This window comes from Quercus lobata, chromosome 6, assembly GCF_001633185.2.
Source record: "Quercus lobata isolate SW786 chromosome 6, ValleyOak3.0 Primary Assembly, whole genome shotgun sequence".
NCBI classification, from domain to species: Eukaryota; Viridiplantae; Streptophyta; class Magnoliopsida; order Fagales; family Fagaceae; genus Quercus; species Quercus lobata.
In genome coordinates, this window is record NC_044909.1 from 39355274 (window position 1) to 39426303 (window position 71030).

General features: G+C 36.9%; 6 protein-coding genes and 1 non-coding gene across 10 annotated transcripts; 4 read left to right on the forward strand and 3 right to left on the reverse strand.

Moving 5' to 3' along the window:
• Window positions 1-11745: 11745 nt before the first annotated feature.
• LOC115950264 (serine carboxypeptidase-like 18) lies at window positions 11746-13997 on the forward strand. Its single transcript, XM_031067490.1, has 8 exons — window positions 11746-11805; window positions 11887-11955; window positions 12325-12504; window positions 12620-12721; window positions 12849-12935; window positions 13425-13543; window positions 13726-13819; window positions 13923-13997. The coding sequence occupies exons 1-8, from the start codon at window positions 11746-11748 to the stop codon at window positions 13995-13997; spliced, it is 786 nt and encodes a 261-aa protein (XP_030923350.1).
• A 1797-nt stretch (window positions 13998-15794) lies between these two features.
• On the forward strand, window positions 15795-17520 carry LOC115994763. 2 transcript variants are annotated; one of them, XM_031119013.1, is made up of 4 exons: window positions 15795-16101; window positions 16179-16245; window positions 16349-16594; window positions 16741-17520. In XM_031119013.1, exons 1-4 carry the CDS (start codon window positions 16021-16023, stop codon window positions 16851-16853), a joined length of 507 nt encoding a protein of 168 aa, XP_030974873.1. In that variant the 5' UTR covers window positions 15795-16020; the 3' UTR covers window positions 16854-17520. The 2 variants fall into 2 exon arrangements, with proteins under 2 accessions (XP_030974873.1, XP_030974874.1); XM_031119014.1 differs by having other exon boundaries at window positions 16744-17520.
• A 1482-nt stretch (window positions 17521-19002) lies between these two features.
• LOC115994764 (ruvB-like 2) lies at window positions 19003-24556 on the forward strand. Its single transcript, XM_031119015.1, has 2 exons — window positions 19003-19913; window positions 23612-24556. Exons 1-2 carry the CDS (start codon window positions 19165-19167, stop codon window positions 24255-24257), a joined length of 1395 nt encoding a protein of 464 aa, XP_030974875.1. The 5' UTR covers window positions 19003-19164; the 3' UTR covers window positions 24258-24556.
• Window positions 24557-39862: 15306 nt separating this feature from the next.
• LOC115949673 (putative glycosyltransferase 7) lies at window positions 39863-41909 on the reverse strand. The gene has a single exon (XM_031066964.1). The coding sequence runs from the start codon at window positions 41578-41580 to the stop codon at window positions 40129-40131; it is 1452 nt and encodes a 483-aa protein (XP_030922824.1). The 5' UTR covers window positions 41581-41909; the 3' UTR covers window positions 39863-40128.
• A 19561-nt stretch (window positions 41910-61470) lies between these two features.
• On the reverse strand, window positions 61471-63016 carry LOC115950266 (glycosyltransferase 6-like). Its single transcript, XM_031067491.1, has 3 exons — window positions 62373-63016; window positions 61738-62214; window positions 61471-61672 (listed from the first exon to the last, which is right to left on the reverse strand). Exons 1-3 carry the CDS (start codon window positions 63014-63016, stop codon window positions 61471-61473), a joined length of 1323 nt encoding a protein of 440 aa, XP_030923351.1.
• Window positions 63017-63370: 354 nt separating this feature from the next.
• On the forward strand, window positions 63371-63444 carry TRNAT-AGU. The gene has a single exon. It is a non-coding gene; the product is annotated as a tRNA-Thr (tRNA).
• Window positions 63445-63667: 223 nt separating this feature from the next.
• LOC115995059 (heptahelical transmembrane protein 4-like) lies at window positions 63668-68667 on the reverse strand. Of its 3 annotated transcripts, none has more exons than XM_031119473.1 (5): window positions 68533-68667; window positions 68284-68417; window positions 67671-67942; window positions 66500-66821; window positions 63668-64606 (listed from the first exon to the last, which is right to left on the reverse strand). In XM_031119473.1, exons 3-5 carry the CDS (start codon window positions 67928-67930, stop codon window positions 63971-63973), a joined length of 1218 nt encoding a protein of 405 aa, XP_030975333.1. In that variant the 5' UTR covers window positions 67931-67942; window positions 68284-68417; window positions 68533-68667; the 3' UTR covers window positions 63668-63970. The 3 variants fall into 3 exon arrangements, with proteins under 3 accessions (XP_030975333.1, XP_030975334.1, XP_030975332.1); XM_031119474.1 differs by having other exon boundaries at window positions 66512-66821; window positions 67671-67931; window positions 68533-68666; XM_031119472.1 differs by having other exon boundaries at window positions 67671-67931; window positions 68533-68666.
• Window positions 68668-71030: the final 2363 nt, after the last annotated feature.

A 71030-nucleotide genomic window follows, 5' to 3' on the forward strand; every position in this document is an offset into this window, starting at 1 on the left:
TAGGAAGGTGTTAGGCACTCACCTTGCCCGGCGAAGCCGGTCTTCTAGATTATGGTGGCCAACATTCATATCACATCATCCAATATGTTATCAATCAATTTGCATGTTGAATTTAAAATGTGTGCATATGATAAACCCTAACCAATTTATTAAGCATTTCATTTGGATTGACAAATAAATTCTAGTGAATGTGTGTAAATGGTGATATCTTAGATTCAAGAATTTAAAAGAATTATTAAACAAACATATTTTTCATGTTTTTGATGTGAATTTAAGATCAAAACTAGTGTCATGCATGAACATGTGATGAATAACCAAGAACATGTGAAGAACATATAAGAACAATTAAGAACATTCAAACATATTCAAAGGAATTGAAATGATTATTATCATATTTTAATCTTAAACTCTCATAATGGCAACACCAAAAATAATTAGGGAAAAGGATTATACTTTCATGCAAGATCCATATGGTGGAGGAGGAGACTCTTGAGGGAGGTCCTAAGGGTGGAGGAAAAGAAGAGTTAGGAGAGGAAGAGTGAGTCTCACTCAATACCTTGAGTCTCAAGAAGACCAAGATATGACAAGACTACTCAACTTCCTAAAACTCAAGAGAGGAGAAGAGAGGGAGTTTTTGTGTGCTTTGGAATGAAGGAGATGAGGGGTTTATATAGTAGTGGTGGAGGAAATATGGATGGAAGGCCATTTAATGAGGGTTGATAAAGAATCATGAACCTAGACCTCATTTTAGCCTTGGGGGAAATCTGGTGCACTAAATGGAAAGATTGGTGGGAGTGAGGAGCAAGCCAAAATTCGGTTTTCCCGTAGTTGTTGTAACAGCCTGTAGAGCCAACTTCGAATAATCATATCTGACACAATTCTGATCGGAATTGTCTTGTTCTTGTGCTCAAATTGAAGCCCTAGATGTCTAGTTTCTAGAAAAATTAACCTCATTCACATATTCAAAATATTCTGAGAAATATCGATGAAATGGTGAGCAGAGGTCATTTGTTAGAAAATGATTTCAGCACAATTAACATTAATAGGTCCCAAATTAGCTCACAATTAACATTAAATGGTTCTAATCACTCCCATTTCAGACTTAATTGGTTTCAAATTTACCCTAATTAAAAGATAATTGCACAAATTACTCATTGAATAATTAATGTTTAACTATCTAATTAATTAGGTGTGTACAACCTTACCATAAAATGTAGTCCTAACCAATCAAATTATGACACATTATTGTTCTTAAATTGATTATACTTATAACCAATTGAAATCAATTGTTCATGATCACATATAGTCGAACTCAATTTGTAATTATGCATCTCGGCCATTAGAACTTGATTTGATGATAACTTTCAATCTGATGGTCCGATTAGGGCTTATGACCAGTCGATTTGATCGTTACAACATCAAGATCATTTTGGTGAAATGAGATTAAGGATCTAGTGACCAGAATCAAGATGCATATTTCCAAGGTGAAATTACCCTTTTACCCTCCATGTGAGGTTAAATGCGGGTTGCAAAATGAGGTGTCAACAGACTCCACCAAAACCTAGCACACATCATATTTAATTTGTTACAAAGTTTCACTGGGAGTTGAAATACTCCCATCGTGTATGTAGGGATTGATTGGGCCACAGCTTTAATTAAGACTTCCTTCCCCGCTTTAGATAGCAACTTCCTCTTCCACCCCTGAATCTTCTTCCAAACCCTCTCCTTAAGAAAAGAGAAAGCTTGATATTTTGACCAGCCAATCAATGTGGGTAAGCCCAGATAGGATTCAAATTTTTCCACTTCCTTCACCCTCAACGCATTCTTTATCCAGTCCCTTTGCACCCTCGATGTATTGCTGCTGAAGTAGACAGAAGATTTTTCAAAATTAATACATTGACCGGAGGCCACAGCATACAATTCTAAAACATCCGAAATCACTTGCACTTCCTCCTATTTAGCTTGACAAAACACGAGAGAGTCATCAGCTAAAAGCAAATGAGAAATAGTTGGGGCAAACCGACAAATGGACACTCCATGAAGCTGGCCAAACTCCTCCTCCCTGGCCAACAGAGATGTAAAAGTCTCAGCACAAATCAAAAATAAATAGGGGGAAAGCGGGTCTCCTTGGCGGAGCCCCCTAGTAGGTCTGAAATTACCATATGCCTTACCATTGAGGCAAACAGAGAAGGAGGAAGTAGTGACACAACCCATAATCCGGTCAATCCACCCTTGCGGAAAACCCAACTTGATCATCATTCCCTTCAAAAAGGATCACTCAACCCTGTCATACGCCTTACTTATGTCCAACTTCAGAGCAATAGCACCTTTTTTGCCCTTTTTCCGGCCATGCATAGCATGCAGAGTTTCATAGGCCACAAGCACATTATCAGTTATCAACCGGCCAGGCACAAAAGCACTCTGAGAGGGAGAAATTAATTGGGGCAAAATCAACTTTAATCTATTAGCCAGCACTTTAGAAATTATTTTATAAATAACATTACACAAGCTAATCGGTCTAAAATCAGACATTTTTTCTAGAGACTTCACCTTAGGAATGAGAACAATATGGGTATAATTTAATTCAGGCAACATAAAACCAGTGTGCAGAAAATCCAAAACAGCTTTAGTTACATCATTACCAACAATATGCCAAAATTTCTGATAGAAGAGAGCATTCATACCATCCGGTCCAGGAGCTTTAGTCGGTCCCATCTGAAATAGCGCCGTCTTCACCTCATCAACACTAAACTCATCTGATAAAATATTTAGCATATTAGAAGACACCCTGTGATTGACTGCATTAAGACATTCCTCCACCCGGTCACATATCCCAGAGGAAAATAAATTCTCAAAATACTGGACTGCCACCTTAGCTACATCCTCAATCCTATCAACCCACACCCCCTCAGAATTTTTAATGCCCTGTATAAAATTTCTACGATGCCGTTGCGAAGCCGTAGAGTGGAAAAATTTTGTGTTTTTATCCCCAGACTTCAACCAAGACAATCGGGACCGTTGAGCCCAATAAAGTTCTTGCTTAAGCAAAAGATCATCAAGTTGTTTACTGGCTGCCACAAACTCAGACCTGGTAGCTTCATTTTGATCACCTTCATGTAACCTTTCAAGCACTTTCTTCAACCTCTTGATTTCCGCCACCTCAGGCTTTGTCCTCGTCGAACCCCATGCATCTAAAACTGCCCCACAATGATTTATTTTAGTATTAACGTTGACCATTGGAGAGTCTGCCCCACCCATCCGAACCCACGCTTCTTCAACCACATTCCCACACTCCTCCTCTAATAACCATCGGTCTTCAAATTTAAACCCTCGAGCCATTCTACCTTGGAACCTGTTATCCATTCCTGTCTGTAAAATTAGTGGCATATGATCCGAAGCATGTGAAAATATATGAGACACACTGCTTACCAAAAACATATCAATCCACTCCTTATTCGCAACCGCCCGATCAAGCCTTTCTCTAGTGTTTGCTGCACCAGGTCGTTTGTTGTTCCAAGTAATTTATATAAAGCCCAAATCAATCAAATGACACTCCTCCAAGGCAGCCCCAAAGTCTTCCATTTGTTTAATCGATGGTGGATGGATGCTAAGCTTTTCTGAAGCGTGTAAAAATGCGTTAAAATCACCAACACAACACCACGGACCATTTACAAATGAAGAAAGATGCCTTAAGAGAGCCCAGGACTTGTGTTTTTGATTCGCTTCCGGCCAACCATAAAACCCAGTCAAAAACCATTGAAAGCCATTATCCTCCACTACATTTGCCAAGACATGATTATCTGTATAATTGATCACCTCCAACCGGACCTCTTCTTTCCAAACCAAAGCTAACCTGCCACCAGAGTCAGGCTTTTTAACAATCAATTTATTCGGATAAGCTAATTCTCGACAATGGTGCATAAAACCAGCTTTATCAAGTCTAGTTTCCATTAGGAAACAGACAGTGGGAGCTTGATCCCTCACCATATCGTGAAGGTTTCAAACTGTCCAAGGGTTCCCAAGCCCTTGACAGTTCCAACTTAATAGCCTCATTGTGCTCAGCAGGGGTGTTCCGACACCCTCGCCGCTTCAGTTGATTGTGAAACATCCCCAGTTTTAACCCTCTTCCTTACTTGCTCCTCCAAACTGTCAAAACTTACCTGTTGCTGTGCTTGGTTCATTCGTTTGCCCATAACTAATTTTGCACTCTCCTTTAATGTCTCCATAGGCCCATAATCCATGCGGGCACGTCTAGTCCATGTACGTTGTTTATCAAATCCTGGAAGCCTGTTATTTCCACTTTCATTCGTTGGCCCATCTGATGCTCTCAGCCCAACCAAGCTTGGCCCAAGCACCTCATCCAACGTGTTTTTCTCCATCACATCCTTAGCCGTACCCTGCTCTTCCTAATTCACGGGATTTGCCAGCGATATTTCTGGAACAATCCCTTAGTTCACGTTATCTTCATTAATGCACTTGTCAACTCCATCCCTAATATCTGACTCATCCCTACCGCCTTTGTACCAACCATCTCATCTAGATGTTGCTGCGTGGTCCTCCTTCCATCATTCCCATGGTCATCCACATCTCGATCTTGATCACTCCGGTTTGGTGAACGGACACAACTCCCTAATGCCTTCATCCATTCCCCATACTGGCATGCAACATCCCTATTACCCTTAGTTAACGCGAAATATTGAGCGCAATTTTTGAGATCGTGACCAAGCAACCCGCAGTGATGACAGAACAGAGCTAGCCTTTCGTACCTAAACGAAACCCATGTCCTCTGTCCACTTGATCCAGCTAAAAAAGCCCCTCTCCGAAGAGGTTTTGATATAGGTAGCGCTACCTTTACTCTCATAAAAAGACCTGGGGTATCCTATTTCATCCTCTTCTCCACTTTCTCAACAACCCCCAATTGGCTACCTATTTCCTCTGCCACTTTTGGAGAGACCATATCAAACGGGGCCCCCCAGATTTGCACCCAAAAGGATGCTGAGGCCAAGGTGTTAGTTTGTTCTGGTCTCCCAGGTGCGGCTCAAGATCAAACAAATAAGATCTGGGGTTCAGGGATGGTTAACCCATTCTGATCTTTGAGACCCACCAAGTTTTTCTCTTATTTGGAGTTTTGTAGAAAAAACAAAAAATGAATTCCACGAGATTTATGAGCTAACTAGAAGTTTTTGTTTGGTTTCTGCCTTTTTGGTTTTTGTCAAGATCGTAGCAGCTAAGGTTTTTTTTAGAAATATTATGTCCACAACATTTTCGCAATAAATTCTAAATGGTAAGTTGTTATAGGTAGGCAAAAAAGTAATTTTAAGTTGTGAATTCAAATCTTCCTCCTTTGATTATTGAATTATAAAAAATAAAAATAAAAGAAGTTTTGTTAAGTATTTTTATAAATTACTAGCCTTATATTGTGCGTGCAATGAGTTTTTATTTTCTTTTATAGTTGGTCTAGTGTTATAATTATAATTATAATTATAATTATAATTATTTTTAAAATTTTGGATAAGTTTTGTTTTGAAGACATGAATTAGTAGGAGAGTGTCCTATTTTGTATGTATTTTAAGTGGAATTAGAGATTAAGGGTGTGCATAGGTTGGGTTGGGTCAGGTTGAAGGGATTTTTTGACCCAACCCACATGGGTTGGGTTGGGTCGAGTTGAACCCATGAGTTGGACAATTTTTATTTATTTATTATTATTATTAAATTGAGCAGAAAAAAATATATCATACTTGCCACCTGAGTTGATAAACAAAATATACATTAATATATAAACTAATATTCCAACATAGCTGTAAACAAAATATGTTTAAGTATCAAATTGAGTTGATAAACAAAATATACATGAGTTCCTAACTCAATTATAAACAAAATATATCTAAAATTTTTAAATTTTTTTATTAATTATATAATATATTTAAATATATATTAAAAGAACTAATAGGATTTTATATTATATATAATAGTAGGAACCTAGGAAGTGCTCTACAACTGGGTTTTTTTTTTTTTTTTAATTTATTAAATATATAATATATTTTAAACATATATTAAAATATGGGTGGGTCGGGTCGGGTTTGGCAGGTTTGTAATTTTATGACCCAAACCCAACCCAACTTGCTATAAAAAAAAATTTTTGTAACCCAAACCAACCCACCAAGCCCTAAAAACCGACCTAACTTGGTGGGTTGGGTTGGGTCAGGTCGGGGTTGGCAAGTTTTTTGCACACCCCTATTAGAGATATATTTTTACCTGATTATCCTTAAAATTTTTCCTGTTAAACGTAAGGTTTAGAGATATTTTTGAACCACATAAAAGCCTAGTCCAAAGAAGAGAATTCTTTCATAAATAATATAGATATGGGTGTCAAGTTTCTATTTTGTGCCCCCACTTACAAATCTGCACCAATGAGTAGGGGTGTTAACCAAATTGCACAAACTACGAAAACCGCACTAAAACCGCCCGCAAAATGGCATAAATGCACCACACCGCATGATACAATGTGATTTGCGGTTTTATAATAAGAAAACTGCACCGCACCCTCTCTATATATATTAATATATTTATTTATTTTTAATATTAAATATATTATTAATAGTTCAATAACCCTAGTTTTCAAAAAAAAAAAGTTTGATAATCCTAGCAAGTATTAACTAGGAAAGCCAGCCCAAAATAAGGAAAAATTCACTCAATATTTTAAAACTTGGTCTAAAACAAAGGGAAAAATTAGTTTTGGGTTGGGCAAGAAAGCCCAAAATTTGAAAAATAGAGCGATTTCAAGCCGTTCTTATACACCGCACATGTGATCGCAAAAATAAGGTGCGGTGCGGTTATAGTTTTGACTAAACTCTAAACCGCACCACACCACACTGCACCACACATGTAACTGCAAAAATAAAGTGTGGTACAGTTATAATTTTAGTTAAACTGCATTGTAAAGTGCGGTGCTAAAAATGACCTAAAACCGCACTGCACCGCACTGCAAACACCCCTACCAGTGAGTCGATTTGGCTGCAATACCAATTTTAGTGCCGGATAGCACATTTCATATTGATGCATAAAGCCTTCCTTAGAAGCCCACTAGCACGAGCACGACCATTAGCAGCTTTCCTTTGCTTTCTTTTTATTAATATTATTTTTATTTTTATTTATTATTATTTTTATTTTTTTTTTTTTTATGAACATAAATCTTTTTTAAGAGAAAACCAAACTACAGAGGCCGACTAGCCTCACTCTTCACAACTGAAACAAAACAAGGGGGACTATTGCCGACATCAAAGGAACCAAAAAAATACATTTTAAAGACCATTTTGCTAGAGCGTGAGAAGTAGAATTGCATTGCCTAGGCACCCAACGAATTGAGATGCTTGGAGAATCTGCCAAGAGAGCTCGAGAATCAGCAGTGATGGATTTGATACGCTAAGGAGGGGTATACTCCAACTCCAAAAGGAGATTGGCACAAATTTGGGAATTTGATTCAACAATCACTGCCTCAAAATCCAAATTTGATGCTAAGGAAAACACCACTTAATAGCCTCAGCTTCGGCCTAGAGAAGGAGAATGGTGTTCATTTTCATCGAGCAAGCAAATAGTAGCTCCCATCTCTAGTCTCTGACAATGGAGGCAATGAAAAGAAAGTGATGACTCACACCAGCATCAACAATCTTAAATGAAAGTTGGGTGGGAGGAAACAACTGCTGAGAAGGAGCCAAGCTTTCCTTCGCTTCACAAAAATGTGTTAAGATTAATCAATTATAATTATGGTAAGACTTATTCCCAATTAATTGTAAGTATTCTTCTCATTTTGAAGAAACAAGCTTATAATCTCTGCATATACAAGAATGCAGTATAATAAAACTTGAATTGAATATTTTTATATTTTCTAAGTTTAGATATATTAATTTGTATGTAAGTATAATTGATACACAATAAATATATATATATATATATATATATATTAAATTAGACTCTAATTGTATGCTCTATAGTGGTGTTCATGGTGCGGTTCTGTGCATTTTTGGGCCATTTAAGTATTGCACCACACCTCAATTTTGCAATCACATGTGTAGTGCGGTGCGGTTTAGTGCTGTGTACAAGGTGAGGTTTGGTCGATTTTGGGATGGTATATTTTTCAATATGTCATGGCTAATTACTAGTTTGCTATTAATAACCATAATAATATGACAGTAAGTTTATATATATATATATATATATAATATAATATAACTTGTGTAACAAAAATATTAACACAAATATATACAAGACAAACAAAAAAAAAAACCTCCGTGATAGATTGATAGTAAACTAAAAATACCACAAATTAATATATATAAAACAAAGTAATAATATTAGACTTTGAACTTTTGATTTTGTGAAAGTGTGAGATGGAAAAGTGAATGAGGTTTTGAACTTTTGATTTTGTATTTAACCAAACAAAGTCATTTTTAAAGTGAAATTGAAATGTAGTAACGCTGGGCTGGCCACTTACTCTATATAATATTAAATTATTAATATATTTAATGTAAAATAAATATATATATGTATGATTGCGGTGCGGTTTTGTGTAGTTTTCTTATCATAAAACCGCACACTGCACCGCATAATGAAGTGCGGTTACTCCATTTTGCTGGTGGTTCTAGTCAGATTAGGTGCAGTCATATGGTTTGATCGATTGATGACAACCCCTAATGCCATGTGTCCCATCCAATTTTCTTAATTTTGGTGCAACTATTTACAACACTACAAAAATCAAGGAGTCCAATTTCATTTTCTTAATTTTTTTTTGGTGCTAAATGAGCTATTAATTAATATAGTCATAGAATTAAAATTAATAAACCTAAAAAGAAAAATTACCATCATTGATTCATTTTTCTTAAATAATAATGTTATTATTATATAAATAATGGTTGGTCAAACTAAAATTGAGAATTTCATGGATAACATTTTTTTTTTTTTCATTTGTTTCAAATAAACTTATATTAATTTTATTAATAGCTATTTTATATTTTCAAATATACAAACATTAGAAATCTGATGCATCCAATGGTACTCTTGCATTAAAAACAATAAGGTAGAAATTTTTTTTTCATCCTTCAACTTTACAAGAAATTCAGTTTTCATCCCTAAGTTATCGATAGTTATTTTTTCATTCCTAAATTATTGAAAATATTAAAGTTATGTCATTCCATCCACTTACATTCACTTTCTATCCTACATGTCTAATAAAAATCTGATATAGAAGATAAGATTTAAAAAATTACTTCTTTTGTTTTTTTGAGAAACAAACACGCACACATACAGGGGAGAGGAAAAGGGGTTCTAACACAAAGGCACACCACAATTCCACTTAAAAACTATGGTAACTTTTAAGGGAGAGTGGGATAAGTTATACTATACACAACATACTCTCTTAAGTAATGTGGGACAATTACCAATTCTTTTTTTTCTTTTTTCTTTTTTCTTTTTTGAGAAACAAACACACAGACACACACACAGGGGAGAGGGAAAGGGGTTCTAATACAAAGGAACACCACAACTCCACTCAAAAGACATGGTAACTTTTAAGAGATGGTGAGACAAGTTATATTACACATAACACACTCTCTTAAATATAAAATTTACCAAATATTAAAAAGAAGGTTAGGACATTCTATTAGGAAAAATAAAAACCTCCCTTAATGAAACAGGTCGTATGAAGCACCCCACATGTTGTGAGAGGGGTCCTTCATATGCCCACCTCACAAGATACCAACTCCTCAATAACACTTTTGTTCACCATATTTTTTAAAAGCAATTCTTTAAATATGTTGCCACATACATCGTGTAAAATTTAAGATGCATGATGATTATGAGCTTTTTTTTTCCTAATGATTTGAGAGCTTATGAGCCATAATTGTTTAGGTACGGAATTTTAACCCAATTTAATTTATCTTTTTGGTTGAGGAGGTTTGGTTATGGTTCAAGAATTTTTTGAAAGATTGTGTTTGAATGCAGAGAAAATGTGAGGAAGAGAGGAAAGGAAGATATATACATATATATTTTAATCTTAGTGTTGACTGTAACAAATGAAGTTATGCTACCTATTCAAACCCCTTTTCTTTTTAAAAAATAGAAAGAAAAAAAAATTGTTCATGTCATTAATCTAGTATCTAGTGCTCATTGTAAGATTCAATAATGACACTTAGCATTCTATCAGACACAGAAGATGTAAAGTTAACAAAAATAATGGACAAAATGACATTAAGTGTAACTTTTTTAACGATTTTGAGACACAAAAAGAAATTTTGATAGAAAGGGGACGAAAACTGAACTTCATTGAAAGTTTTAGGGCAAAAACAATATTTTTCCAATACCATAAACAAACACATAAATTACATATGCAAGCGTCTTGCAACCCTAAAAATTACCGTTCATCTTTTAGCTTCTAAACACTTTTACACTATCAAATGACTCTTTGGGGGGAAAAAATACTCATCATGGTCTTGTAAGAATAACACCTATACATAAGACTCCAACTCCCATTTCCTAGTGCATATAATGTATACCAAAGTACCAATATTTTATAAGGATCGGAAAACACTTTCAACAAAAACAAAACCTTACTCTCCGTTTGTTTTGATGGAAAACCCTATGTAAGATAGTTTTTTGTGTTTTTCAGTGTTTGGTAGTATCAGAAAAATAGAGTCAAAGGAAAACTATTTTTAGTCAACAGAAAAAATATGACTTATTTTTGGAGATTGTTTTCCACTATTTTTTTTTTTTTTTTGAAAAACGACTCTATCTCACAGCAAGTTAAATAAGGGAAATTAGAAGATTGTTTTTCAACTCATTCAAGGTTACTACAAAACATAAGAAAATGAGACAGATTTATAGAAATGATTTTACTAACGTATGCCCTTAGGGCATATATTAATTATTAAACCATTTTAAGAAATTTTTTTATGGAAAACAAAAAAGTAATTAACTTTTTGACAGTTTTTTTAATTTTTCATAAAAATTTTCTTAAAATGAATGATTAATGTGTGCCCAAAGGGCATACATTAAGTGGGTTCTACTTAGCTTAACTAGTAAAGTCTCTAATGGTTAAATAAGATATTTATGTTTCAATCCCTACTTACACCAGAATCCAATTAGTGTCTTGGTCTAATAATAAAGAGTTATCATCAGAAGCTGACGTCATAGGTTAAAACTCTCTAATAAAAAGGTATACATTAACCGGACCCTTATAGAAAATATTTTTTGGAAAATAACTCATTTTCAAGAAAACAATATTGTTGAAACAAACATATCGTTAGTTTCATTTTTTATTTATTTTTTAAGGAAAAAATTTTCTTAAAAAAATATAATTTCGTAAGCTAAGTTAGGAATTTGAGGAAATAAACAATAATTGGAACATGTGATTAATGTAGAATGATGTGCCTAGGAGTTTCATCATAATTAATTGTAGTCATGTGTGCACTCCTGCACAAACGAAGTTGGGCATATGGTTATGGATCTAAGACCATGTTAGAGGCTCCAAAAAAAGAAGCAGCAGTATTTACTATTTAGAATAGTGCCATAAATAGAATTTTTGTGTGTCTAGCAACCTACAATTATGCTCATCTGATGTGCCATTATTAGGCATATATAACGTAGCCCCTTAGTTCCTTGACACTGCCATGTGTTCATCCTAACTGAGCCTAATTTTAGTGTGTGAACATGCTTTTACGTACTTTGGTTTTTGTAGGCCCTATAAGGTTTTAAATGGTTGAGTACAATGGCAGCTTACCAACTTTTGTGCTAAATCCATATTCATGGACCAAGGTAAATACAATATATTGACTACGATTGTGCAATTGCAAGTTCGTTTTCTGTTTTCTGAGACATGTTTTCAAATATACCTAGGTTGCTAGTGTAATATTTGTAGATTCTCCTGTTGGCACTGGTTTCTTATATTCAAGGACACTGCAAAGGGTCTCAGACAAGAGATACAAAATTTTCTGATTCGATTAATGAATTTTTGAGAAAGGTGCTGTATCATCTTCAATCACCTTCCAATTTACTCAAGTATTCACTAATTTTGTTTCGCTATCGAGTAACTTTGTAAAAAGAGAATAAGGTTTGATATATTGATATAACATTACCAACTTATCAATCCATTTTGCCCATAAGTTGGCAATCTTGTTACGAATTTTTGTATACCATGATGGTTGTGCATCTAATGAGGGTGCTATTAGATGCACAACCATATCTCAGTTTCCATTGTTAGTTATAAATTCTCCTCTCTTTTTTTGAGAAATTATAAAGTCTCATTAACGTCACTATTTTGGCCTTGTTAAACAGTGGTTGCTTAGTCATACCAGATTCATTGCTAATCCACTCTATATCGCTAGTGACTCATATTCTGGCGTGGTTGTTCCAATCATTGTTCAAAAAATATCAGAAGGTACTGATAAACATATCTTTTTGAACACTTCCATAGCTTCTCTTGATTACAAAAGTCATTTAGTTACGATGCTGCAGGTATTGAATCTAGGGACAAACCACCACTCAATCTCAAAGTACATAATCTAATTCCAAATCCTCAATTATTTTGATATACTCTTGCTATCCACGTAATGTTTCAAAAACTGTACAGGGTTATTTGCTTGGTAATCCAGCGACAGACAAAAAATTTGATGTCAATTCAAGAGTTCCATTTGCTCATTGTATGGCAATTATTCCTGATGAGCTTCACGAGGTTATTTGGTAACATCTCTTCTAGTAGATTTCCTAGTTTATACAGAAATACCTATTTGCCCTTGATTGTCACCAATTGTCTTAATTCTGCATTTAAAAAGTGAACGTCTTTGTTCGATTTTTTGTAGAGTGCTAAAAGAAGTTGCAATGGTGAATACGTAGGTGTAGACTCCAGCAACATACAATGTGCAAATGATCTTCAAGCTATCTCAAATGTCAGTAGGCCACTCTGTCTTTTCCAATTTAACACAGACTATTCATTTTAATCTTATATTCTTTTTGCATTATTGATTAGATTGCTATCTTGATTATATAGTGCACTGAAGGATACAACAAACGCTCGTCACTACGCCTAAGTGCCCTTCCAGCTTTAGGCGATTACTTATAAGAAGGCCTGGAGACCCCGATCCCTCACGTTGTAGTGTAAATCCTTCACCCCCCTCTCTTACTGCAAGTTTGTTTCATGGATGTGATGAAGTCTGAATTAGTGACTACCTTATATTATAGAACTACAATAATTTTCTCAGCCACATATGGGCAAATAACGCTACTGTCCAGAAAGAACTTCATGTCAGAAAGTAAGAGAAGCTCTCTAGAAATTAACATTGACGTAGAGTACTGTTGCCAGCTAAAGAAAATAAAAATAAACAAACAAACAAAATCTAAACAAGATTCAACCTTCAAATAATTTGTATGATGAACAGGGAACAATTAGATGGTGGATAAGATGTAACACAGACTTACCTTACAAGAGGGATGTTAAGAGTACAGTAAGCTATCATTTTTATCTCAACCGCAAAGGTTATCGAGCTCTGATATACAGGTTTGATAGCAGACTTTTTTTACTTATACTTCATGTTCTCTCTGCAACTAACACAAAACAAGATAAGAGCAAGTGAGACGTTTTAAGTAGGCCATATATTCTAATTGGCAACTGAAAATAATAAGATTAAGCCACAAAAATCAAATTTGAGTGTATTAATACTGTATGTATCTATCCTGCAGTGGTGATCATGACATGATCATTCCATACATAGGAACCCAATTGTGGATCAAATCTCTAAATTTGTCCATTGTTGATGAGTGGCGTCAACAGCTGGTAGATGATCAAGTTGGAGGGTAGGCCTATCCTATGGTTATACTGATGTATTTTACCATGTAGAGTTCTATTTCAAGTTTTGATTGTTTGGATTTTTATGCAGATTCACAAGGGGATTCTCAAACCACCTCACATATGCTACTGTAAAGGCAAGAGTGCTATTGCTATTCAACCATAATTGTTTTGCAAGTGAAAGCGAGGGGAATTTTAATTAGTATGACTTTTGCAGGGAGGGGGTCACACAGCTCCAGATGAAATGCCTAAGGAATGCTATAACATGTTCAAAAGGTGGATCTCTCATGAACCACTGTAATCACTCTCTAATTCCAGCTCCAGATAGCAGATACACTAGTAGTTGCTATTTGCTAATAAATGCCAGTTATAATAAGGCCATGATGTGCTAGATTGAGATCCGGTGGGTATTGCACAATGCAATGTACAATAGCCCGGATCCAAATCCACCTTTTGTAAAGTGTATGTAGTGTACAAACAGTTGGGATCCTTCATACACACAAAAAGAGAGTTGACCTGGGGCATCCTTAATTTAGGCTTGAATCAACGACAATTGATATGTCTTGATTCAAGCTACAATCAACAATTGCTTTTGATTAAAGTTCGTGATATGCCTTTGTGTTAGAAGTCAAAACATATTTCCCTCTTCTTTATGTGTATGTTTCTCAAAAAAAAAAAAAAAAAAAAAAAAAAAAAAAATCTTTTAGGCGAAACCAAGAATTAACTAAATACAATGCTAAAACTACAGGGAAAAAAAATTATATATACATATATATCAGGAAAAACGTGTGTCACTAACAAGTTCAAAAAAACCTACCCCCCCCCCCCCACCCTCCAAAAAAAGAAAAAAGAAAAAGAGGATTAACAAAGTGCACTTTGATTGCAAAACATATCATTATCCCAAGAATTAAAATTAATGGCTTGATACATATTTGTGTTTGGCATGACACTTTATCATGGACTCTTTAAAATCTTATCACCACATCATCAACTATTTAAATAAATAACTAATGGAGATCTAACCATGTGATTGGTGGCTCTACTTTCTCGGATCCATAAGGAATTGTTAATGAAAATCAAAATTGAGAGGTTGGCGTTTGTGAGGTTGCTACATACCTAAATAAAAAATAAAAAAAAAATAAAAATTTAACACCAAAAACACATACAATGATGGTAAAAAAGAATTAAAAAAAAAAATTAATGCCAAAAACATATACAATGATGGTAAAAAAAAAAAAAAATTCTTAAAAAGAAAAAAAAAATACAAAGAAGGGAAAAAAAAAAAGTGAGGAAGGAGAAGGAAATAGTAATTGATCATTTATATTTTGATCATTAATCAGGGAGTATTGTGGTAACTATTTTTATTTCAATTCAAATATTTTAAATAAAATGTAATCAAAGGCTACTAAAGAAGGTAAGGGAAGCCATATTGTTTAACTATTCACGATTGATTTTGAATGCTTCTTTTGTACCAAAAGGCAGCCTTGTCTTTGGATCACAATACCTATAACATGAAATGACAATTCATTAAGAAGTATAATAGTAAAGTATGTGAAGGAACCATTCATTTCAAAATTACATTTAAAAAGAAAAAAAAAAAAAAAAAACGAGAGCTAACGTGATACATATTTAAAAAAAATATGGAGTAAAACTTAAAGAAAGTCAATCATAAACAAAAGAAAAGAAAACAAAAAGAAACTTGCAAAAGATAGAACTTGAAAATTTGTTGAAGCCTCTGACAGTAAATGTCTTTAATTTGAAAAAAAAAGAAAGGAGGATGTAGAGCTAAATTAAATGTCTTCAATCGGAAGAAGAATGAGAGATAGAAAGTAAGATAGAAACTACAAATCTTACGTAAGTTTGTGATTCTTAAAGTGTAAGAGTTTTAATTTACATATTTATTTCCACCGGTTGAAAACTTATAACCGGATATGACGAGGGTATTTTAGAGAAACCTCTTAAACAGTTTAGAATAGACGTGAAGAGGAGAGATCAATTTGGTTACTGCTTACAAACTCGGAAAACCCATTTCCACTGAGCTGAAACTCAGAAGTCAGAACACCATTGACCGTTGTATGCTGTAGGGAAAAGCTCAAATGCAATTACCAAACTGAAGGGCATTACCAGACAGAAACAGCCTTGTTATTTCCACTGAACTGAAATTTTGTCTGTCTCAATATTCTAAACCAATGAATCGTGAACAAAAACGACGGAGATTCAATGAAGCCCTTGTCAACATGCTTTATCCGCAACCTCCACCTTCTCCGCCAGTAATCTCTCTCTCTCTCTCTCTCTCTCTCTGTGTTTCTTGTACTGTAATGTGGATTGTAATTGTGTGACATTACAGCCAGAAGAGGAGGAGGAAAAGCCAGTGAAGCTATTAGAAGAAGAGTTTGATGTGGATCTTACTTCAGGTTTCAATATCTATATAATTATTATTATTCTCTTTTTCAATTTCTTTTTAGAATAAGAAAAATTGATTCTTGATTGATGATTTGACGATTGGATAAAATTCAGATGATTTGGAAAAGAGTAGTTGCTCTGCAAGTGATGATAATGATGACAACGAGTCTGGGACGCAGAAGCTGACAAGGGCACAGAGGAAGAGGCTTCGCAAGAAGAAGCTCAAGGAGGACGCTTCTCGCCGCGGGAAAATGATTGGGCCGTTGTTACCTTCAACAAAGGAAGTTGGTGATGATGATTGTACAGGTGGTGTTCGACAAAATGCCGCTGTGAATGTTGATGCTGCAAGTGATGAGTCAGGTGAGATTCTCAAACGCTAACCAAAAATGATGTTTATTTGGTAATCAATTTTCTGATATTGCTGAGGAGAGCAGCACATTGTAATTTGTATTGTATATATAGAATGTTGACAGTAATGGTAAGGTTGATTTTTTGCATTTGTTTAGCAGAGCAACCAGCTTGTGCTAACCAGAAGAAACGAAAGCACAGAAGGATGGCTAAAAGGCTTGCAAAGGAAAGGTGCAAAATAGCTGATGTGGAGCATTGCGATCCAAAATAATCACCCTTCTGCAAAAGATTGGGGATTTTACTTGAAAACATGTGCTCGATGTTGAATTTTCTCCTTTGAAGTGTTGGAGCTGAAGATTCCTAGCTAGTGTCTCAAAGCAGATTCTTATTGTATATGATCCGATAAGTGGATTCATTACACATGTTGGAATCGCCGATGATGTAGAAATACGTTAGATTAGATCCATTGGAAATAGCATCAGGATGAATCTAGTACTGATCCTGATTGAAAGGTTGAAAAGGAAATCCTAGTGTGGGACTCTGTCAATTGCCCTTGTGGATCGCAGCATCATTTGATGTAAAATGGAGAGAGATTATACAGTAAAATTAGGAATTAGAGTTATCATATTTGGAGAGACTGGAATGAAAGAAATCATGATGGGAAAGTCAAAGATGTATAGCAGATTATTAAGTCTATTAAAGGTGATGTAAGGGGCAGAATAGTTAACGGAGTCAAGATGAAGAACTCAATCTTGAAGAGTAACTTATACTGCATTTGGAGACTGCAATGCCCTGTTTTCAAAATTTGAGTCCTCACTCACACTGTTGCTATTCTGTTTGTAGTTTGTTGTGTAATCTGTACTTTCAATCTTTGAAATGCCTTTTTTTTTACACCTGAACTGATGAAAAGTATTTATCAGGAGAGGGTTATGAATCAACTTCTTGAGTATAAAGATTTGATCACTATTCACGAATAAAAAAGAGAAGAAAAGAAAAGGCTTTTATGTTTATATGGACCAGCACTATATTGTAATTGTATACGTATCAGAGAAGCAGTTTTTGTTGTGGAGTACTCTCACCTTATCTGTCTCTGATGCCTCACTTGAATCAACTCAAGTGTGAAAATTTCACTGTTTCTGATTTTAAGCCTCACCCACAACTAGAGAAGAAAAAAAATCAATTTTTACTTAAATTCAAATTAAATCCAAATCTAGTGGTAATCATAGATAATATTTTACTACTACTTCTGCTACTTCATTCATGTTTTAAAATACCAATATTTTAAAACAAAGTTTAATTACAAAATTGGTTTTAGCTTAAAACTATAATCTTACTCAATAAAATAAATATTACAACATATTTTGAAAATCTAACCGTTGAATTGTATATTCTTTACACTCTTAATACACATGTCAAATTTTATGTCAATTGAATATTATATACTATATGATTTATAAGCTTATATTTTATGTATAATTTTAAACTACAAAAACTAGTAATTTAAACAATTTATTGATGGCATAGTTATTGATCTTTAATTTTCTATAAATTTTGCAAGCATAGAGAATATAAGAAGAAAATGTAATCCAATTGTGGAATTCTCAAAATTTACTTCCGATAAAAAGATATTAAGTAAAGTTATAGTCTTAGGTTACAACCAATTTTGTAGCTAAATTTTATCCAATACATTATCAAAGATACAAGAAAATGCATGGCCATTTGGTACCAAATAAGATGTAAAAATCTAGAAAGCTATAATACTACTAACACCACCATTTTTACGATAGTTGAATTGGAAGTTTTTATTTATTTTCACCCGGTCTACTACTAACACCACTTAATTATCTATTATTCAAAACTTGTCACCTTTTTTGTTCTGAGCCCTTGTCCCTTGTTGTAGACAACCAAAGGGTAAAAAACTAGAAGGGAAACTCTTGACAATAGATTGGACTAGACCCACTAAAGGCATACTTGACATGTTTTGTTTGGTGCATAAAAGTGGTTTTAGAGAGGAAATTCAAATTTTCTATATCACTATTCTGACTTCACCAAAAAATAAATTGGTTTTAGTAGTGGAATTCAAATCTTTTATTTTACTTTTCCTACCCCACCAATAAAAGTAAATTAAAACACTGTTCTCCTATTTATTTATCAAATTAAAAAAAATTAAAATACATATTTTTCTACATTAAATTAAATTCCGCTGCTTCTCAAAAAAAATAATAATAATTCCGCTGCTAAGATCAATGTAGTTTTATTCATCTCTGTCAACGATATATATATATATATATATATATTTTTTTTTTTTTTAAATTGAAAGGTTACTAATATTATTATTATAAACATTTAAAAATTCTCTCTTGAACTCGTATAACGCAGTCAGGGAGTTCAGTCACTCCAGAAACTTGTTTGGGTACAAAAGTAAAATAGACAAGAGTAGGTTTAGCATTTTAACCAGCCCATCTCTCTCTCAACTCCACTCTCTCTTCTTCTATTCAACTTCAAGAGCTAAAACTAAAACCCCTAACCTAAAACCCAAATCCTCCTCCTCTCTCTCTCTCTTTCTCCTTCACAAACCAACAATGGTGGAGGTAAAGCTATCAGAGAGCCGAGACCTAACCCGGATAGAGCGCATAGGCGCACACTCCCACATCAGGGGCTTAGGTCTAGACTCTTCCCTCGAACCCCGCGAAGTCTCCGAAGGCATGGTGGGCCAGACCTCTGCCCGAAAAGCCGCCGGCGTCATCCTCCAGATGATCAGAGATGGCAAAATCGCCGGCCGCGCCGTCCTCTTAGCGGGTCAGCCCGGCACAGGCAAGACCGCCATAGCTATGGGCATGGCCAAGTCCTTAGGCCTCGAAACCCCATTCGCTATGCTCGCCGGCAGCGAGCTCTTCTCTTTGGAAATGTCCAAAACCGAAGCCCTAATGCAAGCCTTTCGCAAGGCCATTGGCGTGCGCATCAAGGAAGAGGCCGAGGTGATCGAAGGCGAGGTTGTTGAGATCCAAATTGACCGCCCTGCAGTTGCTGGGGCCGCCTCTAAGACCGGGAAGCTCACGCTTAAGACTACGGAAATGGAGACTGTTTATGACTTGGGTGCTAAGATGATTGAGGCTCTTGCCAAGGAGAAGGTGCAGAGTGGCGATGTCATCGCCATTGATAAGGCTTCGGGGAAGATAACAAAGCTTGGGAGGTCCTTTTCGCGGTCCAGGGAGTACGACGCCATGGGACCTCAGACAAAGTTCGTGCAGTGTCCTGATGGGGAGCTTCAGAAGAGGAAGGAGCTCGTGCATTCTGTTACTCTTCACGAAATCGATGTCATCAACAGCAGGTACTTCACTCTGTTTTATTGTGTGTTGGTTGGTTATATCTGTTGTTGTTGTTGTTGTTAAAATTTCACTCCTAGTAGATAAAGAAGGTTAAACAAGGTATCTGGTCTGTTAACTATGTTAGAAGTGATTATTAGTAGAACAAAGTTAGACAATTTAGTATATGTGCACCTTCTATAACTGAAACAAAATCGAGTCTTAGTTCTGCGCAAAGTCAAGCTTACAGTTATGGCAAACAAAGAAAAACCATTGGGTTACTGTAGATTGTGCTTGGCCTCTTAAACTATGTTGCTGCATATTATGTCTTTAATCATGATTTGATCTGCTCACATTGAGCATTCAGTTTTAAGGGTATCTTTCTTGTGGAAATAGGCGGATGTTGAATTTTGTTAAAAGTAATACTGCACAATTTACAGGTAATTGGGCTCATCTTATAAATAGGAAAACTTAAGCTACTGCTAAGTCTGTGATTTCCTTTTGGAATGAACATGTGTACTCAAATTATAAGGGACACGTACTGGTTTTTACCTTGGATATTTTTTTTTGAAAGGATAATTACACTTAACCAACCTTCGGTTTGGGGCGGTTGCACCTTGCCTACCCATGTTTTATTAAGTATCACTTTATCTAGCTGAGATGAGCTCTGTTATGCAGCCATAACTCACCTCTGTGCCTGAAGTTAAAAAAATGATAATAACATAAAACAAGCTAGTTCTTTCAAAATAGCCCTTTTCTTTCCCACTTCTCTCACTTTCTCTTCTCACCAAATACACACCAGAAAATGAAATAACACTAAGGAGACGCTGGCTCTGATCAATTATTGAGAAGAGTACACAAATGAAAGTGACGAGGAGTACCACATCCTTCATATTTTCACAGGCGGCTGCTCTTAACACTTCTCTACTTCTTGTTTCAAATCCATTCTCAGAATTTCCAATTAATATATTTATGAATATTTCCAAACTTAGGTTGTTTTTCTTGTCTCTGTTTTTTATTATCAAGGGATTGATATGGAGGTGTTATCTGCAGGTCTTTTTTATTGCAGACTCTCTGTTCTTAGTTAGCCATGGTATTTCATATTTTTATGTTTGGTTTTTGATTGGCTGAAGACTAACTTGAACCGGGATTCTTTTAGAAAATGGAGTCAATCATAATGGATTTCTCCTTCGAGATTGTCAACATAACATTTGTCATAACTTGTCATAGCGTTTCTGACATCAGTTTTGCAAAATGTTTGGAGACAAAGGAGAGAGAGTGATATAAATTAGAAACATAGACCAGGTGGAGGCTATAGTGAGTTTATAATGATCACTGATCTTTCTATTGTCATCATCTCAATTTTGTACCTCGGTTTTGGTTTATATGAAAACTGGTATCATTTTTTCTTTAAATTTTGCTCTCTTATCTTGTATACTCCCCCATGTACTTGATTTTTGTCTTTTTTAATAAATAAATAAAAATACTGGAATCATAGGGTTATAACTAGTAAATCTGTCTTCTTAGAGTTGGGTTTTAGTAACTTTAGTTAGTCTTTTCAAAGAATATAATAAGTGAAGACAAAAGATGGCCATTAATCCTTATCATATGGTAGGTCTTTTCCTTCATCTTTGATTCAATTTCTCTCTTAGTTTACACTATCACCCATTTGAAATCCATGTATTTGCCAAATCCTTTGTAGAGCCTAACATAGTTGGATTTGCTTCCTTTCCTTTGGCAATACTGCTTTGTTTCAATGCTTTAGCTTATTAGTGTTCCTAGGAAACATAATGACATAAAAAGGGAAATGAAAGTTCCTTTGGTGATGATGGTGTGTTCACCAATGTTGGAATATGGAGCCAAACTACCTTCCAGTGGCTAAAGCTGATTTTTAAAAGGGGTTGAGTCAAAAAGTTAAGTTGCCTCGTATTCCTTCAGGTCCTCAATCTGAAACAGCAGAAAAACAGAAATATGAAGCAAATTCATTGCCAAAGGCCATGGTCTTTTATTTTTCCTTTCTCTGTAGGAGTTAACACAATTGCATCTTATCTGTTTCCCTTTCTAATCACAAACTTTGTAAATTTCTTGTTGGGAAAGGAAGGTGATTGAGCATGAAGCATCCTCTATGGTCTGATTCTTGCTTCCATTTATTTTCTTCACAAAGAGAATGATTTTTTGGTGCCAGCGCATCAGTGTACGAGTAAGGGCAGTGCTAATGGCATTAATTCACAAGAAAGCTCTATCCATTAAGTATGCTAGCTTAAGCAATGGTAAATTCATAAACGTAATCAATGTGAATGCTAAAAGAATTGGAGACTTCTGCTGGTAACATCATCTTAGGGAAACTAAGGAAACTAAGAGAAGAAGCTGAAAAGATAGTTCTATTCCTGATCAGCAGTGGACTTTCTCTTTTGGGCTTCACCCACCTTTGTTTCAGTTAATACTTTTGATATCTGCATTGTATTGAACGTTAACAAGGCTTCATTGTTTGATTATCTGGTTTGTTATGGAGAGAAAAGGGTTCTTCTGAAAAGAACGTGGCCTTTTCTAAGTTATTGGCTTTTTTAATGGCTGGGACAAATGTGGGTTACGGCTTAATCATGGAGGTAATCTCAAATAGGTGAATTGATGCCTTTTAAACCATGGGTAGGCAAGATGCAACCACTCCAAACCATAGGTGGGTTATAAGAAGGGTTTTCTTTCTTTGCTAGCCGCTTTCCTTGCTTGCTGTGAAAGGGAAAGACAGATTCCATACAGGAGTTTCTCTCTACTCTTCCCCCCTTAGCAATCCCCCCAGATGAGAATCAGAGCTGGAGGCAGCCCTCATAGTGTAATTATCCCATTTCTTATAAGTAAAATCCCATTAAAAAATGCAAAGGGATCCTACCCAAGTATACAGGAAGTACTCAAGGAAAATCCATAGCAAAGAATAAAGAGTAAAAAAAAAAATTTTTAAATATTTATACAATCTTATATGAAAGAATGATATCTAATTCAAACTTATAATGTTCAAAAGTCCAAAGAATAATCAAATCAAGAACCTCCATACAGTGTTAGTTTACTCCTTTCTCAAAAAGCATGCAATTGTTCACTACTGATTCCTTTTAAGCAAACATAAACATGTACATGTATGCACATGTGTGTGTGTGTGTGCGTGCACGCATGTATGTATTTTTATAACTATATTTTGATATTACAGTTCGGTCCCTGAAGCAAAAATTCCTGACTTCACCCTTGAGTATATATTTAAAGACAATTTGTCCAAAATGGGGGAGGCACAGAACTCACTAACTTGAGAATCCTAAAATCAAACTTGTGGTGGAACTAATGAATTAGAAGTGTTTGGATCATGTCATTCATGTGATTGTTTTAAAAAAGTTATAGTAATCAGTAATCACCTAATATGACCGTTTCACCAATTGTAATCCTTTACTTTTCTATTTAAAGGAGGTCAAAATTTCTTTCTTCTTTGAATTCCTGTTCATGGTTCATATCATGTTTGTGCAGCTTACCATTTTTTTTAAAAAAATCTATATATGAAATAGCATAGGGTGTTTTGTCGGCAGCTTCTGTGTCGCATTCACAAGATTCTTTCATGCCATCTAGCTTTGTTGAAGAGAATTTCCTTTTACCAGCCATACAGATCAAGCTAAAATTTTGGCTCATTTAGGCTGCAGGTTACTTTTCCTGTTCTTACACTAATTGTCTAAGCTATCAATTTCAGGACACAAGGATTTCTAGCTCTCTTCACTGGTGATACTGGTGAAATCCGTGCAGAAGTGAGGGAACAAATTGACACAAAGGTGGCAGAGTGGAGGGAGGAAGGAAAGGCAGAGATAGTGCCTGGTGTCCTCTTCATTGATGAGGTGCACATGCTTGATATTGAATGCTTTTCTTTCCTGAACCGTGCTTTGGAGAATGAGATGGCTCCAATATTGGTTGTCGCTACCAACAGAGGGATTACTACAATCCGAGGCACAAATTATAAATCTCCACATGGGATTCCAATTGATCTCCTTGATCGCCTTCTCATCATCACAACTAAACCTTACACAGAGGATGAAATCCGCAAGATTTTGGACATCAGATGCCAAGAGGAAGATGTGGAGATGTCTGAAGAAGCAAAGCGTTTGTTGACTAAAATTGGTGTAGAAACATCGTTGAGATATGCCATCCATCTCATCACAGCTGCTGCATTGTCTTGCCAGAAGCGAAAGGGAAGGATTGTGGAGATGGAGGACATTAACCGAGTTTATCATCTGTTTTTGGATGTGAAGAGATCAACACAATATTTGATGGAGTTTCAAAACCAGTACATTAACGAAACTGCAGATGGTGACGAAGAAGATGCCAATGCCATGGAGTCTTGAGAGTTGGTTTGGAGTATGTGATTATACATGTGCCTTTATTTATTATTTGCCAAAGCCTGCTATTGACTAAGGGTAACTCTGCTTGATGTGTTTTTCATGCACCTAGTTGGGATTAACAGTAGTCTGTTAGTTTTCACTTTTCACTGTGCAAGTGCATACTGTATGTTTGTAGGACTGACCATTGCAATCGTTTGTTAGATAGTTCTTGTGTCTGGAAAAATATTATGCATTTTTCAAGCTATCAGGCACTTTTGGTTTACAGTTTGCTAACGGAAATGAGGCATGCACTTAATGCGTAATCTCTGAAATTTACAATATAGTGTGGAAAGTATTTATCAAGTGCTACTACCAAAAACTACCAGAAGTAGACCTTTCTAGAACCTTCTTCAGGATCGATTTTATGTGCTAGATTTAATTATAGGCTCCATTTTGCTGAAGGGTAATGAATCACAAAAATAGGACCCATTTAATTATATGCTCCATCTTGACTACTTTGTCATTCAAGGTTCACCTTGTAATGACTAATGAGTGGGACATCGACCCTCCATACTGATCCTAACAAAAAAATAGAAGCATACATTGTTCTCTCAGTCATTTTAAATTGTGTTTCTGTGATTAACACCGAGTTTTCAAAAAGCTGTATGCAAACTGAGGATCAAAATAAGTTAGATTTTAAAACTTACTAGTAAACATAAAAATTGGAGTGTTATAGAGTCCGGAGGGAGTCACTGGCATCCAATTAATTTTCGACCGTATCACTTGCATTGTGTTTATAGCTGCTGGTGCTTCTACAAATGAACACGAGCATCTATCTCTCTCCCTCTCTCTCAATCACACACAACAAAATGATTCGATTGCCCCACTCTCCCATGAGTGCATGTTTCCAGTATGACAGTGAAATAATATAAGGGAAGAAATTTAAACCACAAATTTTTGCTTTATGAGACATCATCTTGGCCTGTCACAGCACTTTTGATTTGCCCCAAAGCAAGTCATCTACAGTGAAAGCTGAAAACTTTGGCGAATTATAAAGGCAGTAACGTGTATTTTAAAAAAAAAAAAAAAAAACATGTATTTTAATAATCAGTATAAATAATTGGCATGGCACATGCCTGGTGGTTTGCAGAATTAATTAACAAGAGCAGACAATGAATAATGGAAATTAATGCAAACAAAATAAGTTAGGTAGCTGCATACAATTCAAGCTAATACCATATTGATCAGACATTGAAGATAGAAAAATTTTTGTTCGAGAAAAGTTAAAGAGTTTTTATTTATTTATTTATTTATTTTGAAATGTAAAGAGTTTATTTGGTTAGTTGAGTTATCATGGATGAAAATAAAATGATTGTATGTCGTGATATGTTTTAGATGCTGAGAAATAAATAGATTCGAGGACCAAAGGTTCTTGATCCTTTTTTTTTTATGTGTCTTGATCCCGTTTTAATTACAAGGGATACACATAAAGTGTACAAACACAAAAAATGGGAAGTAAATGTTTGGACTCTTTCGCCTTTGAGACACATTAAAATTAATTTTGATGCGGGTGTGAGAAGCTCTTTGGTGTTGCTGATAGTGGTATGCAGAGATCATAAGTTGGAAATGCTCTTGATTGGACTAACGCTCTATTTGGTTGGAGGAGTAGAAAAGTAAAATGATAGAAAATATTTAGTTTTTCCTCATGTATGTTTGGTTGGAGGAGTGAAAAAGTGTAAGAGACGGAAAACTTTTTTATTTGGTTGAAGAAAAAAATGGGAAAATAGAATATATAATTTATATAAATTTATTCTTATACCCTTATTACATGATATGTAAGAAATAATTTATTTATACTCATTAAATAATTCAAAAATTAACATATCATACAAATAAACTTATATGATTTTTCTTTGCTATTATAGATATTATAATCTAATATATATATATATATATATATATATATATATAATCTGGACATGTTTACCCGTCTATATTACAGCTCAAAGACCATTTGGCAAATCTGAACATGTTGCATAGAAGACTTTATTAGGAGCTTGAAACCTAAAACACAAATTCAGTTTTATTTATATACATACCTTACAGTAGGTTCTTGGCTGAAAAAAAAATATATATATATATATATATTTATATGAGATGAATTACCATAGAGCTAAGCGGAGGAAAGCGGAGAGGAAATACAAACAAAGCAAAGAAGACATCAGATGTGTGGACTGTGTGGTGAAGTGGGTGGGGGTAGCCATTGAGCTGGAACAGAAGTTTGCACTCATATTTTCTCTCCGATTTTGAGAGATAAATTTTTAGTGGGTCAGGGGAGAAAAAGCTTGAGCTCCACCAAAATTTCTATCATTTCTTTCCTTACCAAATAACACCCAAACCTATTTTCTCTCCTTTATTTTTCATCCTTCCTATTCCACTTCCAACCAAACATACTCTAAGGGATGAAGGATTGAGTTAAGTGAACAACTTAATGCATAAGTAAAAGCCGTACTTCTTGCGGTTAATTGAAACAAAAGCGTGTTTGATGTGGTAACCTCACACACTCTTTTTTTGCCTAAGTAATCCTCACACAATTGAGTGTTTTTATTGTATTTATATAAATGAATGTACATAATAAGGACTGTAACAGATAAAGATTACAATAATTCAAAATATGAATATGCTAAAATCAAAATAAGGAGATATGGTTAATAATTTCTAGAGGGAAGGCACATGTTCGAACCATTAATGAAACCAAAAGGATCTTGACCTTTAAGTTATAGAAGCAATTGGGTTTTCTAATACAGAACATTATTGTTGGTAAGATGAACGAAAAACGGTGGGCATTGGACAAGGAAGGGAGGGAGTGGGTAAGGGAGATGTCGTTGGGTTGACGATGGAAGAAAATGAAGAAGATGAATCAGAGGCCATGAGTGTGTTTAAAAAACAAGAACAGAAAAGAAAAGATGCTATAATACCAAATCGAAACAAACGTATGTTCGATATAGTAACATTCACACACTCAATTGAGTGTTCTGTGATAGTCCCGGTTATATCCTCGTCCATAGAAAAGACTGTGGATGAGAGCAACATCAATGTTCATCCATCCTATGGTACTCACTAGACGAAGATGAGGCCATTCAACCACAATCAATGATAAAGCGTTACATGACAATAATGAGTCTCCATACTATTGGAGAGACAAAGATCTTATCATTAACACCCCACAGGGGCATTACAGATACCACATTGAAACCACCATTAAAGCACCACCAACAACTAGAAGGAAGAAACAGGCGCATGTATATATACCAACGCCCCAAGACCTAAGGAGGTACTAAAACTTTAGCTAATACACTCTCATATTCTAGTACTGAAATTTCTTTTCTTTTCTGTCCATTCTAACTTTACATCGAAGGCTTTGTGGCAGGCACCACACCGGTGACCCACACTTCTTCCATTCTTCATTTACCTTTACAGGATCTTGTTGGTTGTGGACGACTTTATCTCTGGATGAACATTGTAACTGACGATCTCAGCTTCATCAATTTGGCACCGTCTGTGGGGAACGACTTTCTTCACACCTAGGTTCGAAAGCAGAGTTCCACTCAACTCACAAGTCCAGATGGAATCCAATGCTAATCAAGATCTTGCAACATTGGCTCTGCAAATTCAGACGCTTGCAGCCACTGTAGAGGAGCTTACCAAACAGAACCAAGAGATGAGGTTGCAACTGCAATAGGAAGACAATCGCTCAGAGACCAACCAAGATGATGACAGAGACAGCCAGAAAAAACGACTAGGAACTCCAGAAAGGGTGAGCTTGGACCTTCTCAAAGAAATGAGAAAAGAGATGGACGAGCTGAGGAATGCGATCAAAGAGAAGACGGACTGGAGTTTGGATAGAATGGTCAAAAGGACAGATTCACCCTTTACCATGGCGGTTCTAGAATGCTCAGTACCCTCAAAGTTTCGTCTACCGCAGCTCGATCCATTTGATGGATTAAAAGATCCCTTGGATCACCTCAACACTTTCAAAATGACTTTGGGTCTCCAGTAGCCCCTAACGAAATACTGTGTCGGTTTTTCCCCACTACTCTCAAAGGAGCAGCCAGAGAGTAGTTCACTAAGCTACCAACGTCGTTCATTGACGACTTTGAGCAGCTAGGCAGTTCCTTCCTTCATCACTTCGTCAGCGGGCAGCGTCCAAAGAGGCCATCAAACCATTTGCTCACCACTAGGCAATGAGAGAAGGAAACCTTGAGATTGTATGTAACGTGTTTCACTCGTGAAACTTTGGAGGTGGACGAAGCAAATGATAAAGTACAGCTGACAACCTTCAAGGCTGGATTGACATCTAGGGAGTTCGTGGTCTCCCTAGCGAAGAATCCTCCTAAGATGATGGTGGAAATGCTCTTGAAGGCGCAGAAGTATATGAATGTTAAAGATGCCCTGGCAGAAATAAAAGGGGTGGAGAAGCCCAAGGAGAAGAAGAAAGAGAAGGAAGACGACCAAAGAAGATGAAAAAGGGATTAGGAAAATTTCCAGAATGTTAAAGGAAATAGATGAAGAGACGACAAAAACCCTCGCATAGTAAAGTTCACTCCTTTAGTTATGCCCGTTCACTAGATTTTGGCGCAGATTAAGGACGAACACTACCTCAAATGGCCTAGGCCATTACACTCGTCCCCTAACGTGCGTGACAAGAGAAAATACTGCCGTTTCCACAAAGATTACGGGCATTATACAGAGGACTGCAGAGACTTAAAGGAGAAAATAGAGGAGCTTATACGAAAAGGAAAGTTGCAGAAGTTTATGAAGAAGGGAGACTCTAGCAGATCTAGGGATGACAACAAGGGTCAACACGAAGTCCCTTAGAGGGATGAAGATCACTTGCCCCTTCGTCCACAAAGTGCCATAAGGGAGATAAAGACAATCACAGGAGGATCATCTACAGGGGGGGTCATTCAAGTCCCTCAAAAAGTCATATCTGAGGCAAGTGAATAGTGTTCATAGGATGCCACCTTTGAAGCAAAGGCGGAAGGACTAGGATATGCTATTCTCGGAAGAAGATGCAAGAGTGGTGAAACAACCTCATGACGATCCGTTGGTCATTATGCTCATGATTGAAGGATTTAATATCGAAAGGGTTTTTTGTAGATAACGAAAAATTGGCAGATATCATTTACCCTTCCGCCTTCCAACAGTTGAAAGTAAACTCAAAGAGACTTCGTCCATTCGAGTCTCCCCTCGTCAATTTCAGTGGAGACAAGGTGTACCCATGGGGAATAGTAACACTGACAGTCACGGCTGGCTCGTACCCTATCTAGGTAACCAATAAACACAACTTCTTGGTAGTAGACTTACCTTCATTTTACAATGTGATCATAGGAAGGCCTACCCTCAATCATTGGAAAGTAGCCACTTCCACATATTGCCTGAAGGTGAAGTTCCCAACAGAACAGGGAATTAGGGAAATAAGAAGAGATCAGGTGTTGGCGTAAGAATGTTACCAGGCAATCTTAGTGTCAAAAGAAAACCATACATGAATAATTGAGGAAAAGACACCAGAAATTGTCGAGAAATTGGCGATAATTGAGTTGGTCGAAAGAGATCCTACAAAGACGACCCAAGTAGAGACGAGTCTGAACCTCTAGACGAAGAAGGAAATCATCAGCTTCCTGAAAGATAACCTGGACGTGTTCACTTGGAGTCGTGAAGATATGCCAAGCATACCAGTGAGCATCAATCAACACACCTAAACGTGGATCCTGAGAAAGCAATGAATAAACCTAAGGCTGTTGGACGGATGGTGTAGTGGGCCATCGAGCTTAGTCAGTTCGATATAGAATATTGACCTCGAACGGCCATAAAAGCCCAAGCTTTGGCGAATTTCATAGCAGAGTTCACCTCCCCCGAACACGAAGATAACCAGGAAGAACTCTGGATGATACATATGGACGGGTCATCAACATAGAAAAGAGGTGGAGCAGGCGTCGTCATCACTTCCCCAGAGGGGGACATTTTGAAGTATAGGGTTCAACTTAAATTCCTCTAACCAATAATGAAGCGGAGTATGAGGTTATATTAACGGAGTTAAGGATAGCCCAGGTGTTTGGAGCTAAAAACGTTTTACTAAGAAGGGATTCATAGCTCGTCATAAGGCAAGTCAAGGGGGATTTTGAAGCAAAGGAGACGAGGATGCAGAGATACCTCAAGTTAACGAATCAATTGGTAAGAAAGTTTGATCGGGTAGAATTTGCCCAGGTCTCGTGGGATCAAAATGCGAAAGCTAATAAAATGGCTAGAAATGTGTCAACAGACAATCAGGCAAAGGTGACAGGTTGGAAATCGGAAGAGCAAAACTATCCTAACATCAAAGAGTTTCAGACTTTCCCAATGACGCCCACTCAGAATGGACGAGCTCAATCCTATCCTATCTTAGGAATGGACGATTACTGCCGAATTCTGACAAAGCCAAGTAGATCAAAAAACGAACAGCCCGGTTCACGGTGTTGAATGACGAACTTTACAAAAGAGGCTTCTCACAGCCTTACTTGAGGTGTGTAGAAGAAGAAGAAGCCAAGTATGTTCTGGAAGAGGTTCACGGGGGCATTTGTGGTGACCACATGGGAGCAAAATCCCTCGTGAGAAAGATCATGAGAGCAGGGTATTCTTGGCCAACAATGCAACAAGACGCAACAGATTTTGTAAAAAAATGTGATACCTGCCAAAGGTATGGGAACATTCAGTGAGTCCTAAGAGAGAAGATGACGGCCATCACATCCCCCTGGCCATTTGCACAATAAGGGATTGACATTATGGGACCTCTACCACAATGAAAGAAGCAAGTAAAATTTTTGCTCATTGCTATTGACTACTTCACAAAGTAGGTGGAGGCAGAGGCACTTGCCACGATCACAGAAGTAAAGGCACGAAGTTTTGTATAGAGAAACATTATGTGTAGGTTCGAGATCCCACTGGCGATCGTCTCGGATAACGATCGCCAATTCGACAATCAAGGATTCAGATCATTCTGCTCCAGTCTCAGAATCAAGAACAAATATTCGTCCCCAGGACATCCCCAGGCCAATGAGCAGACCGAAGTAACGAATCAGACATTGTTGAAAATCATCAAGGCCCGATTAGTGGGGGAAAAAAGAGCATGGTCTGAGGAGTTACCAAGCGTTTTATGGGCCTACAAAACCACAACAAGAACTCCAACAGAAGAGACACCCTTCAATCTGACATATGGCATAGAGGCAGTTATCCCTGTCGAAATAGGACTTACCAACCTCAGGAAGGAGTTCTTTGACGAATACAGCAACGACGACCAGTTGAAATTGAACTTGGATTGTCTGGACAAAGTCAGAGACCAAGCCTCTCAAAGGATGGCCAAATACCAGCAGAAGATGACCAAATACTACAACCAAAGGGTAAAGCTCAAAAGATTCAACATCGGAGACCTTGTCCTACAAAAAGTGACACCTGCAACGAAGAATCTAGCACAAGGAAAATTAAGCCCAACATGGGAGGGACCATATAAGGTCGTCCACTACTCTCGACGTGGAAGCTATCACCTAGAAGATCTAGATGGGAACAAATTGCCTCGTCCATGGAATGTTGAGCATCTGAAAAGGTATTACAAATAGAAACTGTAGCCCATTTGTAAGCAATCTGTGATAACTAATGTTTCCTTTTTCAAGAAGATCAATAAAATCATTATTTAGTGTTTAACACATTCTGCCTAACTTTCTCCCTCATGTCTGAACTAAATTGCCAACAGGATACAAAAATTCCCAACCTAGTCAAAATGATAAGATTCCCCAAGAAGGATGTAAATCATTTTAACAAGAAAAGACAATAAGATTCCTTAAATGGATGTAAATCATCGACCACAAAGAAAAAATGATAAGATTTCTTAATGGATAAACGTCCACACAAAGAAAAGATGATAAGATTCCTTAAATGGATGTACATCATAAAAGACAATAAGATTCCTTAAATGGATGTAAATCATCGACCACATTAGAAGGACAAATGTCGACCACATTATTTAATAACGAAAAGGTCCCTTGAACGGACGTACATCTTTCTCACTAAGAAACCTCGAAAAAGTCAAAACCTTGAGTGGAAATCCATAATTGGGCCCAAAAAAAAAAAAAAATTATAAGTCCTAAGAAGGACGAAGAGCATGCCTAACAGAAATTCCTTCTAAGTCCTAATAGGGACGAAGGATATGCCTCAGCAAAAATTTCCCTAAGTCCCAAGACGAACGAAGAGCATGTGCCAACAAAATACTCTTTCAAATCCAAGATGGACGAGAGGCATACCCCAACTAAGCAAGTTATAACAAAACAAGAAAGACAAACTAGAAGCATTCACAAACCACATGAATTCAAGGAAGGTAAGCACACACACACACACACACACATATATATATATATGAAAAAGTTATAAACTGTTCAATAGCCCCAAAACAAGCAGGGCACCCAGCACTTATAAATTATTCAATAGCCCCAAAACAGGCAGGGCATTTAGGAAAAAAAAAAAAAAAAAACTATGCTGTAGGAGCATCATTCCCATCTTTCTTAGATTCTGGAGGATCATCCCAGCAACTGTAGTAGCTTAGGATGCCTGTGCCGCCTCGTCAACTTCAATTTCCTTGTCAGTGGCTTCAAAGTCCAGATCCTCTAAATCTACCCCTGGATCGTGCTTCACCAAGTATCTTCTTAGCAATTCAAAACCTTTGAAGTACCAGCCGAATAAGATGGCATTATACTCGTCCGTAAGTTGGAAGGCATGGACGGCTTTAGTAATAGCGCTCTTCATCTTCTGGCTGGCCGCAATGAGCTGCTTGTCCTTTTGTTTCACCAAAAGTTTCTCCACACTCAACTGCTTAAATAAAGTCTTGATCTTTTCCTTAGAGGAGTTGTTGGCATCCATCGCCGCTATCAAGTCTTTTCTTAAACCAGAAGCTTTGGCCTCCAACTTAGAAGTAGCCACCACGGCCTTCTCCTCGTTCACCAAGTATTGGGAGGTAATGTGCATCGCCTCTCCCAACACCTGGCAACCAAAAACACAATAGTCAAGACCAATTGAGATAATTGACACTTAAGGATGAAAGAAAATAAGAAATGAAAGAAGGTTACTTGGACGAGTTTGTGAATGTGGTGGTCAACCATCTCGTGAGAAGGCACGCCAGAAATCTCCTTTAGTTCATCAGGCGTCACAACCTCGATGGCACAAACCAAGGCCGTCTCAGCATCTGTTCAGATGCTGGCCCGTACCTTCCTTTTCCCTTTGTCCCCTGTCTTGCGTTTCTTTGCATGAGGAGTAACCTCCTCGAAGGAAAGGTCCAAGGAAGCAATTCGCCCTTCGTCCAAGGCAGGGGTGGACAAACCCTTCTCTGTCACCTCTTTCTCTTTCTCAACAACCTTCACCCTCCGTTGGCCAATGCTAGATAGGGGCTCATTCTTCTTCGACTTGATCTTAGTGTACAACTCCTGGTTAAACTTTGTCGTCATCTCTACTAAAAAAAAAAGAAGTTAAAAAGAAAAGAAGAAATGGAAGAAAGACGATCCACCTTCATCCCAAGTTGACTTACTTTTCTCTTCTTGGCGAATAGCACGAAGGACGAAAATAGAAGGCTCCAGTCCCAAACAGTGACGAGCTAAGGTTTGAGGATCAACCAGCTTGTTAAAGTCGTCTATTGTGCTCGCGTACTTTATAGCCTCTTGGACTCGCTCCACAAACTGGCTTCCAAGCTCGGGATGCTCTTTAACTGCAAAATAGAAAAACACACAAAGTCAGAATGGACGATCAAAGTAAACAATATTAAAAGGAAAAATGTGTCACATAAGAAGCGAATGCACCAAGTTGAGGAATCTCTCACCGACCTAGCAACGTAGGGACATCCCCCAGAAGTTTTCAGAAAGGGTTCACCTGACACGAAAAAGTACCTAGATTTCTAGTGACAGAAGGATGAAGGTAGATTGACGATGAGTCGAGACTTCTTATCCTAAGGCATGAGCTCATAATACCCAAATTCTTTAGATTCCTTCAAATGATAAAGGTAGACAAACTCATTCAAAGTGATCATATCCCCGTCGGCTATGATCGTCCAAATCACCATACAGCTTATGACGATTCTTCACAAATTCGGCATAAGCTGTCCCGGAGCTATGTTCAAATAATGGAGAAATTCCATTATAAAGGAATGGACGAGAAATCGAAGGCCACACAAGAATGCAGCCTCATAAAAACAAACTTCACCATGGGCAAAAGCATAAGACTTCTCATCCTTCCTAGGAAGACGAACCATAGTCTCGTCAGGGAACTGAAAGCTATCCTTGAACCTCCTAAATGTATCTTTTTTCAAAGAACACTCCTCTTTAAGGGCGTGAAACAGTTGAGATGTATCAAAGGCAGAAGGATAGGAAGACGAGGGTACCAAAGAGGGTATGGAGGTAGCAGTGTCCATCTCAGCCCTAACTAGACCAACACTAGAAGACAGGCCGGTCTCTAAGTCACTCAATCTAATCTCAAACCCAATAGTTTCCCTCCTTAAAACCCCACGCACAGACTTAAACCAAGCTAAAGATTGGCGCAACAATGGTTGCAAATTACCCAACACCAAACTAAGGCTACTGTCACCTAGGACAAAATCCCCAATCTGTAGGCGTTGGTCACTAGAATAGTGTGAAAGCGTACCTAATTGGTCACTAGAGGAGTCTAATAGCGCCCCTAAACGCGCAAAAAAGAAGGCAATAGAGGGAGAAGTGTGCCTAATTTTAGAATAATCAACCATTAAAAAGGAAAAAGGAAAAAGGAGCACAAAGAAAGGAAAGCAGTAAAACTCCAAAAGGAAAAAAGGCGTAAAAAATGGCGTACCTGAGAGAAGGAAGAAATTGAGAAGACAGAGAGCAAAACACAGAGAGGAGGAAGGAGTAGCTGTGAAGTCAGAAAAACTAAACGCAAGGGAAAAATGAAGAAATGGGAGGAGAAAGGTAAGGGTTAAAAAGATTTGCCTTGAAAAGCGTGGGATAGCTAAAAGGTTTCGCCGGAAATGAGACCTTTCAGCTAGTCAGAATATGACACGTAGCCACAATGTGTGCCACGCCACCATTGAGCAGTTAATGCAGGGAGTGGAACCCTAAGCACCCAAAAAAAAAAAAAAAAAAAAAAAAAAAACTCTCCATATTCCTATGGTCGTCCCAAAGTTGGACGGCCTCAAAATGGGTTTGGACGGCCTCAGAATGGGGGGGTAGTTGATAGTCCCGATTATATCCTCATTCATAGAAAAGATTGTGGACGAGAGCAACATCAATCTTCGTCCATCCCATGGTACCTGCTAGACGAAGATGAGACCATTCACCCACAATCAATGACGAAGCGTTACATGACAATAATGAATCTCCGTACCATTGGAAATACAAAGATCTTATCATTAACACCCCACAAGGGCATTACAGATACCACATTGAAACCACCATTAAAGCACCACCAACGGCTAGAAGGAAGAAACAGGCGCATATATATATACCAGCGCCCCAAGACCTAAGGAAGTACTGAAATTTTAGCTAATACACTCCCATATTCTAGTACTGAACTTTCTTTTCTTTTCTTTTCTATCCATTTTGACTTTACCATCGAAGGCTTTGTGGCAGGCACCACACCGGTGACCCACACTTCTTCCATTCTTCATTTACCTTTACAAGATCTTGTTGGCTGTGGACGACTTTATCTCTGGACGAACATTCTAACTGACGATCTCAACTTCATCATTCTGTATTGTATTTATATAAATGAAGGTACATTATTAAGATTGTAATAGAAAAATTACATTATTCAAAACGTGAATATAATTAATACAAAATAAGGAGATATGGTTAATATGGTCCAAGTGATAAAAAAAAAAAAAAAAAAGGTTTCACTTCAATACAAATTTGTGTCCTTTTGGAAATAGATTGTTTAAGTTTTTGCTGAAAGTGTGTTAAAACTAAAATATTCTTGTGCTTTGAAAAAGTGAGAAAAATTAAGAAAAAATGAAATTTTAAAAAGTTATACATAAAAGCTTAAAACTAAATTTATAAACTTTAGCAAAACAAAGTTTTAATATTGTGGATCCAATTAGCTGCTCTTTAAAAGTTCCTACTAGTTTATTGCTCCAAATAGGAAAATATTTTTTTTTTCCAAACTCCTCCTTTTCTTCTTTTTTTAATTGAATTGAAATTTTGAAATTCGAATAGTTGAATTGCAGGTTTTTTTATTGAATTGAAATTTTGAAATTTAATTTCAATTCGAATCGTTGAATTGCAAGTTTTTTTTTTTTTTTTTTATGTTTTTAACACATATATCAAGTTTCACTCAAATAGAATATTATTTACTATTCAATTAATAAACTTATTTTTTATACATAATTTTTTATTACAAAAAAACTTGAAATTTAAACATATCATAGCTATTGATTTTTTATTTTTATTTTTTAATTTTACAAGTATAGAAAATATAATAAGACCATACAATCTAATATTTATATTTTCAAAATGTAAAGATTATATTTTCAAAATTTTAGTAAAAAAATATAAGAAAAATCTGAAGGTTGTTTTTTCAAATTAAATATTTTGTTGGTCTTTACAATCTTTCTATTTTCACAAATCTCGTGTGGAAGATCCGCTAATTCTTTTAGAGCATTTGCAGCAGTGGAGCTAAAAAGCTATAATGCTATTTTAGCTCCACTAATATAGCAAAAGAAGCTTGTAGCAGTGGAGCCATACCCAAAAAATTTAGCTGATTTGCTACAGTGCACATCTATCTATAGATGTGCACTGTAGCACTCATCTATAAAAAAAAAAAAAATTTTAATTCAACACCGGATTAAAATAATAAAAACAAACTTTACTTTTTCATTCTTTCATCCTTTCTCCGTGCACTCTGTTTTTCATTCTCTCTCCGTGCACTCTGTTCTCTCAAGCTCTCATCTCTCTCAAGCTCTCATCTCCCAGCCAACTCCACGTCGTTGCCGTCGCCGTCTCAGCCCACGCCGTCGTCGTCGCTCCTTACCACCATTCTTCCTTTATTCAACCTCACGAAATGCATGTCCTCCTTCACCAGCCTCTCGTTCACGTCCTCGCCTCCGGCGAACGACACCAAAGGGCACCGCAGGAACACGAACCGGCTAAACGGCGTCGGACTGGTGAAGAAAATCCACTCCCCGACATCGGAATCGCCTTGATGTCTCAACCGATCCTTGGAGTGGCGGTGGAGAGCGAAACCGCCGGCGAAACCGAGCGCCGGAGCGATGAATCCAAGGAATTGACGGAAGGGAACCGAGAAACTAGGGATTGGAAGAGGTCTTCGAACTCGAACTGGGAACAACGGAGGAGCGAACTATCATCGTTTGCTTGAGCCTTGATTTGGGTTTTGGTTTTTTTTTTTTTTTTTTTTTTTTTTTTTTTTTTTTTTTTTTATCTGCTGTGGACTGCTAGTGGTGGTGGTGGTGGGGTGGTGGAGGATTTTGTTGAGTGGTGGTGGTGGAGGATGTTTGTGCTGTATCGTCGTTTGCTTGAGCCTTGATTTGGGTTTTTTTTTTTTTTTTTTTTTTTTTTTTTTTTTTTTTATCTGCTATGGACTGCTATTGCTGGTGGTGGTGTGGTGGTGGTGGTGGTGGTGGTGGTGGTGGTTGAGGATGTTTGTGTTGAGTGGTGGTGGTGGAGGATGTTTGTGCTGTGTGGTGGTGGTGATATATTATTTTATTATTGTAGAAATATTATTATTTTATTGGAGTAGAAATATTATTTTATTGTGTTGAAAGCTAAAATAGATCCACTGCTGTAGCATGTGTATAGGTAAAATAGATAAAATAACTTTTAGTGGAGCTAAATTACTAAAAATTTAACTCCACTATTGTGGATGCTCTTACTACTATTGCGAGATGAGATTCCTTTCCACCTAATTACAACAAGAATCTCAACTAGCATAGTATCTCTACTATGCTAGTTGAGATTCTTGTTGTAATTAGGTGGAAAGGAATCTCATCTCCTCTATTCTATGTTCTACTGCGTAGCCCTACTTTGCATTTAAAATGTGTCACATCATTTATAAGCGTAATAATTACTAAATGAGGTATCATTCTGACATTTCTACCAAAAAAGAGATGTATCATTCTGACACTTATTTAAGAAATAATATCTTAAACCTTTAAGTGACACTTGTCATTTGTCGGTTTAAAATACGAGAATGAACAAGAGCCACTAAAAAAATCGAAAACACTATATCAAAAGGATTTTTAAAAATATAAATATTATCGTAAAATTTAATTTTAAAATTATTTTTGTTAAAAAAATACATACTGATTTTATAAACAGTACATAAGACCTATTAAAAAACCTTTATTACTGAGAAACATAAATGTACAGCATTTGTTTCTCAAAAAAAAATAAATATATAGTATTTCAGTGCAATCCAAACAAATATTTCGTGTGAAATAAATAAATATATATATATATATATATATATATCAAAGGCATTTTATTTTAAGAGTCATTTTCCAAATCTTATTTTTTCATCTGGAAGAAAAAAAAAATATATTTTTCTAAGGCATCCCCCACCTAGGATTTGTCATAATCTTTAATTGGGGCATCCATCCAAAGAATATTCACGGGATGTATAATTATAACACGATGATCATAAGGTCTGAGAAGAAAGTTTCAGTAAAACAAGAAATACTATTCTGGGTTGAAAAATTAGAATGGAATATATACGGACACAATTCCTGTGTCAAAAAACCCCGTGTTTTAATCAAATTTAGGATACATTTAGTTAGGTAGTTTAAAGGCCCCTATAGGATGTGTGTTTAAACAGTAATTTTTAATTTTTTTAAAATATATATAAATAAAAAATATATAAAAATACATATAACGTTATTTAAAACTGAAAACTGAAAATATATATTAAAACTTCCGTAAAAATGAGTTTTTTTAAATTCAAAACTCTATTTCACATGGCAACCTTTCATAACTTTTTTACAAACATTAATTTTAAATCCAAAAATTTTGTAACAGCTTATCCAAATGTTCCCTTAATGGTGAACCCATAAATGCTATTCATCTACCATTTCTTAATAATAAAGGAGGGGCACAGGGCACCCACCGACCCAAAAACATGATGCATCCATCATATGACATGAAGCTCTTAAAATTATATCCTTCAATCATGCATTAATTTAAGCCCAAAAAGACAAAGTCATTCTTTAATATCGATGGAAACGTGAAAGTAAAAGCAACAAAACAGGGAATCAAGTGCATGCAGAAAATACAGAAATAGATATTGCTAGTAAGCAAAATCTAATGTTAAGATCGCTCTCGAGTATGAATATCAAAAAAACAAAAACCACCCTCGGGTCAAGGCCTTTTACCAAAAGTCGATTCCTTCTTTTTCTTTTTCTTTTCCTTTTCTAATAAGAGTTGTGCTAAAGCTCATGTGATTCCCAGCAGAATAAGTCAATTAAAGTATCAAAATTATCCCATATCTCTCGACTAAAACAAGATTATTCTTATGGAAACCAACCCCACATTATCGGAAAGAGTAATGGTACACGAAACACTAAACCAAAAGCAAATAAATAAAGACAACTCTCTGTCTCTAATCGAAAAAGTAAAATATAGTATTCACTTTAGCAAAACATTAATTTAGCGGGACTAAAAAATAAAAATCTTACCCAAAAAAACAAAGTGAAATTAATACTAAACACATAATACACGCAATCACATTACACTGTTTCTTTTAGAAAAGTTTCACAACAAATTATATGTACAAATCATAGAAAAGTTTTGTAAAAATATTATGCTCATAATATTTTTCTTTTCTTTTTTTTCTTTTAACAAAACCCATCTCACCAACCATCCTCCTCAGCAGCTGGGTAATCAAAGGGCACAGCAGAGAGAGAGGAATCAAGTGGATTGGGGTGCACGAAACCATACTTACGAATCACCTGATTATCAGCGAAATTCAAAGCCTTTCGCATCCCATCCCAGCACGATGTGCCTGGGTACATCTGATTGTGGTTCCCACTACAAGGCTGACACCCAGTAAAGTGCGTGATAAACGGTCTTCTCCAGCTCCACCTTCCATTCCCAGCATCTTTCAAGTGCTTCTCCCTAAGCGCACCGTATTGCTCGCTCACTTTCTCTGCGTGCCTCCGCCTCAACTTTCTGTCTTCTCTCTCTATTTCCATGTACCTCTCGGTGATGTTATCGAGCGTCCCCACTATGTCGTGCCAGTAACCCTGGAGATAATATTCTCCCTCTAAATAAATCCTGTCCGCCCATCTGTCACCCTCTTTGTAAATCAAGTAAATCAGACCCGTCTGATCGTCTGACTCTGGAAACAGCTTGTCTTTGAACGTTGATCTGAGAATCTGGCCCCACTTGTTGTAGTCTGGGGTTTGTGGACCCATGCTGGCCCACACGTCGATAAGGTCCATGGACCACTGACAGTTCCTGATTAAGAAAACGCCGGCGTTTAGGCCAGTCCAGCTCTTGGCCTCGTAAATCATCTTGGCCCACCCGTGAACGATAAAGTTATGATCTTTGTACCTATGTAATGGGGGTTTAAACTCCATGTCGGTGAACAGCGCGTCCGAGTCAACCCACCAGATCCACTCGGCCTCCGGGTGAGCCAGCATGGCAGCTCGCACCACCGGTAGCTTGGCCCAATACGAGCCCATTTTCGGGTGCAACAAAGCGTTGTTGTAGAAGATATCGTAGCCATGGATTCTACAGTAGTCAACCTTGTTCTTGAAAAACCTTAGCAGCAAGTGATCGCCGATGGGGTTCTTACAAGGCTTCGGCTGCGACCCACTCACCATCACGACGCGCTCGCTCGCTCCGGCGGCGAATGAAGGGTGGTGCTTCAGCCACTCTCTTCTCTTCTCGTCCCAGTTCTTCACTGGGTTTCCGATTGAGTAACCAAGTTCGGGGTCATCGTAGAAGGTTGACTCGTCCGAGTCATGGGTTAGGTTGACAGCGCAGTTGAGGGCAGAGTTTGAGCGAGCTTGAGTGGGAGAGAAATCAGGGTTTGGGGTAGGGGAGCTGAAGGAAGAGAAGGTCCAGACAAGTAAAAGAGCGAAGAATGCGCCGCTGAGGAAGATGAAACTGTCGGTGAGCCACACAGAGGCTTTGTTCCGCACAGAAGGTTTAGCCATGTGAGAAGTGTGAAACTGGGCCATTTCAGGCGAGACCATTACTAAGGGGTTTTTTTTCTTTGATGGGGCTCTTTTGTCTCTTCTCGTTGTGGCTGTGTGAGTGACACTCGTATAATGGTAGGGATTAAAGCAGCAGCACATGCATCTCTGTGAAGCTTTGTCAAACTTCTCTGCTAAAAATTATAGCAGAGAGAGAAAGAGAGAATTTTACACTTTTTTTTTGCACTGAACTGTTGAGGGTGTAATTTGCAGTGGGGTTTTTGGTGAGAGAGTGACAGGATGTGTAACCGTGTCTGTCTGTTTGTGTGAGTTCACTGGTTAGAGAGACTAAAAGAGAGTACTGCGTCGGTTCTACTAAAATGCGCTGCCGTTTGAATGGGGATAGGGCATGAAGTAAGGCAAAGGCTGGTCCCACCTTTAAACTTATGCTTGGCATGGCGTGGCAAGTTAGATGAAGAGTTTTGCTGGCGCCACGTACGTGAGAGTTGTGAGCGGTAGAAGGCAACTCTTTTACCGCTTACAACTTACGTGGGTGAGTTGGGCATAAATTGTACTACCAGTATAACTGTTAGATTAATGTTACAAATATAAATTACTTTAAAAAAATTAATTGCAATATTTTACGAACAAAACTATTTATATGATCAATTTTTACTAATTTTTTCATTATTAACATTATTCTTTCATTATCACATACACTTGATGTGATGATTAATCCACATCTATTAGTTTTGTACGGTGTAAACAATGACCGGAGTTTAAGTTGCAAGATTAAGGTCTAGTTTGGTATGGTAACTCAAACATATATTTTTAATTTTTAAATGACATTATACGTATTTTTATATTTTTTATCCATACATATTTTCACACATATTTTTAAACAACAAAACATATATTTTTGAGTGTATATACCAAACATCTCTAAACTTTACGCACATTATATTAAAAATAGACTAAATTAAATATCGTATTAAAAAAATAAGAAAATAATATTTAAAAAAAAGCACGAGTTTTTTTTTCATTTGTTAATATCCACACTGCACCACGACTTGTAAAATACTAGAATCTTGTAGACCTATAATTTATCTTTTTCTAATGTTGAGCTGGACAGGTGGAAAAGAACCGACACAATTTGCGTGAGATTTTTTAGCTTTTTGTTTTGGAGTTGGGCCACTTTGGCTGCAAACCCTTCCTTCTTTCCGTTTGGCTGTCGGTGTTTACTTTCACGGATTCCACGCTAGTAAAAGAAGCTGCATTGGTTGGAAGTATATATGATTCATCATTCATTCCTGCTAAAACGGGTATCACATGAATGGCGGTTGTTTTTAGTTGTTTGTTTGTTGAGCCTTTAAGAAGTTTGAAGGGCCACGTTGGCCACTGCCCATCTCCTCTCCTCTCACAGCCATGAGTTGAGTATCATCTCTCAGTAACACCATTGAAATTATATAAAAAAATGACACACGAATAGTAATTATACAAGTCTGTAACATTAATTGCCACTGTTCTGTTGAGATAAGATAACTGTAGCAATTTTGTCCAAACTTAATAACCGAGGGTCGTTATATTACAATTGTTGGTTCATTGTATTTAATTTCGAGGGCTCAACTGGGTCCAGTTTTGTAACCTTCCCTTATTGAAATCAACTAAGGAGATCATTTTCAGCTCAAAAAAGAAAATGTTACACATGCAATCAATCAACTAGACCTTGCGAGTTCAAATATTTCGCAGTTACAAATATACTGCCAAATTTGTATCAAGATGAATTACCCGTGATTAAGGGATGTGCAGCCAACCTGTCTATCTGTCAAAATCGATTTGATCCAACTGGGTTGAATTAGATTGTTAAATTTTTTTTTACAATGAGTCGTGTAAGGACCAGATTTGAGTTCCTTAGCCCAAAAAGTGGATAGAATTAGGTCCAAAAAGCCAAAAACAATGAATTTGTAGAAAATGGGTTGGAAAACTGGGCTTTAATGAACTATACAAACAATAAAGTGAATTCAGATTACGAGAGAATAGAGATAGACAAATTTTTACTAAAGAAAATCGTCCTCGGCAGAGTCTGAAGAGATCAGTTCTTATATATTTCTCTCAAGTTTGGTTACAAAAGCACTTATTGATTGTAATAGTCTTTTTCTCTTAATTTCTCGATTCCTTTCTCTCACTGCTCCCTTCCTCTTTTATAATGTCTTTCCTTTTCATCTCTACCCACCACATGCAGACTAGATGGTTGGTATTGATACTTGTCTCATCAACACCTTCCTGAAGTCTTTGTGTAGTAGCTGTAAGACTGAAAATTACTATTCACGTATCACTTCTACATTAATGCGGTTAGAGAGTTAGCTGCAGAACATTTAATGCGATGGAAGCAGTTTTCTCCTTAGATATTTTAGGGCTCTCCCTTGTCCTATATTTCTGCAATGCTTATCCATATCAACAGAATTTCTTGAAACGTTCCTCTAGATGGTAGACCACTCCTGCGGACTTCGGCTTTGATTAGCCGAGGAGGCATCCATCCTCGGACCACCCTCATGGGCTCTTATGATCAAAGCTAAATTCTTCATTTATTAAAACAGACTTTCCTGGCGATGTTTACTCTTCCTCAGACGACTTCACGTCCTTGGATTGGGCCCCAGGCCCAATATATACATAAATAATGAGCTTCTAGACCTAATATCCCTGCAAGTCGAGTTAGGTCGAGTTAAGTTTAGGTTAACACTTATATTTTATATATATATATATATATATATATATTTAAAAATATATATTATATAATTTTATTATTTATTCTATTGTTTATCAATTGAGTTGGGATAGAAATATATGATATTCTTAATAACTTTGAAGAACTAATAAAATAGTTTGTATTGATTTGGTGTTATGCTTAGATTTATTAAGTAATAAATTTGCTCTTATTTGTATTGGTGTTATTTTAATACGCAATTAAAAATTAAAAATAAAAAAATAATAATTGTCCAACCAGATTCAAGTGGGTTGGTTTGGGTTTGATTTTTTTCAACCCAACCATGATGAGTCGAATTGAAAAAAACCTTAACTTGACCAAATCCAACCCATAAACACCCCTACTCGCCTCTCTAGAGTAGATAAGGAAATAGACAAAAAGGACATAGAAGTTTAACCACACCCCAACAAAAAAAGAAATACAATAACCTAAATTTCAGTGCTTCTTGCTAACATCTTCTTTTTTTTTTTTTTTTAATCTTTTAATTTTTGTTTATGTATAGTTTTTTTTTCTTAGGTATAAATATATTTTAATCAATTTTTAACAAATGAACAAATAAGCTTTTAGCTATAAGTTACATATAAATGGACACTAGCATTGTACATGAAGATTGATGAACCATACCCCACACCCTAGTGTGAGCATGCAAAAAATATGAAATGCATAAACACAATTGCTGCCTATCTGGAAAATTCCAAGCCAATGTACTAGAACGCGTTAGTGAAACTAGACTGGGCCTCTTTTCTACCAAAAATATGATAGAAATCAACACTGGTCCGTTTTGATAGAACTTATTTTGCTGAAATTAAAATCAGAAAACAGAAAACACTGTAACAAAATAATTTTTAAATGTGTGAATAGTGCCGTAAAATCCATTTTTAATGAAAAAATTATTGAAAAGTAAAGTTTGTGGGAGCCGTAAATAGTGCACGGATGCACTATTCACTATTGAAAAGTCAAAACATGCAGCTGGAAAAAAAAAAGAATGAAAGAAACGCAAACGTGGATCCACACAAACGGATACTAACTCTCTTGTCTTTAGAAATTTCTAGAGTTTCATTCAATTTGCTTCTCTCCCGAATTCTCTAGAAAATTTACTTCTCTCCGGAATTCTCTAAAAAATTCTCATACATTCCGAAAATTTTTCTATAATGCTCTTTCCAAATCTCTCTATGAAATTTCTCTAGAGACTTTTATGTAGAAAGTAAAACTCAGCCACAAATTGTTGTAATAGTCAAGAGGCTGTCATGAGCTAGATATTAAAATAATAATAAAACAAAGCCTAGAACTACTGGAACTCTATTGTGGCAGAAATTAGATGAAGCTAGAAGCTTCAATTTCGGTTACTTAACCGACCTTATGCTTGTATAAATAAGAACCTTTGGTTCCTACTTGTGATGTATGAGATGTGTGAGAGGCTTGTGACACGTGTGAAGTGAGGTAATGTGAAGTGGTGTAAAGGGGAGTGTGTCATAAAGCACTAAGTGAGAGATTTTTTTTTTTTTTTGAGAAGAAAAGCTATTTGATAAATATGCATCAAGAGTTTGGAAAATCATCCATTACAAAAGACATGATATCCGTTGGAACACACTCCAACCAAATTTGAGTTGAAAGAGAAGATCTCACTCGTTGGGCTAAGGCATGTGCAACCGCATTGCCTTGCCGACCTACATGAGCGAAAGAGATACTTTGAAAAGAGTTTGAGAGAGAAGAGATATCCGCTAAGAGATGACCTCCACTAGAAAGAACCAATCCCGATCCCTTTAAGGCATTAACCACCGAAAGAGAGTCGCCTTCGCATACACAACGAAGATGTTCCAATTCTGCAGAAAAGGAAACCGCACGCCTTGCAGCCAAGAGTTCCAGGATCTCCACTGTTGGAGGTTTTGTAATTTGCTCAGATAGGGCTGCCACCACCTGACCCTGGCAAGACCGAATTACCACTCCCAACCCCGCCCTGTCAGACTCCCCAAACATCGCTCCATCAAAATTAATCTTCACTGAACCAGCTGCTGGTGGAGACCACCTGTGAGGAGTAGACCGGTTCCTGATAATTGGAGAGCTGTCCGTGTGTTCTTTAAAATCTTGGAGGTAAGTCTTGGCAAAGCCAGCGACATTACAGAGAGGCAGAGGGTTGTCATGGAGCCGAACCTTGTTCCTCTGAGTCCAGATAGCCCAGGTAGTAACTGCAAATAAAGCCAATGCAGCTGGTTTGTCACGAACAAAATGCAGAACGTCTGAAAAGGATTCAAAAGCCGCTGCACTTCTGTCCATCCAGCCAAATTCTGCATCCCAAACAACTTTAATACACTCACAACTCCATAAAGCATGTTCCACAGTTTCCGGGCCACCAACACACCGAGGACAATCTACATCTTCCAAGATTTTCCGCTTCCTTAAATTTACCTTAGAGGGCAGCGAGTTTGTGCAAGCCTTCCAAAGAAAATGCTTGATCTTCCCTGGAACCTTCAACTTCCATAAACACTTCCAAAAACCCCTCTGAATGTCAGAAACAAGAGGACGGTTTGTGTCCCTATATTGAAATTCGCATAGAGACTTGTAACCGGATTTAACTGAGTAAGCTCCAGATTTTTCAGACTTCCAAACCAAAATGTCAGGTTGGGGAGTGAAACTCAGAGGCAGAGACTTAATGAGTTTTGCATCAGGTGGATGAAAACATAAATCAATAAGATTAACATTCCACCAACCTGTGACTGGATCAATCAAGGACTTCATAGTAGACTCCGGAGCAAGGTGAACGGCAGGGGAGTTAATTCTACCATCTGGACTTGGCAGCCACACATCCTTATAAATTCGGACAAAATCACCGTTGCCCACTCTCCAAGAGGACCCCTTTTCAATTAAATCTCTGGACCAAAGGATGCTCTTCCAAGCGAAGGAGCCGGAAGAAGATTTTGCCTCAAAAATAGAACTATTTGGGAAATATTTTGCCTTGAAAACTCTATAAAATAGAGATTCCCTATCATGCAGCAGCCTCCATAGCTGTTTCGCCAACATTGCTTTATTGAATTTGCAAAGATCTTTAAAGCCAAGACCCCCTTCGCTCTTTTGCTGGCACAACACCTCCCATTTTGCCCAATGGATTTTTCTTCTATCTCCCCTTTGCCCCCACCAAAATTTCCTAATGAGCTTCTCAATATCTTGACAAAGCCCCAAAGGCAACCGAAAACAACTCATGGCAAACATAGGGATGGCTTGAACTACCGCTTTCAAAAGGACTTCTTTGCCCGCTTGAGACAAAATTTTTTCCTTCCATCCTTGAAGCTTACCCCAAACTCTATCTTTAATATAATTCAAGCTCGCCTTCTTTCTTCTTCCCACCACTGCCGGCAGCCCAAGATACCTTTCGTATTCCTTAATTTCAGGCACTCCAAGCAGATTTTTAACTTCTTCCTTAGTAGCAAAAGAGGTATTACTACTAAAGAAAAGAGTCGTCTTATCCGGATTTATTTTTTGACCCGAGGCCCGTTCATATTTGCCCAAAATCTCTTGAATTTTTTCCACATCCCCCACGCTAGCACGGCAAAATAATAAACTATCGTCAGCGAAAAGGAGATGGGAGATCTTTGGCCCATTTCTACAAAGAGACACTCCCTCAATGCATTTCCTATCCACCGCTTGTTCAATTAGCCCGTTAAGGCCTTCAGAGCATAATAGAAAAAGGTAAGGGGAAAGAGGGTTCCCTTGGCGTATGCCACGAGTCGGGATGATATGGCCTTGAGGTTCGCCATTGACCAAAATCGAATAAGTCACAGATTTTACACACTCCATAATCCATCCTATCCAAGTTGAATTAAATCCCATCCTCTCCATGATCCTTTGGAGGAAAGCCCACTCTAAGCGATCATACGCTTTGCTCATATCCAACTTTAAGGCCATATAACCCGTTTTTCCCGATTTTTTTCTTTTCATATGGTGTAAAGTCTCAAAGGCTACCAAGATATTATCGGAAATAGCTTTATCCGATTGGAATGCACTCTGAGATTCAGAGATAATGTGGGGTAATACTTTCTTCAGCCTGTTAGCCAACACTTTTGACACCAATTTATACAAAATATTACATAGAGCAATGGGACGAAATTCAGAAACAAATTCAGGACATTTCACTTTAGGAATAAGAGTAATGAAGGTGTGATTCAGACCTGATTCAATTGAGGAAGAGTTTAGACAAGAGATCACCGCTTTGACTACATCATCCCCAATGCTCTCCCAATAATGTTGGAAGAAAATCGGAGGCATTCCATCAGGACCCGGCGCTTTCAAAGGGGCCATTTGCTTTAAAGCTATCTCTACCTCTTCCTTTGAGAAGTTTCTGGTTAGGCTGCTGTTCATATCCTCGGAAACCACCCCTTTTGTGTAAAGAACCACTTCCTCAAGCTCTTGCGGATTGGAGGAAGTAAATAGGTTTTTATAATACTCTACAATCATCCCCGAAACCTCTTGATTACCCGAAAACAATCTGCCCTCAAGATCTTTAAGAACAGAAATGTTATTTCGTCGAAATCGCTGAGAAGCACGGTTATGAAAATAACTTGTATTTTTGTCACCCGAAACCATCCAGTGAACATGGCTTCGCTGTTGCCACATTTTTTCCTCCAATCTAAGAAGCTCGGCAACCTCCCCTTTTAATTGAAGAAAAAACTCTATACTTCCTCCATTCACCGCCACTTCTTCAGCTTCCATCAAAGTCTTTTTTTTCTCCCTTAAAGTATTGGCAATGTTGCAAAAACCCTTCTTACTCCATACTTTCAACTGAGCTTTACAGGATTCCACATTCTGAATAACTTTGGGCATGGGTGGCTCAAAGGAGATATTTTTCCAAGCTCTTTTAACAGAATCGTGGCAGCCCTGCTCCTCAAGCCACATTTGTTCAAACCTCCAGGGGCGTTGGGGCTTTGACGTGATCCCCTCAGGAAGGATCAAAATTGGACTATGGTCGGAGGAAGCACAAACCAATGTAATAACCTTTGAAGCAGGAAATAAATCATACCATGCCACCGAACTCACTACTCTATCCAGCCTTTCCCACACAACACCACCATCCGGGAATTTTTTGAACCAAGTGAATTTGTTTCCTTCAAAACCAAGATCGAACAGACCACATTCATCAAGAACTTCTCGAAATTTTTGCATCTGCCCATACGGTCGTAGCCGTCCTCCTAACTTCTCATGAGTTTTCAAAAGTTCGTTAAAATCACCACCGCACAACCACGGAATCGAAAAGCGATTATTTAAATCTCTTAATAAATCCCAAGATTTCCACCAAAGCTGAGTTTCAGGTGCTCCGTAAAAACCCGTAAAACGCCAACCATTTTCATTTCCTCTATTAACCAAAGCATCAATGTGATTATGGGAGGAAGACATTACCTGTAAATCCAAGTCTTTTTTCCAAAACAACATCAAACCACCACCACGGGTTGATCTAGAGACCCCATGATGATGACCAAAACGAAATGAGTCACGTAAACTGATTAGCCTAAATTCATCCAGCCATGTTTCGGCTAAAAACATCACTGAGGGATCTTGTGCTCGAATTAAGTCTCCGAGCTCTTGAACTGTCTGCCGGTTCCCAAGCCCCCGACAGTTCCAACATAGAATACTCATTGGCTCCGGCGAGGTTGCTCAACAACCTCCGCCGATCTAAGAAGCATAGCAAACACCTCACCTTGCTTTTTTGTTTCCCCCTCCTTCCTCTGTTTTTTTTCTTTTCTGCAGAAAATTCCTCACTGCCTTCTAATTCCCCTGCTTTACGTTTCAGAGCTTCAGTCCCATGCATAAACTCTTCTCTCATTTCCGGATTGGGCCTATTTTTTAATCTTGTCCACTGGCCTCTCTTAATTTCACCTACTGGACCGGGCCCAAGGTCTGTTATCCCCTGCGTTTCAGAACTAGTTTTGTTTAGGTTTCCTTTGCTCGATGGGCCAGGCCCATTCCCATCCCCAGATTTTATTGTACAGCCTTTTCCCTCTTTCGCGCCCTTTTTTTGTAAGTCCATAGTAGCCTGCTCCGAACCACTTCCCAACGAGACTAACCCCCTGTTTTGCCTGTTCTCTTCTTGGGAACTCTGAACTTTTGGATTGCTTTCTAGACTTTCCCTTATAACCGTTGGGTCTTCCTGTGAGCCTAGTCCCAAAAAGTTATCTTTTGTCTGCTGCATACTATCGGGTTTCCTGGGATTTGACAAGGGCTACGTTGGTGAAGCTGCCTTTTCACTCTCTGTACCAGTCGCCTCGAAAACTGTTACTTTATTTCTATTTTCTGACTTTCCTCGAAAACCGGCTGCCAAGTTGGGTTCAGTGAAAATTTCCTCCTCCTCCGTTGCTATCTCCATTCGCTCTACTTCTCCACCGCTTGAATCCCCAGCTTCACTGGTTTGATTCCTTTGTTTCACTTCTCCGTTCTTATTTCCCATTCTCGCCTCCTGTGAACTGGTCTGCCTGGACTCAAAGCCTTTGACTTCTAAGCTCCTGCTCTTGTTTGGGCCAAACGGGTTTGCTCTAATCCAGTTACCAAATTGTTGTTGATCAACTGATAGAGTCCTTTTGCTCTTTATCCATACTTCGCATTCTTTATCATCATGCAAGAGCCTACCGCACCAGTAACACACATTGGGGAGTCTTTCATACTGAAAAGAGACCCACTGTGTCTGGCCTTCTTCGAACGTCACTTTCCTCCCCCGACATAAGGGGCGAGTCGTATCCACTTTGACCCTGACGCGTAGAAAAGTCCCCCCCTTCCATTCAGAATCCTCACTTTGCTTGATAACAGGTTCGATAGTATCACCTATTTCCTTTGCCGTCTCCTTTGTCATATACTTATAAGGTATATCATGTATTTGAATCCAAAAAGCACAGAAACTAAAGTCTATATCTTTAATGGCCTTCCTACCATCAAAACGTTGAACACTCACTAGATGTCTATCGTAGGACCACGGTTCACCGAGAAGAACTTTTTCCGCGTCAACTTCCATATCAAAATCGAAAAGCAAGATATTGTTTCCTGCATTTGAAATATGAAAACGATCCCTCGTTCTCCATAGAGGCCGGAAAGTGCGAGCCACCGCCTCGATATTCAATGCTCGTCTAGTATAGAATTTTGCTGCTAGAACAAACTTAGACTCTTGGTGTTTATTAGACAAAATAACAGATTTCCCTTCCCTAACCGATAAGGACAAGTTATCACATTTACTCGTTAATTCCTCCATCTCACCACCACTCTGTTTACCAGCCCACTGTTCTGTTTCCCCACCCCACGAAAAAACAACCCCAAGCCCTCCTAGTGACCGTGTCACTATAGGGAAACCAACTCTTCTTTCTCAAAGAGAAAGGAAACAACACTGCTACAGAGCCCTACCACAGAGAGAAACCCCCTGCAGCTTGAGGCGTCTGAGAACTCTTACTAAGTGAGAGATGGGTGAAGTTGTATGAGGTGGTGAAGTGTGTGCCATAGTTAGCAAGTGTGTAGAGTGAAATAGAGTCAAGAGCTAGTGTCTGTAGGTGTCTAGAAGTGAGGTGTGTGCAAGTGCATTTGGTGAGTAAGTGCCGTGTGTGCAGTGCCCTAGTGTCAGTGTGTGCGGGAGTCAAGCACTAGTGCATGTAAGGTGATATAATTCAAAGAGTTATTTTTTAAATAAAAGCTCATTATTCAGTTTTTTGTCCAACAATTTAGTGCCAGTGTTTTCACTAATTCAATAAAAAATACATATGAAATCACAAGAATTGTTTACAGTGATGTAAATGTTCGGAATATTCAGTATATAAACTTTGTAAATTGAAATGTCACATTAATTTAAAAATATTTTGAAATTAAAAAAAAAAAAAAACCTTTTATAGTAAAATTTGTTCTAAATTAATGTTTTAATGACACTTCTTGGTATTTATAGTTCAAATACTTCCTCTCATTATAACTATTAAATAATAAATTAAAAAAAAATCAACTATTGAATAAAGTGTATTAATAAAAAAAAAAAAAAAAAGCTATAGTACAAACATTAAGAAAATGTGCTTTAAAATAAGGCCTAACCCCTCAACCATATGGATCTTCCGTAAACCGATTAATTTATTTCGTTATATTTTAAATTAAACAGTTGCCGACGTAAATAATTGTATTCAAATTTAATAGAGAGGTCTATTAATTTACTAGTATTCTAGAAAACAACCATTGCGGAAGACAATATAAAATGACAAAGCATAAATGAAAAGAGTAGCTGTATAACAAGAGACACAACAGGAGGACCATTAGAAGGAGAAACAATCGAATTTAGTTTATTGGTTCATCTAGTTTTAAGAATCGCATTCTTACAATGCCCACTTTCTACTTGATAAAGAAGCTGGAATAATAAGTATGATTTCACATGACATGGATGCTCCACTCAATATATGTCTATAAAGTTTTGTCTTTGAGAGCAATATTCCATTTTTTTCTCTCCCTAACATGATGGAAGATGACACTTCTAAAGGGTCAATCTAAGCTATATATTCTCCCTATAATTCTATCATTTTTCAAACTACCCACACATATAGTCATGCTCTCGAGAGGACAATACTTACATACTCCAGGAACATTATTCCCTCCTCTCATATGAGAGGTGGGTTTCATGATAAGAACCATGTGTAAAGCCCACTCTTTATTTGAGAGGAGAGAATATTATTCTCAAACTATCTAATAATTTTTTTCTCTCAAGGTACGTACAATAAAAGGAAACTACATACAATCCCTAGCTTGTTGTGACTTCAATGGAAAACGTTGATTTATCTTAATTAAATAAATAACTCCATAAGAAAATAAATCATAATTTTGGGGTTACTAAATTTATTATGAAATTATGTTGATATCAATTACAGATCATAATTTTGCCATTACAAATGTATTATGAAATTGCGATAGTGGTTACAAAATATTTAATTTCTCTTTATGTAACTTGCTTGTATCCAAATTCTATATAAAGGACATAAATACCACTACCGCTGAGTGAGATATATAGAAAAGGTGTGAGATTTTTTTTTTTTTTTTGAGAATTCATCTTCATCTTATTAAAAATCAGCCAAAGTCGGCTAAAAGAACATCCAAAATAGGTGGTGGAACATCCTCCATCCACACTAGTACACCATCAATAGTTTTTGCGAATTTGGCTAAAGAATGAGCAACTGAGTTCCCCGATCTACGGGTATGAGAAAAAGAAATGCAGTTACAGTTAACTAAAATTTGCTTGACGGAAGAAATCAAATGGCCAAAAGAGGAAAAAGAGTCTTCTTTTTTCCTTAAGGCTGAAATAACCACCTCGGAGTCTCCCTCGACAATAAAAGAGGGTAGATTGAGGTCCATAGCAAGGGTGATAGCTCGAACCGTTGCAAGAGCTTCAACTTCGTCGGACGATGATGGCATCTTAATTTTTTCTGCCAGGGATGCAAGAATATTTCCATGAGAATCACGAACGGCAACTCCCAGTCCTGCTTCCTCTGTTTCTTTGAATAGTGCACCGTCAAAGTTAATTTTGATGAGCGGTGGAGGCGGAGGCTCCCATCTAGGCTGAGACCGTTGAGGAGGGAGAGACTGCACCGTTGGAGTTTGGTTTGCCTCTGTATACTCGTGAAGCATCTGCCTAGCTGAAGGGACGACCTGGGCTAGCGGGAAGGGACTGCTGCTGGTGCGAAGCTGGTTCCGACGCCTCCAGATGGTCCATGTGATCGACGCAAACATCTCAGGGCTCTGGTCTTCTTCCAACACAAACCTGGCAAGCTCGAAAAAATTAGAAAATTTCTTAGACCTGCAAAACAGCCAAATCAAGTCAGTTTCCCAGATGACTGAGAGTGCAGAACAGTCCCACAAAGCGTGGTAACCATCCTCAGCCTTCACGTTGCAGTGGCAGCAAACTTCATCATCAAGGATCTTCCTGCGGACCAAATTCTTCTTGACTGGTAGAGCTTCCCTGCAGGCCCTCCACAAAAAATTTCTGACTTTGTTTGGCACCGAGAGTTTCCACAAACGCCTCCAAAAGCTTGTGACTTCATTTTGAGAGGGGGGAGATGGAGGTGGACCGGTTTTCTCTTTAACAAGAAACCTGTATCCAGACTTCACACTATAGACTCCATTAGATACATGAGGCCAAAAAAGTTTATCTTCAACCTTTGTCGGGCTAAGGGGAATTTTTAAAATTAATTCAGCTTCCAAAGGTGCGAAATAACCATATAAAACTTCCCTATCCCAGCTCCTTGTAATTGGATTTATGAGACAATCAACTGTAGCTTCCTGTAGACCATCAATTATTGGGGATAAAATTCTTGGATGCTCTAAGCTAGGCAGCCAAGGGTAGTCCCAAATTTTGATGGTATCGCCCGTACCCACTCTCCAACGGGCTCCTTCCCACAAAACTTCCCTACCCTTCAGAATACTGTGCCAAGCATGTGAGCCACTAGGATTATCTGAGGCTTCCATAAAAGAACAATTAGGAAAGAATTTACTTTTAAAGACTCTGTGCAGAAGCGAATCAAAAAGGTGTGAGATAATATGTGATATATGTAATATGTATGACATAATTTTATGGCGTATTTTATGTAGTTTATTTTGATGGCAAAGAAAAGGTCGTTATTTGGTGGAGTTTTGAACTTAACCACTTGTGCAGAGTTGGTATGAGCTATGTGACAATTCGCCAGATTGTAATTGTTATATCTTAGAGGGGACAAGTTTAACAGAAAATTTATTGCACTGATTTGTGTCCTTTGCCAATTGCAAAAGAATTAAATCTCTTTAGAGAGAATGAGATTTTCATATCTCAACCAGATTGGTTTTGTTATAATTTTTTTTACTTATCTAGTTGGTTTCATTTTTTAAATTATATTTTAGTGTATTATCAAAAATAAACAAAAATAAAAATTATATTAACTAATATTCTTAAATCTAATTGAGGACCGTGCAAAAAGCACCAACTCCATCAAAAAAAGAAAGAGATAGCACCATAATTCAGTCAAAATTGGTTATTTCTTTATACTTGCACGAGGTGTTTTTATCCCAAATTTGAAGTAAAAAGACAAGGTCCAATCTACCATTGTAGGCCCGTTAGATTTAATTTTTACGGGCCTTTTATGCGTGCAAAAAGCAAAAGCACCAATTCCACCGAAAAGAGAAGCAGCCCATGATTCAGCCAAATTGGTCAATTATTTATGCTTGCACGAGGCACCTACCAAACAAAATGATGCCCCCCATCACACAAAATTATTGAAAGTCGAAATTCCAGCCAAAAAAGGAAGAAAAAAGTGAAAATTATCCTACAATCATGCACTATTTTAACATGTTAAAAGCTAAAGTACAAATTCACATTTTAATAATATATATACACTCTTCCATATCATGTCCATATTCTTTCACATTATGTGTAAAATGTGAAAACTTAATATAAACATATGGATATTGTGTAAAATCCTATACATCTGAGAGTATGAAACAATAATTTCCCTCAACAAAGCGAAAACGAAAACAAATCATCCTTATCCTAGCACCATAATATTGATTTTACAAAATAACCCAACCTTCATTTTGAACCACTTGTCCGTCCTCTTACTTGTAGAGATAAAAAAAATCCATAATATGTGGTTACACTCTGTTAATAGTTATTCTAGGCCCCCCTTAAAGTCAACAAATTTGTGTAAAATGAATTAATAGACAATACTTAACTCTGCTTTAAATATGATTATGAAACAAATTGATGAAGATTGATAAGCCCAACATACTTTCCTCAGGAAAAGTCCTCGTCCATAATGGTCAGCACTACACGAAGGAAGACCATTAAACCCCAATCAATGGAGAAGGTGTTACATGCCAACAATAAGTATTCTTGCCATTGGGAGGAGCAAGATCCTCTCATTCAAACCCCTCAGAGGCGTCACAGATATTACATTGAAGACTGCCATCAAACACTCCCAACGGCTATTATGAAGAGGCAGATACATATATATACGTACCTCAGGACCTTGGGAGAGGTACAAAAAAATTCTCATCCCTATATTCTAATATTCTGATATTAAGTTCTCTTTTCTCTTCTAGTTTATCTGACTTAATCATTGGATGTTTTGTGGCAAACACTACACCGGTAATATGAAGCTAAACCCGACTAAATGCGCCTTTGGGGTCTCCTCTGGGAAGTTCCTCGGCTTCATGGTGTCACAGAGAGGAATAGAGGCAAAATCTAGAAAAGGTGAAGGCCATCCTCGAGATGTCCTCCCCAAAGATGATCAAAGAAGTACAGTCCCTCACGGGAAAGGTGGCAACCCTCAACAGATTCGTCTCCAAAGCAACGAACAAGTGCCTCCCCTTCTTTAAAACCTTGAAGCAGGCTTTTGTCTGGACAGACGAGTGCGAAGCAGCATTCCAAGAGCTAAAGTGTTACCTGAGCAATCCCCCACTCTTGAGTCCATCCAAAGAAGGCGACGACCTGTTCCTATACTTAGCAGTATCCACAACTGCGGTAAGCGCAGCCTTGATCAAGGAAGAACAAAGGGTGCAATGCCTGATGTACTACATTAGCCAGGCCTTTCAAGGAGCTGAAGCACGGTACCCACGGATAGAGAAAATCACCATCGCCCTGATAGTGGCAAACCCAATCATAGTCATGATGGATCAACCCATTAAGAAAGCGATGAATAAACCCGAGGCTACAGGACGAATTGATAGGCCAAAAAAACATATTAACCCCTTGTGATAAATTAACCAATTGATCTAACCAAGTTAATTAGTTGATTTAATTTGCATGCAATACACGTGGCAGCATAAACAAATCACCAAATAACTAATTGCAGCAGAAAATAAATTGACACGGTGATTTGTTTACGAATGGGGAAAACCTACATGGCAAAAACCCCACCGGATGATTTTAAGGTTACTACTCTCGAGAATCCACTATTATCAAAACAAGTGGTTACAAGTAAAGGAATTTTAGTACTTTATACCAACTTATAGTTGAACCCTTACCCCAATACCCAATTGGACTTGTTCTGTAGTGACAATCTCTTCTTTTCAATGCATGGCACCCATTATATGACTAACCAATAGATGCACAGATCCCAGTACGCGACTTGATCACCAACTTGAGAAATATGTTGGCTGTAAAGTTCTTCAGTTCATCACACGATGAAGATCATGAATATCCTTGGTCACAAAAGCCTAAGGTATACAAACACAACAGCTTCTTCAAAAGAAAGATGAACTAGGGCAAATTCTGTCTCCGGTCACAATTTGCATGAATAAGGCTTTGCTCTACACTTGTGCAACTGTGCAACCTTTGATAGCCTTTAAAATAATCCTTATATATGTTTAGGGTTGTGAAAAAAGAAAGCCTAAACACATACTCACGGATTGGATGCAAAACAGAACTGAAAATCTGTTTTCATAAATCTCGACAGATACCCTATCTATCGAGCTAGCTGTCGAGTTTCGGGTTTCAGCAACTTTTTAAACTTCGATAGATGCTAGCTGTTAAGGTTTAAAAACTAGCACTTCTTCACTTGTTTTTTGGACAGACTTGCATGGCTTTAACACTTAATCTTGAAACCTTGTTCTATGAAGTATTAAACACATCCTAGATCTACCCAATTACAAGTAAAGTGTGTTTTGTCAAAGGATTAACCAGTTACATAAAAATATTGACATATGTTCTTAACATCAAATCACATATGTTCTAATAATCTCCACCTATGGCAATCTGTGATAAAACTACAACAAACAAATGAACATATGAGAAAATTCATGAATCATTCAACTCATATTTACTTGTTAAATACAATAAAATCTATCCTAACACAAACTCTTGAATTTTTTTGCAAGAAGAGAGTTTATGGCAAGTAGACTTTGACAACATGTATTTCTGAAATACTTTAAACAAAACTCATCATGGCATCTTAGTGTGAAACAGAAATAATAGATTGAATACAATAAATAAGAAACATGTGTATAAAGAAAGAAAAGAAACAACACATGGAAAGATAGGTGAAAAACATACATCAACATATATATATATATATATATATATCTCCCACAGACCTAAACCAATCTAAGGATTGGCACAACAAAGGGTACAAACTGACAAGCGCTAGCTCTAAACCACTATCACCTAAGACAAAACCCCTAACCTGCAAACAACGGCCACTAGGGGAACCTAAGAATGCTCCCAAACGAGCAAAGAAGAATGCAATAGAGGGAGAAGTATGCCTAATATCGGAGTAATCAACCATTAAACACAAGAAAAAGGAGGAAATAAAAAGTCCTAAAAAGGAAAAAGGAACGGAAAAGGGGTGGAACTGAGAAAGAGGAAGAGACTGAGAAATCAAGGGAGCAAACGCGTATCAGAAAAAAGGAAAGTGAAGAGAGAAGGAAAACACAAAGATACTTAAAAGGTTACCTCAGAAAATGAAAAGGTGTGGAAAACCAAAGAGTTTCATCGGAGCGAAAACTCCTCAACTACTCTAGGTGTGACGTGTGGCTACAACACGCGCCACGCCGCCACTACGCAATAAATGCGGAAGGGGTGGATCCCAAAAAAAAAAAAAAAAAACTTTACATATTCCTATGGCCGTTCTCAAGTGGACGACCTCGGAATAGGGGGGCAACTGATAAGCCCAACATATTTTCCTAAGGAAAAGTACTCGTCCATAATGGTCAGCACTAGACGAAGGAAGACCATTAAACCCCAATCAATGGAGAAGGCGTTACACGCCAACAATAAGTATTCTTCCCATTGGGAGGAGCAAGATCCTCTCATTTAGACCCCTCAAAGGCGTTACAAATATTACATTGAAGACTGCCATCAAACACCCCCAACGACTATGATGAAGAGGCAGATACATATATATATATATATATATATATGTACCTCAAGACCTTGGGAGAGGTACAAAAAAATTCTCATCCCTATATTCTAATATTCTGATATATATATATATATATGTACCTCAAGACCTTGGGAGAGGTACAAAAAAATTCTCATCCCTATATTCTAATATTCTGATATTAAGTTCTCTTTTCTCTTCCAGTTTATCTGACTTAATCATCGGAGGCTTTGTGGCAAACACCACACCGGTGATCTTTTCTATTCTTCATTTATTCTTGCAGGATCCTGGACGGCTTTCCCTTTGGACGATCATTTAACTGACGATTTTGGCATCATTAAACATAATGCTAAAACTCAAAAAGGAATTCAAACTCAGCCTTATCAAAATAACAAGATTAAGTCTATCTTATCTGATTTGGTTTTGAAGACCAAAATATGATCTCGAGATCGAGATCAACATGGAAAAGATATCGAGACGATATAGCCTCAATCAACCATCAGAGTGTTTGAAATGACACAGTACACGTTGAGACTAAAATGTGGTCTTGAGCTTGAGCCTTTCCAACATGAACTCAATATCGAGATTCGAGACCGTGATTCATCAATTGACCACGTTGTAATTAAAGTATTAATACTCGTAATTAGCATAAGTCATACAGTAGTTTAGAAATTATATCACCTGTAAGTGGGTAATTATGCCACATGTAAATTTAATAATCATGCCAGGTAAATCTTATGGGAAGTTCTTATAAAAATTTAGAAACATTTTTTAGAAGAAAAAAGTTAGAAACTTTTTTTTTTTGAGGAAAAAAAAAAAGAAAAAAAAAAAGGCACATCTCAATTCTTCATCTTTAACAGAAGTTATATGGTAGGAAATAAATGTAAAAGACTTAAAACTTAAAAGGCACATCACACTCCCCTAAAGAGAAATGTTATGTTCATAATATTTCACAACACTTTTTCAACAAATCTTAAGAAGCAATTTATAACTGATGAGCAAGAATGTAATTTTAGTTGTGAGTTTAAATTAGAATCTGTAAGGGCGGATTTTGGGGCCCAGGCCCAGTGAGCAGGCGACTCTGGCCCAAAAGACCCTCAACAATGAATTTGTAGAGAGTGGGTCGAAGAACTAGGTCAAGACAGAGTGCACGTAATTGTCAGTAAGCTATGCAACCATGTAAACGTGGGAACATTTTATTAAGCTTCCAGGGAAAGCGGTTCATGAAACAACAACTTGAACTTTTCTTATAGAACTTCTCTCTTTTTCTCTCTCTTTTCCTTACTTTTTGCTTTCTGGCTTCCGATCCCCTGATCATGGGGGTTTTCTTCTCTTATATAGCATCCTTCGAATGATAATGGCCCTACACTTGTTGATCATCTGGGCCTCTACTTGAGTGCCTGTCCCATAAGACATCATCCTCCTTTTCTGTGAGTTGCACTGGCCAAGATAATACTGTTCTCCTGTCCTCTCCACATTAATGCGGCTGAAAAAGTAGCTTCCTTGCATTTAATGCGGCAGTTGTGGTTGCCCCCCTGTGCATCCAGCAATTTCCTTCGATTTGGGACGATTTCCCACTATGTGAAGGGTTCGTGTTGGAGTCCCATTTGATGCGTCCGAGGAGACGTTCCTCCTCGGACGCCTCTTAAACGGGCCTGGCCCGACCCAACAGGGTTGGGCTGGAAGCCCTCTGGCCATGTCCTCACTTCTTGTCATGATTGGGCCCTGCATGGGTGCCAAGGCCCACTGTTGACCGGTAAACTTTACCCCCATAGAATCAATAACAATTTATCGCTTAAAATTTGTTATAAAAATGTTGCGGATGTAGTACTTCTCTTTAGTTCTAATTATATTTAAATTTATATTTTTTTTAATTCCTAAAAAACTTAAAAGTAATTGATTTTAGTTCTTAACAAACTTAAAACAATCACTTTTAGTCCCAATGGAGTGATGATGTTTATATTTTTAGTTTAATTACGTCATTTAATGAACTAATCACTTTGAGTTTCATACTAATGCTACTTTCACAATATTTCACGATGAATCCTAGTTTGCATGGTACGTTGAAAAGTGATGTCAATGATGAACTTAACATTTCACAGTGTTTATGCACCTAATTTATAGAGTAATTTATAAAAACGAAAGAATTTTTGCTTAAATCAATTTACATTTATCATAGTAAAGAATCATTATACAATACACTTTTTTTAACTTAGTCTTAACCATTAATCTATTATTATAAAATATATATTAAATAAATCAACGTCCTATATTAATGGTAAAAACATATGTATATATGATATATAATAAATAAATAAAGGAGGGAGAAAGCGATAGCATGTGTGCATAAATTTTCTCCCTAAAATGAATGAGACTATATTATGAGAGACTATGACTATTCAATATTCATAATTCACTAGCAAATAAGATTTTATATTTTACCATGATGGCTCAAGCCGGATAATCGAATGGTAGAGGAGATACAAAAGAAGAATTCATTAGATCAGGGTGTACATAACCATAGTTGCGAAGCACCTGATTGTCCGCGAAATTCAAAGCCCTTTGCATTTCAACCCAACACGTGTCCCCAACATACATAGGATTATTGTTACCGTTACATTGGTGACACCCAGTGAAATGCGTGACAAAGGGCCTCCGTTACATTGGTGACACCCAGTGAAATGCGTGACAAAGGGCCTCCTCCCCCTCCTCCTCCACTTATATCCAGCGTCTTCCAGATATGGCTCCCTCAACTTAGCATAATACTCGCTCAGTTTCTCCGCGTGTCTTCTCCTTAAAGTGGGCCCCAATATCTCAACCTCTTTGTACCCCTCGGTGATCTTCTCATATGTTTTCACTATCTCTACCCAATACCCTTGGAAGTAGTACTCGCTCTCTATGTAAGTCTTGTTCCCCCATTTGTCTTTATACTTAAATAGCAAATAAATCAAAGCCGACTGGTCATCTGAATGAGGGTTTGTCTTGTCTTTAAATGTGGATAATTGGATCTGGCCCCATTTCTCGTAGTTTGGGCTATTTGGGCCCATTTCAGCCCAATCATTCACCAAGTCCATGGACCATTGACAATTCCTAATCATGAACACTCCAGCATTAAGGCTCTTACCACTCTTATTTCCTTTGTCCTCGTAGACCAAATTGGGCCAGCCATAAACAACCAGATTATGGTCCTTATACCTGTCCAGTGAACAAGTAAAAAAAAGTAAGTTAATTCAAGTAGAGAGAAAGAGAAAAAAGAAAAAGAAAAAGAGTAATAATAACATTATTAGGAATAATAAAAATAGATATAGTTGACCCTAAACTCATAGCCCACCCCAAAAACAATATTGTTGTACCTGTCTAATGGAACCTTAAATTCCATATCAGTGAACACCGCGTCGGAATCAATCCACCAAATCCATTCAACCTCTGGGTGGGCTAGCATGGCGGCCCGGACTACCGGAAATTTGGCCCAATAAGTGTCCATCTTGGGGTGCAAGTAAGCGTTGTTGTAGAAAATATCGTAGCCGTGGATTCGACAATAGTCAACCTTGTTCTTGAAAAGCCTTAACAACAAATGATCACCGATTGGGTTCTCACAAGGCAACGGTTGTGATCCCGTGACAACTAGGATGCGATCACGTGCTCCTGTAGCAAATGATGGGTGTTGCTTCAGCCAATCAGTTCTCTTCTCGTCCCAATTCTTCATTGGTTTCTCAATCGAGTAGCTCAATCCAGGGTCGTCATAAAATGATTTCTCAAGTGGGTCGCATGGTTCATGTGCAGCGCAATTTGGTGAACCAACAACAACCCCATCTGGTTCAAGTTTAGGTTCATTTTTGGGTTTGGTGAAAGAAGAGTGAATGATAGGGATGGGGTTATAGAAGGACGATAAGGTCCAAAGGAGTAGAAGAAGAAAAAGTACTAAACTAAGAAAGAGAAATGTATTGGCGAGACAGACACATGTTCTGGGTTTGTTTTGAAATGTGGATTTTGCCATGGGATGTGAGGGGTTTGGGAACTGAACAATTTTAAACAAGAGGAGGCCATGTTAAAAATGGAGTTTTTAAGGTTTTGAAGTCGCCTAATATGGGAGATTTCTATGCATCAATGACTTGCCTTCAAACTTGCCTATATATGGGAGATTTATAGGTATCAATGAGTTTATAATATGTAAACTGCCATATATGGTAGAGGTTTTATGGAGACATAAAATTTCATAAAATTCTGTGTGGCTGCATTTAGTAGCAAGTAGGGTTTATGGTAGCTTCGGCCAGCCACATTTACTAAGCTTCACTAGTCGAATTATATTGTTTGCATTAATATATTTTAGACTGACTCATGGTACGAACAAGCTTTCATAGCTCAGTTGGTTAGAGCACCCGTTTAGTAAGCGGGAGGTCTTGAGTTCAACTCTCAATGAAAGCACAAATTGACTTCTTTTTTTCTTCTTCTTGCAAAGCACATCTCAGCATAGGTAACGCTGGATCTTTCCTATAATTTTGTCAAAATTATTGCACGGTCAAACCTACAATTCTAATAGAGATGACCATAACCACAAGACTCATCCATGATCCGTCACAACACAAGGAGAAGTAAGCTTTTCACTCTCTCTCTCTCTCTCTTTTGGTACCCTTACTTTTATCCAAAATTTGCTCAATAACATCCATTAGAAACTTATTCATTATTTTTGAATTCAGATACCATTGGTAAAAATACAGATTACAGACCCAACTTCAATAGGTGGGCATCACCCAATTCCATTTTTCCTATCCTGCTGAAAATGAGTTATCAAATCCCACACAGGGTTCAATGCATAAATTTACATTAAGTGGATGGTAGGAGAGAACCTTACTCCACTGCCATATTATTATCTACACCTATGTAACTATCCATAAAGTAACAACAATTGTAGACCTCACCAACTAGGCTAACTAGTCCATCTTCTTGGGATTCAATATGAACAACCTTGAAGATCACGCCATCGGAGATAAACTAACCCTGCCCGATAATGAGTGTAGGCTCCAGCAACTACTAGCACATGAAATAGTTGGTGGCTGTGCCCTGCAATGTCAAATTTCCCAGGCATCCATCGTTCAGGAATCCTTGTGGCATAAACCACTGCTCCAAGACCATAGAAAGCCCCCATCAGCAGCTCATATCCAGTTGTGTGGAGAACCTCAGGTTGGCCCCAGAACAAGATAAGCTTGTGCAGGATTGGTGCTACCCCAGAGAAACCCATGCCACAAAAGAGACATGCACGAATGGTGCGGAACTGAGGGGTTTGAAAGACTGGCAGGAGAGAAAACAAAACTGTGGTAATTCCCAAGTTACAGAAGAAGGGGCTGCACATGAAGGAGTAGTAGACAGGAGGAAAGAAGGAGGTAGATATAAGGACAGCAATTCCAACATAATCAAGCCTGAGCAGGATGTATGATAGGCGCTCAGAGTGGCAAGAAAGGAGGTGGCAAGTGCTGCTAGATAGCAAGCAAAACATGGCCCCACCTAAGAATGCAAAAAATGGCCACCGCGTGATTGGTCTAACCAGAACGGGTGCTATAATGTTTGCCACATCTTCCTTCATGCTACGCTGCATTTGATCAGAAACAAAATGAAGACATTAGCTGCATGAAGCTTTAGAAAATAAGTCAATCCATCATAAGAAAAAAAAAATATATATATATATATATATTTATATTTATATTTTATATGACTCAAAATTATTTCAATTGTTTATACTATCAATCGAACCAGAAATTGGATATTGTCAGTTATGATCTTCATCTGTAAAATATACACTCACCAAGAATCTATTAAAATCTCAAATATTGGAACATTGTTTCCAAAAGGAAATTGTAGAAAACTTTTGCCCTAAACAATTGTGTAAACAAGCGATGTGAAAATTTGGTTTAAAAAAAGAATAAAGGATCCCAATGTAGAATGCATCAAACAAAAAGGCTGATTTTATAAGGACTAATATGCAGTTGGTGGCAGCATTACAAAAGAATCACATCCAACAAAAAATCATGAACTAACAGCATCAAAGAGGTTCAACAGTAAATCTTAAGATACAGTACTTAATTCTATGTTATAATGACATTCATTAAGCACCTTGCTACATGCATGATCAACCCTGCCATTTCTGAAAATAAGGTATGACATGGTAATTATTGTCTGTTCGATGAAAATAAAGATATGCCAAACCATTTCTTTAAGGAAACGCTAAGATACAATTTTACTTGAAGCTCATTATGCCTTTGTTGGCACTTACAAGCCTTCCTTCACACTACTCTGTTGATAAATATAGAGTCAGATAAGGCCAAAATTCTATGACACATAATGTCTTTGGTGGGGAAGCTCCAAAAATAAAGTTCACACAGGTGCTAAAACTACAAACTACATTTCCAATAGACCACCAAAAATAAAATTACTCTTACAAGAGGTTGAACATCACTGCTTATTTTTCTTTTTCCTTTTTTTTTTTCTTTTTTTTTTTCCCTTTAAAAATCATGGACATCACCAAATCTTTAACAGTGAAATCTCGGGAACACTACAAGCCACATCCATCTACACTACTTCATGGAATTCTGCAATTTTGTTACTTCAAAATGGATGGCATTAGCATGTTGATGAGAAATATATCAAGAAGTGAGGCAATCCTAACAGACAGCATTACTAGGATACATATTGCTTTTTTTTCTTTGGCTGAACTAGGATTCATATTCCTACTTAAATCACTACTTCTCCTACATGATCAATGATCACTATAACTCTGTATTTTCCATCTATTAATTGATGGCTCAACACATTTACCCAGGGACTGTAATAACCATGCTATTTTGAGCAGCCAAAAGTCATATCTTCCAATTTTCAATTTCTCTCACAGATGATGCAACTTCTCTCTTGAAGCTTTCAATTCACCATCAAATAGTCTTTAACTAGTACCATAACAAGTTCTCACTGACACAACCATCTATTCCTTTATAGGATCAAACCATCTCAATTAGACTCCCTAATCTCATCATCAAGTAAAACTACACTTGATTTCTGAATGAGTTCAAACACTACAGATCATATACTCAGTAAGTGGCTGGAATTGATTGCTTTTTAACTCAAAATTTGTAGTATCTGGTGATGATAAGATTAGGGAGTCTTACATAATTTAAAGTCTAAGGAATTAAAAGACTAGTACTAAAAATATGTACAAGATACTACAAAAATTAGTTGGCTAGAGGAATATTACATAATAAACACCAAAAGAGAATACTATGCCAATAATAAACATTAGAAAAATGCATGATGAACCAAGAAAAATCAGATAGAAATTGTTTGCAAATTACTGCCATAAAGCCAACGTTATAAGGACCTGATGAACAAACATAAACAACCATCCAGTTTTTTAAAATCAATCATGAAATGAGTAGTAACCATTTAAGATTATCATAGCATTTTCAAGCATTCAGGTGTGGAGGGGTAGCATTACCAAAACACATACATCTGTGTAGTTGCCACTGGAAAATCGCTTAGGCAAACAATTATTTAGAAGTTCCATAACATGCCAACCCAAGAGTGATGGAAGAATATCCATTGAAGGCAATGTGGTCTTTAACTCCTCCCTAAGTTTGTGCAGATCAGGCATGTTGGGCAAGGAAGGGAGGCATGTCATAAGTTCAGCACGCAGTTTGTGTAGGTCAGCCTTTTTCAGAACATCAGGAAAATGTTGTAGAGAGTGAAGATCAACACTTGGAACCTTCTTCGCAGTGTATATGGTCAGGGAAAGGAAGAAGAAGAATCCAATCAAATGCCTGTAAAAGAAGTACATGCTTAATGACAAGAATGTTTAGAGGAGTTCAGAATCTTTTTATCTTTTGAACCATGAATTGAGCAACAATCATTTAACAACCTATATATAAGTAAAGAGGATGCAGCACATACATGTTATAGAGAGAAAACAAATCAAACAACAATTTAGCCTAACAACATAGATACACCTAACCAAATATTGTACCAAAGTCCAAACTATGTTTTTCTAATTGTTAACAAGAAGTCTTAAAATGTAGTACTTTTTTTTTGTTTGGTAAAGTCACTCATTCACTTAAGGAACACATCAAACCAAATAATAAAGTTAAAATCAAATTATAGAATTTCCTTGTTTTATGGGTAAATACAACTCACCCATCCATACAAGATTGATCCCATGATCAACTTTGAGGACAATGCTTGTCAATCAGCAAATATCTTCCTTTTGTTTCCCCTTCAAGAAAATAGAAGAAAGAAAACTTTTTTTTTACATAAATCCTTTTCCCAGCAACTCCCAATTCCAAACAAGAAGATTACACACATATAAAGAAGTTTGGATTTGGTTACTAAATGGACTAATCCGCATTCGAATGAAATGAACCTATAACACTTCATGGGTTCTAACATTTTTTGAACCCACAACTTTCATTGGTTCTAACTGTCATCATAACCCAAAGTTCACATAACTTTTTAAATCCTTGTCCCAGATACTCCCATTTCAAACAAGAAGATTACATACTAAAATACTTCTTTCTACATATATGTCCAGTCCAACCAACAGATTTCCATTAAAATCACATAATGAATAATCCATTTACTCTTTCAAAGAAAATAAAAGGAACAGTAAGCCTTACGTCCAAACGTTTAGCGTCTCATTGTGAATGGTGAACATGCTACGCAAGATCTGCTTCAATGGCCATTCAGGCCGGTAATGGCCCACAATGAACTCATTGTCCTTCAAATACGCAGGCAATGAGTGGTACTCAACCAGCTGGTACTTCACCTTCTTCCAAAATCTCTTCCTTTTCCCTTCCTTCGATGAATGTGTTGGAGAATTCTCCATTGCTTCAGAGGAAGCTTTCATTTCCTCACCACTTCGAAGACCTTCACTCATCCTTTGATTAACCCAAATACACAAAAATAAAGAAAATAGTTAATAAAACAGCAATAAATAATAATATATTAAAAAATAAATAAATAAATAAATAATAAAAAAAACCCCACAAAAACCCCACAAAAACCCAATTTTAAATACTTATCACCAAGATCGGCATAATACAGCAACCCAGCTTAGTTTCAATAAAAAAATTTCATTCTTTTCAAATAAAAGCAATATAAAACAAGAACCCCAAAAAAGAAAAAAAATAATTGTTTTTCTTTTTAGTTGGACATACAATTGTAAAGTACAGAAATTGAAGAAATGAAGCAAGCAAGTGAAACCCAGATGAGGAAAAAAAAAAAAAAAACCTGCAATTGAAGTAGCAGCAGCTGAGAACGATGACCCAGAAGAAGATTCTTCAGCTGCTTCAATTATATTTGTTATATATTGTTCATATAACAAATTATAAACGAATTTTCAAGGCTGAGAAAACCAGCAGTACCTTCAGGAGAAAACGGCAAAAAGATGATTAGAATAAGAAAGAGAAAGAAAGCGTAAGAAAGTACGGAAAAATCTAACGAATGGTAAAGTATATGGGTTTGATTAATAGTCGATACTTTTTGGCGGTTCGGAAATGCCTAGAAAGAAATGTTTTTTTTTTTACATAAATAACTACGGCATGTGTTTATAAAAGAAAGAGAGAGATTCTTTGAATCGATGCGAAGATGCCACGTTCTCTGGGAATATGTGGCGACTTATAAAATTTGATGCCAATGTTTGTGTAATGCGTATTAACAATCTGCCGCTAGTTCTGGGTCAAACAGATTTCGGTGCTTTTTTTGTGGACCCATCCTCAAGGCGGGATATTTATTTGGTTTTTTTGTTTTTGTTTTTGTTTTTTTTGAAGTGTATAGTTTCAATTTTAGAACAGGGTAGTGTTGTTTCTGTTAAAAATAAAAATTGATGTTAAATTTTTTTTTTGAGATAGTTTCAATCTATGTGTTTGTTTTTTATTATAGTTTTTTATTATTAAACTAAAACATCAAATGATTTTTTATGTAGGCGAAAATTGAACATTATACCTCTTATTTAATCATAAAAAACTTTACTAATTGAAATAACTGAAACTCACAAAAAGTGAACTTACGCAAATAAGCTAGTTAAAAAAAAATATAAATAAATAAGAGTTTTATAATTTAATTGGTTGGCACGTTTTGGTATTTCTAACTGCGGCATCTATGGTTTATATTTTTCATTTTCCAACCATCGAATTATTAAAAAAAAAAAAGTCAAAAAATACTAAGTGGATTGGAACTTTGACTGTGGCTCTATTTGTTTTGATGGAAAACATTATGTGAAAATGGTCTTTCATGTTTTTTTTATTTGGTAGTATTAAGAAAAAAAAAATAGTTCAAATGAAAACTATCTCTTGACTTCCCTTATATTGCTTAGCATGAGATAAAGTTGATTTTCACTAAATTTTTTTGGAAAATAACTATATTATGTCAAGCTAAATAAAAGAAGTCAAAGAAAAGTTTTCCAACTTATTTAAAGGTTGCTACTAAACATAGAAAAATAAGATAGTTTTTTTTAGAAAATGTTAATGTTTAAACAAATGAAAATATCTTCATGGTCACACACCTAGCAAAATGAAATATACTTCCAGCAAGAGAAAGAAAAGAGCAAATTAATTGTTGTTAACAAGTGTTAGAGATATATATTAGACATTAGCCCAATGCAATAGGCCCAAGCCCACTCCTACTTGTTCTAGTAGTTTAGGGTTTAGTCGCTTATATATACTCATATTAGGATTTATTATAACACAGGTTATTGCATTACACTCTTACATAATAAAGATATAACCTTTAAGGAATTCCTCTGTGGATGTGAACCGACAAGGCTGAATCACGTCTTGTTCTTGATGTTCCCATTCTATGCTTCCTCTTCCGCATTTACTCTAGCATATAGCGTTGCTAATAATACATTTAACAACAAGCACTACCCAAAACTATGTCCTCCCCTTCTCTCACTCACTTTCCTCTCTACCTTGCCACTTGATTTCAACTAAAATAGTTCTGCTTTGATATTGATTAGTGATCACGTTTATAAATTTTACTGTCGATGTTTATGTTACTTTGCTAATCTCTTTTACTTGAGCGTGCTGGACACTTCTTATTACATTATGAGAAATAATTGAGCATGTATGCTTTGTTTTGCTACACTTTTTTACATTGATTTGAAGCATTGCTGGACTTTTTGTAGCCTTGCTGGACATGATCATTTAGTATGTTGCACTCTTTGAATCTTGTCAACTTAACCCTGCTAGACATATTCATTTGAACTTTACTAAACACATTTGATTACCATTTCTAGATACTTTTTTTAAAGTTCTATCAAAAATACTATATTGAATTCACTAAACGCATCATCCTAGCTTTGCCGGAAGAATTAAAAAGACTTTGTTGAACATGTTATTTTTACTTTCCCCTCTTGTTCTCATTCTTACTAAACACTCTGGATTGTTTTGCTAGCCCATATAAGTGAACCAATATGAATCTTCACTTCTCTTCCCATGATTTGAGTGTATATTTAACTTGTCACCACTATAAATCTCTAATTGGCAAGCTGTAATATTGTTAAAATTATTTTGGAATTGATTTTTAAGGTTGTTGAGGTTATTGTTGGATGTCTAGTATTACCACTAGATGTCCAGTTTTGTATTTGTATTATCACTTGTAAGAAAATAGAGTATATAAAAGAGCACTACCAAAGTGTTTCAAAGAAGGATTATCCTGACGTAGGTCTGCTTTTGGCCTAGATTAACTTAAGTTAAATGGAGTATGTCTCTATCGACCCGCTTCCGCTTAACTTAAAGAAGCAAATATGAAACTTCATACACCTTAAAGCGTATACTTGTTTGTTCCACATTGTAAACCATATCTCTATAGCTTGAACAATTTCTTGCTCATGGTGGTGCTTGCTACTAGAGCAAGTCACACAATATCCATGGCCTAAAAACCACAGGACAGAACCCAAAGACATGAGAGAATAGTGGAAATGAAAAAAATGTTCTATTTTCCATGAGTTATACAATTGAGAGAGGTTACACCCTTTT

What these genes read in the sequence shown, in the direction of transcription:
- LOC115950264 (XM_031067490.1), top strand. Translation starts at nt 11,746, where the DNA reads ATGGTTGAGTACAATGGCAGCTTACCAACTTTTGTGCTAAATCCATAT. An exon ending in TTCCTGATGAGCTTCACGAG is followed by an intron (nt 12,722 to 12,848) that starts GTTATTTGGTAA and finishes GATTTTTTGTAG; the next exon opens with AGTGCTAAAAGAAGTTGCAA. An exon ending in ATCTTCAAGCTATCTCAAAT is followed by an intron (nt 12,936 to 13,424) that starts GTCAGTAGGCCA and finishes TATGATGAACAG; the next exon opens with GGAACAATTAGATGGTGGAT.
- LOC115994763 (XM_031119013.1), top strand. Translation starts at nt 16,021, where the DNA reads ATGAATCGTGAACAAAAACGACGGAGATTCAATGAAGCCCTTGTCAAC. An exon ending in AACCTCCACCTTCTCCGCCA is followed by an intron (nt 16,102 to 16,178) that starts GTAATCTCTCTC and finishes GTGACATTACAG; the next exon opens with CCAGAAGAGGAGGAGGAAAA. An exon ending in TGATGTGGATCTTACTTCAG is followed by an intron (nt 16,246 to 16,348) that starts GTTTCAATATCT and finishes GATAAAATTCAG; the next exon opens with ATGATTTGGAAAAGAGTAGT.
- LOC115994764 (XM_031119015.1), top strand. Translation starts at nt 19,165, where the DNA reads ATGGTGGAGGTAAAGCTATCAGAGAGCCGAGACCTAACCCGGATAGAG. An exon ending in ATCGATGTCATCAACAGCAG is followed by an intron (nt 19,914 to 23,611) that starts GTACTTCACTCT and finishes TATCAATTTCAG; the next exon opens with GACACAAGGATTTCTAGCTC.
- LOC115949673 (XM_031066964.1), bottom strand. Translation starts at nt 41,580, where the DNA reads ATGTGCTGCTGCTTTAATCCCTACCATTATACGAGTGTCACTCACACA.
- LOC115950266 (XM_031067491.1), bottom strand. Translation starts at nt 63,016, where the DNA reads ATGGCAAAATCCACATTTCAAAACAAACCCAGAACATGTGTCTGTCTC. An exon ending in TTTAAGGTTCCATTAGACAG is followed by an intron (nt 62,215 to 62,372) that starts GTACAACAATAT and finishes TTCACTGGACAG; the next exon opens with GTATAAGGACCATAATCTGG. An exon ending in CTGGAAGACGCTGGATATAA is followed by an intron (nt 61,673 to 61,737) that starts GTGGAGGAGGAG and finishes AATGTAACGGAG; the next exon opens with GCCCTTTGTCACGCATTTCA.
- LOC115995059 (XM_031119473.1), bottom strand. Translation starts at nt 67,930, where the DNA reads ATGAGTGAAGGTCTTCGAAGTGGTGAGGAAATGAAAGCTTCCTCTGAA. An exon ending in GAGACGCTAAACGTTTGGAC is followed by an intron (nt 66,822 to 67,670) that starts GTAAGGCTTACT and finishes CTTCTTTTACAG; the next exon opens with GCATTTGATTGGATTCTTCT. An exon ending in ACACAGATGTATGTGTTTTG is followed by an intron (nt 64,607 to 66,499) that starts GTAATGCTACCC and finishes GATCAAATGCAG; the next exon opens with CGTAGCATGAAGGAAGATGT.